The 72,089-nt window shown below is 45.3% G+C and overlaps 3 protein-coding genes across 3 annotated transcripts; 2 read left to right on the plus strand and 1 right to left on the minus strand.

Annotated features, from left to right (window-relative positions):
- Positions 1-17,537: 17,537 nt before the first annotated feature.
- Positions 17,538-20,624, plus strand: LOC109749307 (protein PIN-LIKES 7). The gene is made up of 5 exons (XM_020308273.4): positions 17,538-19,387; positions 19,476-19,598; positions 19,732-19,832; positions 19,917-19,969; positions 20,060-20,624. The coding sequence occupies exons 1-5, from the start codon at positions 18,689-18,691 to the stop codon at positions 20,374-20,376; spliced, it is 1,293 nt and encodes a 430-aa protein (XP_020163862.1). The 5' UTR covers positions 17,538-18,688; the 3' UTR covers positions 20,377-20,624.
- Positions 20,625-20,662: 38 nt separating this feature from the next.
- On the minus strand, positions 20,663-23,791 carry LOC109749308 (homoserine kinase). The gene is made up of 2 exons (XM_020308274.4): positions 22,561-23,791; positions 20,663-20,904 (listed from the first exon to the last, which is right to left on the minus strand). The coding sequence occupies exon 1, from the start codon at positions 23,715-23,717 to the stop codon at positions 22,572-22,574; it is 1,146 nt and encodes a 381-aa protein (XP_020163863.1). The 5' UTR covers positions 23,718-23,791; the 3' UTR covers positions 20,663-20,904; positions 22,561-22,571.
- Positions 23,792-24,073: 282 nt separating this feature from the next.
- LOC109749318 (probable phospholipase A2 homolog 1) lies at positions 24,074-25,338 on the plus strand. The gene is made up of 2 exons (XM_020308280.4): positions 24,074-24,200; positions 24,896-25,338. Exons 1-2 carry the CDS (start codon positions 24,074-24,076, stop codon positions 25,072-25,074), a joined length of 306 nt encoding a protein of 101 aa, XP_020163869.2. The 3' UTR covers positions 25,075-25,338.
- Positions 25,339-72,089: the final 46,751 nt, after the last annotated feature.

A 72,089-nucleotide genomic window follows, 5' to 3' on the forward strand; every position in this document is an offset into this window, starting at 1 on the left:
AAATTCTCTATCCGAAACAACTTGCCACTTTATAAAAGATGTTGGCAAGAATGAAAAAGAAAAGAAAAAAATGAAAAAGAAATAAAAAAGAACTTGAGATATTACAAAAAGAAAATGGAATATTGAGAAATGTAATAAAAATGAAAATGGAAGAATACAAAGATATAAAAAGAAAAACCGGTTCAGGGAAGGTTCTAGACCCCTCCAAAACTGGGTATGGAAAGACCAAAATGGTCCGGTCCGCACGCGCACAGGGGGTTATGCGTGCGGTAAAGCAACTGGCGCCCCTATGTTTCGCTGTAAGCAAGACAGAGGGAAGTCTTGTGTCGGGTCAGCTCTAGTTGTGTGTGCCAGCCCAACCACCCGGGAGGCTACAGCCTCCTTTTTTTTATGTATGCCAAAAAAATTCGCTTTATTTTTGTACTTCTGTTAATACTTAAAAATATTGTAAATATATATATTACAAAAACAACTATATACAAAATATTTTTAAAATGTTGAATGTATATAAATAAAATGTTTATCACGTACAAAAAAATGTAAGAAAAAATTGTTTTCAGAAAATATTGATCAAGCATTTGAAAAACATTTGAACAGGTGTTTGAAAAATCTTAATCAAGCATTTAAAAAATATTAAATGTGCATAGTAAAAATGTTGTCCACGTATAAAACAAATGGTGAATCTTTTCATTATGCATATGAAAGATATTAATCAAGAATTTCAAATATTTGTTGAACAAGTATTCGAAAAAATTTAGTCAAGCATTTCAAAATGTTAAATGTGTATAGAAATAATGTTGACCATTTATTGACAATGACGAATTTTTTGATAATGTATGTAAAACGGCTAGTCAAGCATTTGGAAAAATGTTGAACAAGTATTTGAAAAATGTTAATCAATCATTTAAAAATGTTTAATGTTTACAAAAACGGTTGCCTATGTGTTCAAAAAATGTTAATATTGCATTTAATAAATGTTAATCAAGCATTTGAAAAAATATTAAATGTGCATAGAAAAACCGTTGACCACGTATTAGAAAGTGTTTAACTTATTTCTTAAAAATAATAATCAAGCATTTGAAAAGTAGTTTAAAAGTGTTTACAAATAAAATGTTGAACATGGATTTAAAAATGTTAATCAAACATTTAAAAAAATAAAATGTGTATAGAAGGTGTTAGGATATTCCTAATTCAACCCAAAATAATTGTTTGGGATATTCCTAATTCCTTTTTCTCTTTCGTGTTTTCCTATTGGTTTCTTCTGGTTATTTCATAAATAAACACCTTCCCAAAACCGAAAGGTATGGATATCCCAAAACAATTCGACCCAAATAAAGTGGGCCGACCAAGAAAAGAGTGGACGTGACATAGGGGGTATGCATTTGTTGTCTATCCATTGACCTACGCTCTAAATAGGGACCGCGTGTGAATGAGTGGATTGAGGAAAAAAACAGTGTACATGGGCCATGAGCCAGGTGATTTTTTTTCTCTTGCTCCCTCTTTCTCTCCTAAAAAAACTATGGGCATTCTCTACAATGAATTGAATCCAAGTTTGGGCACTTTTTTTCTTAAAAAGGTGACTTTTATTGACTCATAATATAACATCATGGGGATACAAACATAATGGGCACACCCCCAGACTCTGTATGAGTAGGATGCACATAACCAACATCAACACACATGAATGATCACACTGGCAAAAATGAATGTCATACAAGACCAAAGCTATGCCTAGACGGAGGAAAATAGGGAACCTAGGCTCTTCTCAGCAAGTGACTTTGAAAGGGCAATAGAAGAGGAGAGACAGGAAATGCACCATAAGGAAATGCGGGTGTGGTCGTATGTTGCATAAGCAGACCACCCCTACCCCGTCCTTTTGCACTTCCAAGCTTCTTTATCATGTGCCTCCACAACATGGCCTTGGTCAATATCATCGGTGAAAGAACATGCGGTGCCCCCATGTTTGGTTTTGGTAATTGATGTCAATCTCTATGGACTAATGGTTGCCTTGAGTTATATTTGAAGGATTTGTCCATAGGCATTTCTTGAAGTCCATGTGTTGGTTTCAAGGAGTTTATGTGGTGACCAAGGTGTTATTAAGGAATTATCCAAAGATTGGTCATGTGAGAGTAGAACTTATTGCAAGCATGTCTTGAAGAAGAAGATTGTGTGATCATTCATGTTTACCTTCAAGACATCATCCAAATGAAGAGAGTTGGAAAGAGTCAAGGTTGATCAAGACTAAGTCAAGAGTGAATCAAGTTGATCAACACACAAAGCGCACAAGATGTACCGAGAGGGATCAAGCGATCCCATGGTGTGGTAAGCATTGTCGATTACGCTTTGTGTACTAACCCATGATCTTCGTGAGAGTTCTTTGTGGGGTTAGGTTGCGTTGCGCAAGTTCAAGTGAAGCATCATGACGAGATCAAATGCTTGAAGCTTGCCGTCCATTGTGGTGACAATGGACTGGTGAAGATGTGCGGAAGAGTGGCTCACCCATAGTGGAGTATGGGGGAGCAATCAACTAGTCTTCATCGAGCCAACACAACCAAGAAAGGTGGTCCAACTTGAGGGAGTCAAGATCGTCATCATCTAGCTCAAGTGGACCATGTGCAAGGCATAGGTTTGCTCTTGATAGGTTTTCTATTTTACCGGTCTCATGATGGTAGTTGGGAGACCGGGTTATAGGATCGATTGCCGTACTATCAAGGGGGGCTCTCGATGAGTAGCTTGATCGTATCGTTCATAGAGAGCTCAAACCATTGCATCCTTGCATCATCTTTGTTGGTTCTTGTTTGGTTCTTCTCTTTGTGAGTTTTGGAGCTTATGGTCATCTTGATGACAAGCTCGAGTTCATCGAAAACGGAGTTCACTCGCATCTTCTATGATGTTTTCGATGTTGGAAGTTATGCCGGTTCTTCTCGGTTGGAGGTTTCACTCCTCTATTTTTTTGGCATACCTCCCCTGCCTCTTCTTACTATAACCAGTCGTTGTTTTGATGCTACTCGTGGAGCGGTAGTACCGCTCGTGTGCGGGCTGAGCACATAACGGTTGGATTTTTCCCCTTTTATAAAAGGGGGTCTTCTTCCCCATTGAACTTTATCCTTTGAGCTCGTGTTCTTCCCCCATTGTTGACCTTCTTCGAGCTTGCTAACTCTCAATCCCTCCATGGATTCTTGCTAGTTTTTGAGGGAAAAGAGAGAGGAGATCTAGATCCACATTTCCACCAATCACTTTCTCCTCTTTGTGAGGGGAACCCCTTGGATCTAGAATTTGGAGTTCTTGGTGTTCTCCTTCTTGTTCTTCCTCTCTTTTTCCTCCCTAGCATTAGTTGCTTCGGTGGGATTTGAGAGAGAAGGACTTGGGCACTCCGTGTGCCCTTGCCATTGCATTTGGTGCATCGGTTTGAGTTCTCCACGGTGATACGTGGAAGTTACAAGTTGAGAAGCTTATTACTCTTGGGTGCTTGGTGCCCTTGAGCTTGTTCCTCTTGGGTGCTTGGGCACCCTAGATGGTTGGTGGTGTTCGGAGCTCAATCATTGTGGTGTAAAGCTCTGGGCAAGCGTCGGGGTCTCCAATTAGGTTGTGGAGATCGCCCCGAGCAATTTGACGGGTACCGGTGACCGCCCCCAAGGGTTGCCAAAGTGTACGGGTTCGGTGACCGCCCCCAAGGGTTGCCATTTGTACGGGTTCGGTGACCGCCCTCAAGGGTCCCTTAGTGGAATCACGGCATCTTGCATTGTGCGAGGGCGTGAGGAGATTACGGTGGCCCTAGTGGCTTCTTGGGGAGCATTGTGCCTCCACACCGCTCCAAACGGAGATTAGCATGCGCAAGGGTGTGAACTTCGGGATACATCGTCGTCTCCGCGTGCCTCGGTTATCTCTTACCCGAACCCTTTTCTTACGCACTTTACTTTGTGATAGCCATATTGTTTCTTGTCATATATCTTGCTATCACTTAGTTGTTTATCTTGCTTAGCATAAGTTGTTGGTGCACATAGGTGAGCCTAGTTGTTGTAGGTTTTGTGCTTGTCAAATTAACCGCTAGGTTTATTCCGCATTTGTTCAAGCCTAAACCGTAATTATTTTAAAGCGCCTATTCACCCCCCCCCCTCTAGGCGACATCCACGATCTTTCAATCGGCCACCACATCATCCTCATTCGTCACATACCAGCAATACTAAACCCTAAGATCCAGATTTGAAGAATGCAACATGGAAGAACAAACTTAACTTGTGTTGGGAAAGGGTGAAGTAGCTTCAGATCAAAGGCCTTAAATATATTCTGCAAAGTGCCTAATTTCCTCTCAACTGTAACTTTAAGACTAGAGTGTCTGAGATTGAACAATTCCATGACAATCTTCTCCTTGTAGAGAACTCATTAAGATGGTAGCTGATTTTTCTCAAGGGTGGAAGAACCCCAGGCCGACATGCATATCCAATAACAAACAAGCATGCATGATGTTACAGTGAACAAATACATACAGACGGAATGAACCAAACAAAGGTGCATGCACGGACCGATCGTAATCAACAAGCTAAGTAAGCTAAGTAGGATGTTGTATATGCGTGCGCTCTTGCAACTATTGCATATCACATATTCCTGCTTTAAATAGTTAGTATTGCTCACCTTAAAATATAGATACCATCTATTGCCTGAAACAAATAACTATAGCACTAGGTCCTTTTGTGGGACTTTTTTGTTAGGTCAGTGTGGCGGTTTGCGCCAGCTGATTTAAATGGGCCACTTCTCCACAAAAGGAAAAGAAAATTTAAATGGGTTTTTTGTGTTGAACCTGAATGTTGCTCAGTTATCATGGAATGAAATATTGGGCAGACAGGCCTTGGGTCAAAATAAATTGTTCTTGTTGTGGGAGGCTTATGCCTCCTTGTTCTTCCATTGGTATCATGTCCAGCCTCGGTCTTTCTGACACGTCATATACGAAATAATGTCGGTACGACGACACATATGGGAAACTATTCTCCTACTTGTTTTGTATCGAGGATGTGTACGTGGACACTCGGGCCTCGACACAAGTTAATTTTCTATAAGTGCATGCATTATGTTATGGTGAGCAAACACATAAAGACATAATTAACGAAACACAGTTGGATTGAGATGAATGTATGCAGCCGGCCCTGATCATGACCGTCATTATCATCACGTTTGTAGGTGAAGTGACTTTTGTTGCATAGAAGATGGATTCGGAAGGATCGAAGTTTTATCTTGTAAGGTATTGTTGCACAATATAACAATTTGGTTGTGTGTATCGCTTGATTCAGAGGCTGGGAGTTTAACCTTCTTTTCGAAAAAAAAATGGACTGATTGAAATCATTTGATCGTAACCGTCAAGCTAGGCTCCAGCATATGGTCCTGCAACTGTTGCATATACTACTGTATTAAAGCTGCTAAGCTGGCAACGCTATCGTTTGTTTGTATTGGCGAGAGTGCCTTTCCTGTTGACACGTGTTCCGATTTTTCATTTGGTTTAGTCTGTACTATTTTTCTTAACACAGTATAAATTACACTGGTTTTTTAATACAATATAGACACATATGGCCATACGTACACACATACACTCATGCATATGAACACAGGCACGCACACCATATCCACATGAGCATATCCGAGAGACTGAGCCGCCACATTATCTTCAGATTGACTGCAGATTGTGTACTGTTTTTTTTAACATAGTACAGACGCATACGCTCGTTCATACACACACACATTCATCCTACAAACGCATGCACGCACACCCTACCACATGAGCACCTCCGAGAGATTGCACTGTCATATCATCTCGAGATTGACGAAGTCTCCAGATACACTTACATAGTCGACGAATACATCCTCTCAGTGAGCGCACATCGCCGGAAGGCCTACAATAAATCTAGAAAAATGCGAGTACGAATGTCAAGTCTAGGACTTGAACCCTGGTGGGTAGGGAATATCACTGTCCTCCTAACCATCCAACCATAGGTCGGTTCACCCTACGTACTGGTTTTTTTGTGTGTTTGCTACTTTTTTTAACGCAATACAATGCATATGCCAACATGCACGTGTATACAATCACCCCTACAAACGCACGCATGCACGCACACCTTACCCCTATGAGTATATACCTGATACTGAGCCGATGCAACATTTTTAGATTTACGTAGTCATTGCCGAAGCTTTCGTAATCGATGGGAACGTCTCCTCCCACTGAACGCACATCGTCGGAAGCCATGGAGTAAATCCAGGAAAATACGAGAACCAGTGCCAAGTCTATGAATTAAACCCTGATGGCATAACATTATATAAGGATCCAGGAAAATACGAGCACCAGTGCCGAATCTATGAATTAAACCCTGATGGCATAACATTATATAAGGATTGTGTTCTAAGCCCCTATTCGCTGATTATGGTGTCTTTTATGTGAAAAAAATATTCACGCTTAGTCATTAGAGATCTAGAAAATGCTACGATAAGGGGAATCTACAGCTATTTTTCGACGCCATTGCGTAGAATACTTCTTTTCCACGGCCGGCCTCCTAGTTCGGAGTAGATATTTGAACATTTCAAAGTAAAAAAAAAAAGAGTATAACGTACTCATACTCCTGTTGGCCAAAGCTAGGTAGCTAACCTTGCGTTCTCAGTAAAATTAAGAGCGAGATCGGTCGGCTAGAACATGGTGGAGTGCAATTATTAATTTCAACACACGTGCATGAGATCGACGTACTATTATATATGGGCATCTCGCTTCCCTGCCACGTTGCTTGCAAACGATAGAGATTATTTCCAAGATCCCAGGAAAATGTCATTTCCATCTCACCCACCAGCTAGTCTGCTTCCTTTTGTCCTCCAAAAAAAAAGTCTGCTTCCTTTTGTCGATCACGAACGTTTCTTCGTTCCATCTTTTTAGTCTTTCAAAAAGGCAGACGAATCACGCACACGCACACGCAATGATCCTGAAGAAAACGCTCGTCCAGCACTCGGTGTGTTGCATGTAAAAGGGGGGGGGGGGGGGGGGGGGGGGGGGGGTGAGATTAATGATACGCGCAGTTGAGTTGGACTAACACATCACTTAGTCATGATCGATTGAGACGGCAGTGGTGATGCGGTGGTTAATTAACCAATTAAGGGAGGAAGGGAAGGAGGCAAAAGGAGCTACACGGATGCAAATAATTCATTCGTGCCCCCATCGATCATGGATGTGTACGTGGACACTGAATTGATGATATATCTCTCTCTCTCTCACACATCTACATGGTTCCTCTCTTAATTTCAGCTGCACTGTTTTAACCAACTCATGAGAAAGTACTTATTTGGCTAAGAAGATTGAAAGATGGTACGAAATATATTTATCGGGCCTTTCGTTCCAGCAGTCACGATATAGCTTCGAGATTTGATCGCGCGCTCTTAGGCCTTGTACAATGCAAGGTGCTTAGGAGAGGTGCTTGAAGAAATTTTTCGACAAAGGGTGACATTTATTGGCTCAAAATGAAGCATCAAGGGGATACAAACACAATGAGTACACACCCGGCCTCTGCATGACTAAGATGCACACAGCCAACATCAACGCACACTCAAAAAAAATACGCCGGCAGATAGCAAAGTCATGTAAGACCGAAGCTATGCGTAGGCGGTGAAAATAAAAAGAAAAAACCTCAACGCGATCAGATCCGCGATTGACAAACTACAACAATGACCATATCCGCACCAACCATCTCATGACAACACAGGACGACGAGATTCTTCAACAGCAACACCTTCAGGAAGGTAGCGGCGCTCAACCGCCGCCGTCACCGGATCCACCACTCAAGGCCAGAATCTAGGTTTTCACCCTGAAGAATCGGTCCGAACACATCTGAGCAATGCCTTCAACAAGGTAACGACATAAAAATATCGCCATTGCCAGGTATAAACAACGAAGTTCAAACCTAGGTTTTCACCCCGGAGCTCGAGATCGGGCCGGTGTTCGAGTAGCACCGCCATCAATGTCTGTTGTGATTTGCCTCCACCACTTTTCCGCGATCCCAGCAGCTACATGTGGTGTGGACCACAGCCGCTGCACAAACATCCCTTTGCGTCAAGTCATTCTCCATAGTTTGTATCTGCCCGTCGGAGTCAACCATCAGATCCGAAAGAAGAAATAAATTATATTTTCCTTAAGAACCGGTGCTTATTTGTACCGGGTAGACGCTTAATTAGGCGTCTCCCCTATAGAAATAGGCACTGGTGCTTCAGAAAAATTCGATTTATTTTTCTAAGCACCTCCCTAAACACATAGCTTTATACAAGGCCTTAAGGTGCTCACACTCTCAGCTTGGATCACCCGGTTGTGTTTCGATTTAACCAGTTTCTAAAATGTGGTGTGATGTACTTATTTTATATAATTCAATATGAAACATTGGCACCAAAGTAGATGAAAGTGAGGCAAAAAAAAATAAAGTAGGAAAGGACAAGGGAGGTAACCGGAGTCTATCACAATGCCAAATGAAGCCTTAGTTACATGAATGTGAGAATGAACCACTGAGTAAAGAGTAATGAGCGTATAACAACAAATGAACCAACCAAAAACACACCCGTACCATAGATGGATCAAGATGCACAAATAGAAATAATTGGATTGTAACCAGCAAGCAAGCTAGGCTGCTTGTGCATGTGATTCCATTTGTACTTACTCCAGCTAGCCCTATCTACCTAAGCTAGCGTTCTCAATCAGTATAATTATTATGAGAGAAGTGAGTGAGAGATCGGATGGAACGTGGACGTGCAATCGCCACGGAATATGGATCTTGGAATTTGGATCACAATTCACACTTTTGCACTATACGAATGAATGGGTCGTCATTCTTCTCAGCTCACCAGCTATATATGCTTGTTTTTATACCTATCTATCGTCGACGTTCCTTTCATTATTATTATTTTGAAAACGCCACGTATGTTCGTACATGAATCAACCAAAATATCAGTGACCCATTGATCACGTCGAGAACAATTGGTGGATCGATGCAAATAATTCATGTCGATATCCTCAAAAGGAAATTCATGTCGATTTGAGACATGGTAGAGATGCAAAATAATTAATCATCCACGTTTGTAACAATGCCACCCTTGTTTTTACATGTCTGTCTGTGATGAGGGGACACGCATGCAATTATGCATAATGGAATGGCAGTTCGTGTCATTCACCCTCTGTACACTTTAAGATCCGTACGCCCTGCTAGCACTTTTCTTCTTCAACACACCCCATATACTAAAGTGCACACCGGCCATTCTTAGAGATACGGGTAAAATGTTGAATTAATGTTATATCAATGAATTTTAAAACATTTTTTTCAAAGCCCAGTTTTTGAAATAAAAGTTTCATTGTTCCCAAAAAACTGCATGAAATTGTTGTGAAATCACGTATGAAATATTGTTTGAAATTGATTGCTATGATTGAAATATGTCTGTTTTTGATATTATTATTGTGAAATTATGTGAAGAATATTTTTGAATTGGTCGATACAAAATATGTGTGAAAAAACTATGAATAGAAACTGACGGGCAGGGTGGAGGTGGTAGGCAGCACGCAACGACACCGTGGAGGAGGAAGAAGAGGTGCGTGAGGAGGGGGGGATGACTGACGTCATTATTTTTCCAGGTCACCGGATGAATACTCTCCCTTATTTACAGCAGCATGAGCAGTAGTTATGTATACTACACAAAGCACATACTGTAGTACATCCCGCACGATGTGAAGGACGGCTCGCATATGCGCAGTGGTGGTTGTTGTTGTGAGACGAATCATGCATGCATACACGGTAGGTCTATCTGAATCTCGTGTCCATCAACCAGTTCATGGATAAACTAACCTGAAACGAAGCAGGAGCACATGATGTAGTACGTCGAGTATGTATGACGACCCACAACCTTCTTCGCTGGTACACACGATCGAGGAGTCGACGGTCATGTATAACGATACTACAATAATGTTGGACTTAGACATCTCTTAGCTAGGTAGGATGATTCCATTACAAAGAACATAACCAATAGAGCTACGTTCAGATCATTATTTTTTCCTTTTATAAAAGCACCACATATGAACATACCAATTGTTTTTGGTGTTTTTCCTTATATAGTCCACTCGATTATGATCTAGGAGAAGGCCCTCATCCAGCACGGATGTGCGTATTTATTACTGAGATGCGCTTAATGATTCACGTGGCTGAGTTGGACTAAGACATCTCTTAATTATGATGGATCGAGACAGCAGTAATACGGTAGTTAATTGACCAATTAAGGGAGAGAATGATGCAAGGAGCTACACGGATGCAAATAATTCATGCATGTCCATTAATATGTGCATGAGTAATTGATGATATCTCAAGACTGATTTAAACTGTGCATGGATCGATCGTCCATAGTTGCTTTAAGATTCATGCTAGTTGTTTTGTTCTTGTGAGAATTTATCTACTCCCTCTGTTCCTAAATATAAGTTTTTCTGGACATTTCAAATGGACTACAACATACGGATGTATGTAGACATATTTTAGAGTGTGGATTCACTCATTTTGCTCCCTATGTAGTCACCTATTGAAATCTTTAGAAAGACTTATATTTAGGAACGGAGAAAGTATTTCAAAAGGTTTCATTAGTTTTTTTCCTTGTTTCAACATGTATCATCATGTTTCAATTGGTATCATACAAAAGAATGCACTTGGTTTGGATAGGGGTTTGCTAATACACTATGAAACATTATACACTTTGGAACGAAAGGAGAAGGGACCCAATGTAACATTTTGAAATAAGACTTTACTAGATGCACTTCCAGCTCCCTTGATTATTGTGTATGCCCCCTCCAGTGTCCGCTCCTTCGCCTTGGCCGGCTTAACCAGCCAGGGTGGTGCTCGGTACTTCTGACCACGGAGTAGTAATGACGTCGTAGCAACAAATTAACCAACCTACAGATGGATCGAGATGCAGGCACGACATGGAATTATTTTATCTTAACCAACAAGCTAGCTTTGCTGGGCTACTGCATATGCGGTCCTGCAACTGTTGCATAGTAGTCCAGTTGGCCATAGTTAGCTAGCTACTTCCTCCGTTCCAAAATATAAGTCTTTTTAGATATTTCAATAAAAACTATATACGGATGTATATAGACATATTTTAGAGTGTAGATTCACTTATTTTGTTCCGTATGTAGTTCGTATTGAAATCTCTTAAAAGACTTATATTTAGGAGCGGAGGGGGTACTACCTAGCGTTCTCATTGCAGTCAAGGTAAATATAGAGCGAGATTGATCTTAATCGGGTCGAACATGGGGCTAGTGCAATTATTATTTGTAATAATACACGCGTACTACGTGCATGTGATCTCGGGCAACAGCCGACCACCGCCACTACTACTATATGTGGACCTCAATTAAGCTCCGTGCCATGTTGCACGGAAATAAATACCAAAGAATATTATTTCCGAGATCCGTTGACGATAGGTGTCATTTTCAGCTCACCTGCTAGCTAGGTATATATGTTTGTTTTGATCGATCACTGACGTTTCTTTCTTGATGGAAGCACCACATACGTATGAATATCGGTTGAGCAATAATAGTTGTAGTTATAGTCGCTTTTGGCGTCCTTTCACTTTTTTCTTGTGGAGTTGAGTTGTGTTGCACGAGTAGGGCCAGGATACGGTTGTGTTTTGTTTTTGTTTTTGTTTTTGAGGGGAATGATACAGTGTTGTTGGAGTAACACATTGCATCACCTTCTAATTAATTAATTAATTAATTGCAAATTGAGCGTAACTCGGATGGTAAGATTTCTTGTGGTGGGACCATCCCACCAGAGTTTAAATTCTAGACTTGGCATTAGTGCTCGCATGTTTTTGGATATATTTCAGCCTTTCCAGTAATGCTCGTTCAGTGGGAGGAGACATTTTTATCCACTATGACAATCTCAGAATGTGATGCTGGCTAAGTATCTCAGAGATGCTCATAGCATTATGGTGTGCGTGTATGCATACGTTTCTAGAGGTGAGTGTATGTATGTGTATGCGTTGGCATATGTGATTGTTCTACTGTTCAAAAAATTACTTAATTGTTAGAAATGTGATATGGACAGTACAGGTGCTCTTGTTGTTCCACCGTTACTATCAAGTAAAATATCAGACAATGGAGAGGCTCGCTATGAAAGCAAGATGCAAAAGTATGTGGTCCCGCTCTACGTCATAAGAAGATCATGTGTGCTACAGAACAGAAGGGGATCTTAGGTGTGAAGCCTGTTTCATATGCTACGCTTGTGCCTCAGGAAGAAGTGAAGCCCACATTCAGAACACCTTGTCAATACTTCAACGTAGCCAGCAGAATGAAAGTTTGAAGGCTGCACCATCGAGTTCATTTTAGTTTTGGCCTAGCAACCATACATGCAAGTATACGTACATGCAGGGGCGGAGCCAGGATTTGGTCATGAGGGGGGCGAAAAGCCAACATTCACAAAAAGTCATGGAAAATCTTGATATTTTAAGGCTCGCGATAATGTTGATGATAAATCATCAAAATGTATATCTGAAACTACAATGTTATATTTTTGTTAACTTAAGCTGACTCTACGACCACCGGTGTTGAACAAGTTGATAATGTGAACTTTACAACTATTTTTCCTTAATATAGACAATCATATAATGTCGGAAAAAACCGTCTTCATTTTGATTCGAAAACATGTCTGTACTAGTTCATTGCCGAAAAAGCTTGTTTCGTTGTCGATATTAGAAGAGTTGTGACCAACCGATCAACCATTGAGTGTGTAGTAGTTTACTTGTTTAAAACCATCTGACGATTAAATTGGCAAGTGAAGACGAGAATTTTAGGTTTAGATGGTTGCAAACATCCAGCTAGAAATGGGCAAGTTTGGACTCAAATGGAGCCCATTCTTGACTAGAAAAGACTACTGGATACCGAACTCCACCACTGTGGATGTATTAGACACGTGAAATATCTCATGTCGTGGATCCAAAGATGCACAAAATTGTCAAAAGCTCTATTTTGAACGCAATGCTAATTAACCAGACTAAGATCATAATTCATGAAAAGAACTACTGGTGCATAGTGGTACCTGCTGCCAATGTCTTCGATCCTGGTCAACTGGCTAGCAGCCTCAGCCCTATTCTGAATTTCTGATGATCTAATCCACCTGTGTCTGGTCATATCCCGACAGCGGATTTAGACCAGTGGATGGTGTAGTCATCGTGACGGGCGGCCGCCGCGGCAATGGCAAACCCCCTTGCGGGACACGCACGACGGCTGATGGCGTGTGCGGCGGCCGGCGGCCACGGCAAACGCGCTAGAGTCCAGCAGAAGACACACTCAAACGATCGCATCGATCACATGGTCCAGATTGTCTAGAGGCAAAACACCAGTCAGCCACAACCATACGCCTATAAATGTATGGGCTATTGGGCTCTGGCCTTTTATATTCGGTGTTGCTGGTTCAGTGAATAATACGAGTAATATTGTATTTTATATGGGCTAATGATGCCATTAGCTACGGCCGTTAGCGACGTACATTATACAGCCTGCTGAAAATGGTTGAGGGGGGCGAGCGATTGGCAGGGGTCAAGCCCCTGCTCCCCCCCCCCCCCCCCATCATGAGGAGTCCTCATCGTGTCCTAGTCTAGGTCGGGCTTAGCCCAGGTGTTACGCACCACCTATATAAGCAAGGGGTGCAGTTTTGTCTAGGGTTTAGGTTTTAGTTTTGGTCAAGAAAAATACTCAGAAAGGCATCTGATGATGTGCACCCCTCTGTGTTGCGTTCCATGAATTGGATCGGTGATCGCATGTTTTTTGGCGACTTGATCTCCAGGGCATAGCTTTGTTCGGTTCTTGTTCTTCAAGGAGCGATCCAGTCCTTTCTTTTTTTCATCTACTATTACTAGTTCGTGAACTCCATCTGGCTAATTACGCCGCCGCCGCCGCTGATCATCAGTAGCATAATCCATCCGTCTACCACGTCTACTACTTCCTGCATCTATACCAGTACTTCCGCCCGTACACATCTTATCTGGTTTGTTTTAATTCATCTGCTTCCGATCAATTCTAATCTGCTAGCTCTTTGCGCCGGTGAAAGATCAGGGACACCCCATAAAATCGACTCAAAGCTATTTGAGCCGTATCAAAATGGGTCGAGACATCAGCAGGGATGGATGGATGCCGTGGTGATCAATTAACCAATTGAAAATGCGGATGGACGAATGGTCGGATGGAAGATGGATGGATGCAAATGATTCATGCACGCATGCTCAACTGCCCATCGTCCATCGATGATATAGATGGGTACCTACCCAAAGGCAGAGCAGATTACGGCCCAGTTTTTTTAGCCGATTCTCCCGGAATCTTGAGAGTCGACTCTATACCCAGCTTCTTTCAGAATCTTGTACCCATGTTTTTTTACAATCCTAGCTGTTCACATCCTAACTAGCTAGGATTGTAAAAAAAAAAAAGGTTCAAGATTTTAGGAAAAGCTGAGTGGAGGGTCGATTCTCAGGATTATGAAAAAAATCAGCGAAAAGAACTGGGCCTACGTCTACGGTCAAGTACCTTGGGTAATGCATTTTGGAGATTTCTTTGTACTTTTTTTTGCGGGGGAGATTTCTTTGTACTTTGTAAGAGGCATTAATAGGCATAGGGCTGTAGCCTATGGCCTGAGTTGCCCTAGGTTTGTCTTCGCCACTGTACGTACCTAGCATAGACAGTGAGTATAAATTCAAGATCGGTTTATGTCCATGTCTCTTTCGTTAGCTTGTGTGCCTCCGGAGAACAATCTATTGTTGCATCTCCGCTTCATCTCTCGCTACATGACCTGTTTGTTACAGTACGTGGTTCTTTCTAGTTTGTATACGTACCTGCCTTGTCTGTGACGAGGGGGCATGCATGCATGGAGACCCCTTCCCATGCAATGCCCGGGGTAACCAGGCTGATGGGTCGAGATGAAACAACAGCGAGATGAACGAATCATCATTCGCGCCAACATATATCTTGCATATTGTATACGGTTGGTGTTGTTTCATTTTCTTCCATTCCATGACCCAGAAGAAAACGATCCGCGATTGTATCTGTTGCACGAGCAAATTGAATTGTGTGATGTGACTGATCAATGATACACGCAACACGGTTGGACTAAGACATGATCTTTTTTTTTAATGCGGTCCAAACGCAGATGCTCACATACACGCACATACACTCACATACGCTCACCTCTATGCAGGCATGCATGCACACTTATCCCTATGAGTATCCCCGATATACATAGGTGCGAACATTTTGACCCTGGTGGGCTGGTTCCAGCACAAGAAACCTACAGTCCAAGCTACACTCCGTTCGCAAGATATGATATTTTAATAATTATGAGGGCACTCACAGTTAATGCATCGACTCTTAACTTGCTGGTACTAGTAGATTTTTGGAGATAAAAATCTCAATGCATAGTTTCGTAAGTGTTGTATCTAAATGGTGTGCATTTAATCGGTTTATTAAGTGTTTCTTAAGTGCTGTATCATATATATGGTTCCCAATGCACTCTTTCTTAAGTGTTGTATCTAAATGATGTTACACTTAATTTGTTTGATTATAAATCAAGTAAGTGCATCTCAAGATTAGTATACATACGTCCATCTACCTGGTTGTGATAGTATGTGTCTGTCTGTGGAGAGGGGGCATGCTGCATAGTTCCTTCCCATGCAACGGCCCAGGCAGCCAAGTTGATCGATCGAGATGAGACAACAGCTGGTGCTACTGGTTACCCGATTTGTCTATCACGGGACTGACGAATCATCATTCATGCCTACATATGCTTGCATATACTTTATACGGTTGGTGCTCTTTCATTTTCTTCCATTCCATGACCTAGAAGAAAACGATCGGCGAGCGTACGTGTTGCACGAGCAAATTGAATTGAGTGATGCGGCTGATCAATGATACACGCAGTATGGGTGGACCAAGACATGATCTGTTTTTAATGCGGTACAAACGCAAATGCTCATATACACACACACATACACTCACATTTATGAAGGCATGCATGCACACCTATCCCAATGAGTACCTCCGAGATGCTGAGGGTGGTACATTTTGACCCTGGTGGGCTGGTTCCAGCACAAGAAACCTAACATTCTGAGTTACGCTCATTTCGCAAGTCATGATCTTTTAATAATTATGAGGGCAATCACAATTAATCCATCGACTCTTAACTCGTTGGTACTAGTAGGTTCTTAGAGATAACTACTCTCAATGCATAGTTTCTTAAGTGTTGAATCTAAATGATGTGCATTTAATCGGTTTATTAAGTGTTGTATCATACGGCTCCCGCTTTGTTTCTTAAGTGTTGTATCTAAATGGTGCTTCATTTAATTTGTTTGTTTATAAATCATGTAAGTGCATCTCAAGATTGTGGTCTAGTTGCAGAAAGAAGGGTGCTAGCATGAAAAGGCTTTGGCGAAAACACACATCTTAGGCGATCAGCTTGTATGGGAAGTCACACAGATTAGAGCGTTAATTACGTCATGTGAAGAGACGGCCAAGAGACGTATCTCCACTAACCTACGGTTACCCTCTCTTTCTTCCGTAATTGATGTGTCACGTCACCATTTTACCTATGAACCCGTGCTAGCTAAGATACAAGCATTGAGAGTGCGCTGGTCAATGGAGACAATAGAGACACCGCCAAGGGAGGGAAGGAGTCAATGAGCTACATGGAGGCAAATAATTCGTGCATACCCACCATCATACTATCGCCATGATGATGAGCGCTCTCTCTCTCTCTCTCTCTCTCTCTCTCTCTCTCTCTCTCTCCATGTATTTGATTCTTTCCTGAATTTCAACAACACGTTTTAACTGGCTGATGAAAAAAAGTACATAACTGAATTAGAAGATTTGAAGGTGGTAAGAAAATACTCATCGAGCCTCTCATTCCCACAGTCATGATATAGCTTCTAGCTCTCACCCTTGGCTTGAATGGCCGACTTGTGTTTCGAGTTAACCGGTTGCTAAAATGTGATGATGGACGGTGGATGCACGCATGGAATATCCTATGCATGGTAGAAAAACCAGTCTTACTCTATAGGAGTCTAGGTACATTATCTACGTGCACCTTGTAATATATTGGTGTATTGTGCTCTACTGCCTTAATAAATTTTGACTGCACTATGTTGGGAGTAACTAGTTATGGACGCGACGTTGACCAGTTGGCCCACGATCGCAAACATGCAGTGCAGCACTCACATTAAGTGTCAAGGACGTTTTCATTGTTGGTCATGAGATGAATCATGCTAGCGTGCATATATGGTTGGTCCATCTGAATCTGATGCCAGGTCCATCTAATCAATCCACGAATCAATTTTGAGCCGACAAGAAACAAGCCAAACGCACATGACATACGTACGTGGGCTACATATGAAATATACCTCGGCCGTCTGGACTATACATACCCGACGTTGCATGAAGAGGTGGCATGCATGCCATCTATTCTCGTAAGCAAGCCATCAAAAGAGCTTAGTTGATCATAATTTGTGTTTTCTGGTTCTTTTTTCTTTTGTTCGAGAGAGAGATATGGTCTGATTCTCTTCCCATGCATTGCTTATTTTACGACCAAGATGTACAGATCCATGTGTCGACATAGCTACATGTTGTTTATCGATTAATGAAAAAGTGCGAGCGAGGGTTTTATATGCCTCTATCATTCTATGAGCCGCTTCCTACTCATGTATCCCCCTGCATCCCCAGCCCCTTGGCCGTCGCTGCCGGGGGGAAGGGGGCCCGCGCCTTTCTTTCCCCTAGTAATTCGACGTTGCTTTTGTCCACTTGCGTCCTTAATGTCGTGTTCTGATCAAGGAGTAGTGGCAACAAATCATGAATGAAAATGACACGATCGTAACCAACAAGCTAGTTAGCGAGAGGCTACTGCTTATGGGGTCCTGCAACAGTTGCCTATTGTTGCCTCGATCACTACCGCCATGGACCTCAAGCTCATTGCCACGTTGTTGCGTATCGAAATATAAGATGTTTCTTTAACACCATGACAGTGTTAAAAAACGTCTTACTATTTTGATATGTTTTTATATGTAAAGTAGCCTAGTAGGTACGCATGCATCAGTTGAGCAATGGCAGTTGTAGTTACGGTCGTTTTTGGCGTTCTTTCACTTTCTTCATGTTACACGAGTAACTACTCCCTCCGTCCCATAATGTAAGACGTTTTTTGTCACTAGTGTAGTGTCAAAAAAACATATTACATTATGGGATAGAGTGGGTAATTAATTAATTAATTAATTAATTAGGGAGATTGGATTGATGATACGGTTGGGTTGGAGTAAGAGACGACATAGATCGAGACAGGTCAATTAACCAATTAAGGGGTGGATGGGTACGTGTGGACACTGAATTCATTCATGATCAGTCTCTGTCTCTCTGTGACGCCTCTGATCATCGGCCGTACGTACAGCTGATCGAGATCAATGGTACTGTACGTGACTGTCTCTCCTCGCATGCATATGCATATGCATATGCATGGGTGGAGTCATTAGTGCATATGCACGGTTGGCCGATCTGAATCTCATCATGCCGCCAACAACCACACCATCATCGCCGCCGGTGGCCATCCTGGTCCATGAATCAAGTATAAATGGCCACCTACTAGACTAGACCAGCTAGCTAGATAGAGTCACACTCACCATGGGGTTCGTGTCGCTGCTGGCGGTGGCGTCGACGCCGGTGGTGGAGGTGCTCCTCCTCGCGCTCCTCGGCGCCTACCTCGCCTCCCCGCGCTGCGGCCTCCTGGCCCCCTCCGCCCGCGCCGACATCAACCGCGTCGTCTACGCCGTCTTCACCCCGGCGCTGCTGCTCGCCAGCCTCGCCTCCGCCGTCACCCTCCAGGACGCCCTCTCCTGGTGGTTCATGCCTGTCAACATCGGCATCGTCTTCTTCGCCGGCGGGGTCCTCGGGTGGCTGGCGGTGCTCATCCTCAGGCCGCCGCCGCACCTCCGCGGGCTGGTTGTTGCGTCCTGCTCCGCCGCTAACTTCGGCAACCTGCTCCTCATCGTCATCCCCGCGGTCTGCCGCGAGGACGGCAACCCCTTCGGCGGCGACTGCACCGGCCGCGGCCTCTCCTACGCCTCCTTCTCCATGGCGCTCGGCGGGCTCTACATCTGGACGCACACCAACAGCGTCATGAAGCGGTCCAGCGAGGTATGCCGGAGGATGGTCGCCGACCAGGAGGCTGAGGCGGCCGAAGCTCATGACCATAGCAAGAAGGACTCTGTCAGTGTCACCGTCACTGTCAGTGTCAGGCCAGAGGAGAAGGGAAAACAAGAAGAAGGCGAGCCGAGCTGCCTTTCCCCACTGCCGTCGTCTTCGTCGAACCAACACCACACAGTAAGTAACACAGCAAGCTAAGCTAGCGACGTTCCGCATTGCGCGGCGAGGCCGACTTCTGACCACCCTGGTTGGATTTTCCTGTCAGGCGGCACTGGCGCCGTTGCTGTCGAGTGGCAAGATGACGAGCAGCGACAGCCTGTGGGTGAAGCTGAAGCAGGGCACGCACCAGATCGTCGAGGAGCTCATGGCGCCGCCAACCATCGGGGCGGTAAGCTGAGCTAGTTTCAATCAACATTACCAAAGTTAGAATCAGAACTTCAGAAGAAAGGAAATGAGATGTGCATATTCTGAACAGCAGAGCAGCTGAAATGAGCTGGTTGCTGACTGATTTGCCGTGGCAGGTTCTGGGCTTCACCATCGGCACGGTGCCGTGGCTGAGATCCGCCTTCATCGGCGACAGCGCTCCGCTGCGAGTCGTCCAGGACTCCCTCAAGCTGCTCGGGTAATATGCAATCGCCTGTCCAGTTCAGTTTACAGTTCAACACTGCATACACTGACAGAAATGTTATGCCATTGTTTGTTGCAGAGATGGCACCGTCCCCTGTGTGATTCTCATCCTTGGAGGCAACCTCACCAAAGGTAAACAACAACTGAATCTCTGTCTGTCTGTCTGTCTGTCTGTCTGTCTGTCTGTGTCAGACCATCTGAAACTGAAAAATGGTCTGGCAGGCCTGCGCAAGACGACCATGTCGCGGTGGCTGATCGCGGCCATCGTCTGCGTGCGCTACATGATCCTGCCGGTGGTCGGGATCGTGGTGGTGAGGACGGCGAGGGAGCTCGGCTTCCTGCCGCCGGACCCGCTGTACCAGTATGTGCTCATGCTCCAGTTCGCGCTGCCGCCCGCGATGAGCATCAGCACCATGGCGCAGCTCTACGACGTCGCCCAGGAGGAGTGCTCGGTCGTTTTCCTCTGGACCTACCTCGTCGCCGCCCTCGCCCTCACCGCCTGGTCCACCGTCTTCATGTCCATCCTTGCCCCCGCCTAGATGCAACCCAACGTTATACCGCATCTCCCTTCCCCCTTGCCTTTGGGAGAGAAACAGTATCAGCAGGATCAGCAGCAGACAATTGGGTTTGAGGATGGACAAGTGCCATGAGTATCTATCTATGTATATACTGCTATATATAAGTAGTACCACAGTATAGGCTTGCTAGTGCTTCATCAATTTTGATTGACTGCTATATAAATTTTGGAAAGGAGGAAGTAGTATTTATTCAAGTTATCTTCAGACAAGTATTATGTTCAGCAACGCCCGAGATAATATGCAGATGTGCCTCAAATCAACTGCATTTTATTCATCCAGTGTGCGAAATTAACTCAGATTACAACAAGACAGGATTGGATGCCAACAATCATGCCAAATGATGCTCTATTCAACTACATCACACCAGCTTATTGGGATCAATGGGGCCGCAACCCCAGCAGTTTACTACTACATGGGAAAACAAAACTCGGGGGAGAGGCTAGTACACACCGTCAGGCCGATACACGAATGGGAACGGAGCACCAAAGTCTGCAAACAAAAGAAACAGGTTGTAAGCAGATATTTCGCATGAGTCGGAAATGATATCCTCTCCAAGAGAGAGACAAACAAGATTCGTTATTCGTCAAAGGCCGCATGTTCCACAAGGGTGCTATCATAATCGTGTAATGATGAACAGACAACTGTCCATGGAATAACTCGAAATGTAAATATCCAAAAATGTACTCCCAAAGGCTAACCTTTTGTATCTAAACCATTTTTGGTGTCATTATAGCCGAAGAAATTCACAGCCAAGGAAAAGTTTCACACCTAACACCAGAACATGTAGGCATCACCAACAGTGAGCAAACATGTGTGGACAATTGGTCATCTTTCAGCAATAGCTGCTCGATGACACATCCAATCACTAAATCACTAAAGTGATCCTAGTGTAAGTACCATTATTGTATTGCACACATGTGAATGCTGTACCAACAAGCATAAAAGCTCAAGCTATTGTTAGCTGAATGATAGATTCTGTTGCACATCCAAATCAGCATTTGTTACATGACAGTGAAGCAGAACTGCAGTCTCCCTCCACGCAGCTGCAAACAAGAAAAAATTGTGCTGGTTCAAGTATCCAAGCCCCTAAACTAGCTGATCTCTCTGCATATTGTTTTCATTCTCACAGAATTCTTCTTCTTTTTGGTATGTTTATCCTCTGGAAACTTTAAATGTTGCATACAAAATGCCACAAACGAGCTATGTTAAAGTGCTACTCTGTTTTTGTAGGTTTGCGTGAAAAGGCGCCAAAATCCATCAAAAACCAAGCACTTGAGGAACTGGACCTGTTTACAGTCCAAGAAAAGGAGCAAGGGTGCAAATGAAAGAATGAGGGAACATCTTGCGCGTTAAGCCAAGTATTTGAGGGACTAAACAGGAAAAAGAACGGGGGCAGAGATCAGATAAGGAGAAGGGGGCAGAACGAGAGAAAAGAGGGAGTGAAGGCGGCAAGGAGAGGACGATGGACGTCGGTGAGATCTGAAGCGAGTTTGTCCCCAACTCTCTCCATCCCCATGATCTCCTTCAAAGTTCAAATCCCCTTCTATTCTTCGATTCGAGCCTTCAACCTGTAAGACTAAGTTCTGAAGTGTTCTTCCCTCTGAAAACCACTGCAGCTTCCTGTAATCTGTCTAGCTGCCTGAATCCATAGCTTGTTGCTTGATAATATTTCGCTAAGACCTGTGTTTGTTACTGCTCGTCTTGTTACTTTCTCTTTCTTAATTCCTGTCCTTGATTACTGATAAGAAATTGTTGGATACTAGTGCTGTGTCTAATCTTCAAACTCTACTGCTTTGCGAAATTTGAAAGTTCTTGTACACCTTTCCCTGTGGAGAACACGATCAATTCACCCTAATTATACTCCGATCCTAGCGCCTCCTTGGACTGGACACAACTTACAGCAAAACCTCGAATATCACTAAGAAAATGGCATAGTGTTCACTACGGTAAATACAAGGAGAAGCTAGAGACCCCGTTATTCGGATTCATAAAAAGTGTGAATGATAAAAATAGCCATGTTGCTGTGAAGCTGCTGTCCAAGACAAATTAGGACATTGAATATCACTCATTCAGAATTTGAACAAAATAGAACCAACAACCATTGTCATCTAGTTTGCAAACAATACAAAGAGACAAGAAAGGTACCTCTCTAGTTTCTACTCCAAATTTGAGGTGGAGATGACCCTGGCGCCGGCTCTGTCGAGCTGAGCGACGGTGGCGGTCGCTTTCAGCTTGCCGACCGACAGGAAGGCGTCGATCATCCTCCGGGCGACCTCCTCCCCCTTCTCCTCTCCCTCAATGACAGCTACTGCGGTCGGGCCTGCTCCGCTGATGGTACACCCCAGCGCTCCGGCTTCAAGAGCGGCGGCCTTCACCGCGGCCATGCCAGGTATCAGGGGCGCCCTGGTGGGCTCGACGATGAAGTCGGACGACATCGCGGAGCCGATGAGGGCGGCGTCGCCCTGCAGCACGCCGGCGACGAGCGCGGCGGCCTGGCTGGAGTTGCGCACGTGGTGGCCCATGGCGATGTTCTTCGGCAGCGCGGCGCGCATCTTGCTCGTCGGCGCCTCGAAGTCCGGGGTGACGAGCACGAAGCAGAGGCGGAGCGCCGGCGGGCAGGGCAGCGAGACGAGGCAGAAGGGATCGTAGCTCCGCACCATGACGAATCCGCCGAGGATGGCCGGCGCGATGTTGTCGGCGTGGAAGCCGCTGACGGCCTTCTCGGACTCGAGGCCGGCGAGCACGAGGCCGTCGCGGGGGAGCAGGGACCCGAAGAGCGCGTCGACGGCCTTGGCGGCGGCGGCCGCGGACGCGGCCGAGGAGCCGAGCCCGGAGCCGAGCGGCAGGCCCTTGGTGAGGCTGAGGGAGACGCCGTGCGAGCGCACGCCGAGGGCCCGCAGCGCGGCGACGGCGGCGATGCCCGCGCAGTTGCGGAGCGGGTCGCGGGAGAGGCGGTCGGCGAGGCGCGGGCGGGACGGGGAGGTGATGCAGGAGATGGCGACCGCGCCGGCGGGCAGCGAGGGGTCGAGGGTGGCCGTGACTGTGTCGCCGAGGGAGAGCGAGGCGTCGGCGACCGCGCAGCCCAGGAAGTCGAAGCCCGGGCCGAGGTTCGCCACCGTCGCCGGCGCGAAGGCCGTGACGGACCTGAAGGCCGGGGCCGGGTCGGATGCCGCCGATGCCGCCGCGGCGGAGGGTCTGAGCTTGGTCGAGACGCGGAGGGAGAGGAGCGTCGGCTTGTGGGCGCGGGCGGAGGGGAAGGAGGAGGGCGCGGTGGCTGGAGACGCCGCCGCCGCCGCCGCCATAGTGGGGGGTGGCTGGTGCGCGCGTGGGTGGGTGGGGTTTGGGGGAAAAAGGTTTGACCTTTGCGGGCGCGCACGGGGCGGGGCGGGGCGGGCTTGGGCTTTGGGAACACTTTCTCCCACAGTGGCTGACAGGTGTGGCCCGTCCAGCAATCTCCACCACCACCACCAACCGGCGATGGCGACGGCGACGGCCGTGCTGCTCGTCGTGCTCCTCGTGGCCGGCGCCTCCGCGGGCGCGTCAAAGCCCCCGCCGCCGCCGTGTAGTCGGTCGTGCGCGACCCTCAACTGCGACTGTGAGCCTCCTTCCTCGTCCTCCCCTGATCCAGTAGATATCTTTGTGCTCTGACCATGGAGAGATGGCAGCGGTGGGGATCCGGTACGGCAAGTTCTGCGGCGTGGGGTGGAGCGGGTGCGAGGGGGAGGACCCCTGCGACGACCTCGACGCCTGCTGCCGCGACCATGACAGCTGCGTCGACAAGAAAGGTACTAACTACACACATCATCCCCTTGTAGCTTCAGAAAGAAGAGATTGGCATCTGGATCCATGGCCGCCATGAACAACCATACCATATCACTCTGCATTGCTTGAACCTGGGAATTCGAATGGTACTGAATATTGATAAGATGAGCCAGCTCTACTCTACTCTACTCTGCTCTGCTCTGTTGTTAGAGAGTTTCAGAATTCAGATTTTTCAGGTTGCTGCAAGCTCTACTCTGCTTTGTCATTTGGTAATGGCGATGCAGCGGCAGTTTGGTTCACGGCTGCGACACAGAATCTCCACCACACAAGTGCCTATATGAGCTGATGTTCTTTTGCCCATCTGTTGCTCACTCATAAATTCTAGTATGTGTTTAATTTGCTAGATAAACTGTGCCGGCAGCAAAGGGGCTAATTGACTAGCTACTTACATGTCCCCTACCTAGGTTCAGAACCAACAGCGTCCATAATTCTGGATCGGTCAAACCAGGCAGCCATGAACAATTTGCGTGTGCTCAGTTTATAATTGTATTGCTTCATTTATCTTGACCAGGTTCGCTGTTACATGCATGCATGCGTGAAACATAACGAAATGTGATGCTTTCGCGGTGCCCAAGCCGTTTGTTTATCTGACGATCTGTACTCTGAATCCTCAATCTCATGTTTTTCTTTTCTTTTTGCATAAATGTAAATTCATCAGGTCTGATGAGTATCAAATGCCACGAGAAGTTCAAGAATTGCATGAGGAGAGTGAAGAAGACTGGGAAGGCCGGCTTCTCCAAGAAATGCCCATATGAATTGGCTATGGCGACGATGACTCAGGGGATGGACATGGCGATCATGCTCAGCCAGTTGGGCAGCCAGAAGTTGGAACTGTAGCACAAGTACTCGCCACATTGCTCGGTTGATAGAAAAGGTTGGCTTCCTTTGATGATTATACTGTAATTTTACTTCTGTTGGTAAAACCGCATTGTTTTGGGCAGCCGTAGAGATAACTTTAGGTTGCTGCGCTATTTGCAGCATATAGTGCCAGATCCCCTGCCTGGGCATTTATTTTTTTGTAAACAAAGTTGTCGTTCAATTGAATTGAAATCTCGTCGTTCTCCAGTTCGAGAATATCTCTTTCTTCTTGGTATTGTCTAATTGTGGTCTGCTTGCATTATTGTTTTTTCTCCTTGGGTCATGGAAACACACAAGACTGCTAAAATAGCAAAGATAAAGATACCCAATAATTAATTTATATCAAGGAAGGTGTTCATAGATCGTTCAGTTATTACTAGCCCCATAATTTCAAACAAACAAATAATTATTGCACCAAAATAAATAAAATAGGTTCTACTACTCTGAATTAAACCGTACGTATATGCATATGATGCCACCAAGAAATGTATACTACTGCTAGTACGTTTTAGAGGATAGAGTCTATGTAGGTGTCGAGACGTTTGGACTTGTGCTTGACCATCCGCAGTCTGGATCCTTCTCGCACCACCTCCACGCCGGTGAGCAGGACCACCGTGTCGACACGCTCCTCATGACCACTGCTCCATCCGTACGTTTCCATGATGTCGAAGCTCCTGTGGATGCAGAACTTGCCATCCCCGAGATACACCATGCTGCGGTCCTGCTCGTGCCATCCCGATGGTGGGTCGATTTCGACCCACGCATGGCGCAGCGCCGGGGCCGACCCGTCCATCCTCCTAGCGCCGGAGACGTCCACGGCGCTGAAGCATGAGTGTATGTGGAAGTATGTATTCTCGAAGCCGAACAGGAGGTCGCTACCGAGCTCGGGGACGTGCAGGGCGCGGGACCAGAATGGCAGCTTCCAGTCGCCGGCCTTGGTCCACTCGCCGGTTCTCGTGTTGAAGCAGTAGGTGCCGCTGAGGGGGGTGAGATCTGGCCGTTCGTCATGGGAATCGGTGTTGAACGAGACGCAGATGGTGTCGTTGCTGCTAGAGGCATCCTCCTCGCCGCCATGGCCGTGGACCAGCGCCTAGGACTCAACGGATATGGCGCCGCAACGTCTACCGTGGTAGTAGTTGTCGCCCTCGTCGACGACAATGGGCGGCGGAGGGAGGTCGCGCCAGTGCCACACGCACCTGTCCCTATGAGCGCGGTCGCGGTACCACTCATCCATGAACCTGCTTGGCGGCGGCGGGTCGGGGTCGCCGTAGACGAAGGCCTCGAAGCTGTGGCCCTTGCGGTCCATGACGTAGAGCGCGTCGGGGCGGTCAGGGTCATGGGCCGCGTCGGGGCCGCTGTATTTGTCCGTCAGCACGTTCAAGAACCGCCGTGCCTTCATCTTTTCCGGCGATCGATCCACCCACCCAGGCGACGGCTAGGTCATGCCTTTTCTCGGTGCCTCACGACGACCCACGAATATACTACATGGCTTTGCGGACCAGCCGGCCCATAACTAAGTGGCAGGCTTATCATGAGCACGGCCTCGTTTCCTTTCACAATGGAAAAATATACTAACATTTCAGAGCATGGAGACGAAGCAGGTGTCAAGACGTTTGGAACCACCTCGACGCCGGTGGGCGGAACCATCGTGTCGACTCACTCCTGGCCACTACCCCATCCATCCGTCTGTCTCCATGATGGAGAACCTGCCATCCCCAAGGTAAGGTCTTGCTTGTCCCATCACGGCGGAGGGTTGATGTCGACGCATCCTCATGGCCGCAAAAGCGGCATGGGTCTTGTTATAAGCCCATGTTGTCAAAGCCAAACGTACACGAGGTTGTCACCAAACTTGGGGACATGCAGAGCGTGGGAACACAATGACAACATCTAATTGCCAGCCTTGGCCCACTCGCACGTTCCGGTGCGTGTCAAAGCATACTCCGTTCATGACGGGATTTGATGTTGAACGAGACACAAATGGTGTTGCTGCTATTGGAGGCTTCCTCGTCATCGCTGGCCGCGTCCATGGATTAGTGCGTAGGTCTAGGGGAAGATGCATGGAGCCACCACCTTTGCCGGTGTAGTCATCGTCGACCATGATGGGCTGCCAAGGGAGTAGGCGCCAGTGCCACATGCACTTGTTTGTATCCATGAGATCCATCAAGTCACATAACGGCGGCTCGTTGGGATCACCGTAGACGAGGTTCTCAAAGCTGCGGTCCATGATGTAGAGCATGTCAGGGTGAGCAGCGTTATATCGAGGAATTTGGATGGAGGAAGGTGTTCATACATCATACAAATATTATTCGTCCCCTAATTTGCAATGGACAAATAACTATTGCATTGAAAAAAACATTTGCTAGTACTTTAAATTAGGCTTCATGCATATGCTGATACCACCGACAAGTATACTAGAAATTAGAGGATAGAGTCGATGCAGGTGTTGGGACGTATGGACTTGTGCTTGATCATCCGGAGACCAGGTCCTTCTTGCACCACCTCAACGCCGGTGAGCAGGACCACCGTGTCGACGGACTCCTCGCCACTGCCCCATCCGTCCGTTACCATGATGTCGAAGCTTCTGTGGATGCAGAACCTGCCTTCCCCGAGGTACACCGCGCTGTAGTGCTGCAGGTCCCATCTCGGTGGTGGATCAACGTCGACCCACGCGTGTCGCAACACCGGGGCCGATCCGTCCATCCTCATAGCGCCGGAGACGTCCACGGCGCAGAAGCGACGTGGTTGTACGGACAGGCCAGTCTTCTGGAAGCCAAACAGGAGGCCCTCACCGAGCTCGGGGACGTGCAGAGCGCGGTACCAGAATGGCAGCATCCAATCGCCGGCCTTGGCCCACTTGCCAGTGCCGGTGTCGAAACAGTAGGTGCCCCCGGTAGGGGCAGACTTATGCGCTGACCGCTCACGACAGGAATTGTTGTTGAATGACACGCAGATTGTGCTGCTGCTGTTGCTGTTGGAGGCGTTCTCATCGCCGCCGTGGCCGTTGAGCAGCGCGTAGGACTCGACGGAGATGGAGCCACCGCCTCTGCCGTCGACCATGATGGGCGGTGGAGGGAGCGGGCGCCAGTGCCACACCCATCTGTTTCTATCTATGTAATCCATGTACTCGTGCGGTGGTGGTGGGTCGGGGTCGCCGTAGACGAGCGCCTCGAAGCTGCGGCCCTCGCCGTCCATGACGTAGAGCGCGTCTGGGTGATCGGGGTCATGGCCGGTGTCAGGGCAGGTAGTGTCGGCGGTGGCATCGGTGGAGTGGGTGACGCAGAGGGAGATGGGGTCCCACCCCTTGGGCTTGTCGAGGCTGGGCATAATCGCGATGATGCCGGTGTCGGCGTCGCAGAGCACGGCGTTGCCGTTGCCGTCGACGCCGAGGATCCTTTCCTCGCCCCTGCCCCCGCCGGTGCCGCCGTAGAAAGGCAAGAAGTCGAAGGTCGTGATGTGGCCGCCGAGTTGTGGGGAAGTGTTGAACCTGAGTTTTGCGGCGGGTAGCTTCAAAACGCCGTTGTAGTTCTCCTCCTCCGTGCTCTCCGACCACGCCTCCGACGTGACCTCCTTCTCCGCCATGGCCTTGGCCTTGGTCTTGGCCTTTTGCTGCTGCTGGATCTGGTGCTGCTGCGCGTGGGCCGTGGAGGGGTAGAAGAGGTGCTTCCTGGGGTTGACGATGCGGCTCAGCGACCCTCCGTCGCACTTGTCCATCACCACGTTCAAGAACCGCCGTGCCTTCATCATCTTTTCCGGCAATGGAAGAAGCAACCTGCAGCCACGGGACGGCTAGGTCACGAACGGGGAGACGAACGTACCTGCCATCGTGGACTTTATGTTTTTTTTTCTGCGTAGGATATGTTTATGGACCGGCCCCCAACTAGGTTGGTGCAGGAAGAGTGAAATCCTGCCAAGAAATATGATTATTTGTGGTTACATAGAAAAAAATGTGTATATCTATAATTTGATATATCTATTTTTACATGTCTCATAATTTAAAAAATATATTCCCTCCATCCAGAAATACTTATTACATAAATGGATGTATCTAGACGTATCTTAGTTCTAGATGCATCAATTTTTATCCATTTCTCCGACAAGTATTTCCGGACGGAGGGAGTATAAAACAAGCTTTGGAGTTTTAAAGAGAGAAATCCACCAATATCCAATTCTGAGCCCGGGATCATCTGCACCCGGTCAAGAAACAATTCATAAAAAATTCAAAAACATTCCAAAAAATTTGATAATTTGGTGCGGCAGATGCGCTCCAAATTTCAGAGCATTTGGACATTTGACTAGCTCTCAGCAAAAAAGACAAATTGGGTCAGAACAGTATATGAACAGTACACTATTTAACAGACCCCAAATTTGTCTTTTTTGCCGAGAGCTACTGAGATGTCCAAATGATTTGAAATTTGGGGTGCACATCACGCACCAAATTTTCTACCATGCCAAAAACAATTTGGAATTTTTTGAATTTTTCTAGTATTTGTTTTGATTTTTTTACTCAGTATTTTTCTAGTATTTTTTGAATTTTGGAGTGCAGATGATTCTGGGAGCCAAAACGCCTCACTCAGAAATCCAAACTTTTGTTGAAGAGTCTATAGATGCTCTCCTATCCACATAATAAATCCTATGAAGAAATGCGTCTATTTGCGTGCCACACATGAAAAAGACAATGAAAATCAAACGTTCCCTAAGCGGCATGCATGTCAAGGCGAGATTATTTTATTGCGATTTTGATTTCAAGGCTGGCAAGAAATGCGTGAGGAAAGTGGGGAAGGCTCGCAAGGTTGGTTTCTCCAAGAAATGCCCGTACGAATTGGCTATGGCACTCTATAGCTTTGGCCTCACTGAAGATTCTTCCTTTGATGGTTAAACTGTAATTTTACTTGTATCTGCAGAATGGCATTATTTTGGGCAGATACAGAGAGATAACTAATTTTACATTGTTGCGCTGATATATCTATTCTTCTTCAGACCCATCTAATTGTGGTCGACGCTGATATATCTATTCTCCTTGGGGCATTTAAATATATACTAGACATGTGTCAATAAAAAGGATATAAAAATTGCTAAAATAGCCAAGCTAAGATAGATTGATGAATTTATATCGAGGAAGGCGTTCATACATCATACAATTATTATTGTCACAGCCCGGCAGATGCTGATGCTGATGCTGACAGGAAGTGCAATATATATTTTACATCACAGAGTTGATGCAGGAGTCGTCACGTCTGGACCTGTGCTTGATCATCCGCAGATTGGGTCCTTCTCGCACCACCTCGATGCCGGTGAGCAGGTTCAGTGTGTCGACCGGTAAGGACGGGGCGGCGCGAGTCGGCGTCGAGCAGGACGAGGGCGCGTAGGTTGCGGTAGCCCAGCTCGACGGTCTCCACCTCCATCACGGCCTCGCCCGTGGAGGAGTTCCTGGCGGCCAACACGGTGCCCCTCCAGGTGTACGATTTGGTCGCCGTGAACGACGTCGGGTGCGACGCGTGGAACTTCCCGTCTTCGTACGTAGACATGCCGCCTTGCTCGTACAGGCCATGGTCCTTGGCTCACGATCGATGGCGACCCTGTCGAGGAAGAAGTCGTATTCGTACAGGCCGGAAACGAGGAAGCGAGCGAACGCGGCGGCCGGACCAAGGTTGTAGATGACCCTGATCTCCAGGAAATTTTAGCGATGCGTGAGGATTTCGTTGTTCTGCAGAAAGATAGCAGTCAGATGCAGACACGGGTATCAAAACTTCAGGAGGAAGTGAAAGCTATAGGTTCTAAACAAGGACAGATCTCGGTTACGGTTGGGGAAGTAGAGCGTGTGGTATTGGATCTGGGCAAGCAATTATCTGCAATCAGTACTGTGTTGCAGACCTTGGTGAAAACAACACAAACAGTGCAACAGGATGATCGTCCTTCCAGTTCTCAAGGAGTGCCCAGGTCGCCTACATTGAACCAAGGCCAATCTCAGGAACAAGAAGCTCGAGTAGAATAGCTGAGAAAACAATTGGCAGCAGAGAAGGAGAAATCCAAGCAGTTGGAAGAAATGCAAGTGCAGAACCTACCACCAATCAGAACCAATAGAACAAGTGGACCTCCTGGTTTTGTGCACCAAGGAAGACATGAAACTTATAACAATGTAGGTACTCCTGTGACAGGTCGACAAAATGCTCATACACCTGCTTTTAATCAGTTTTATCAGCAAAACAGGGATAGACAACTGTGGCAGGGATATCACAAGACATATGAACAGGACATGCAAGCACAGTTCATGAGATCATTAACAAAGGGCCCTAAACTGGATTTTCCCAAATTCTCAGGTGAAGGCCCAGTGGGATGGATCAGACAATGTAATAAATATTTTCAGATGGCTGCTGCTCCTGAGGAGTATAAAGTGTCATTAGCTCAAATGTACATCATTGATGAGGCTGATACTTGGTTAAGGAGATCAGGACTACTAAAGAAGCAACTAACTTGGAAGCTACATTTTTCCATAAAAATTGTACATTTTTTTGTAGACATCAGAATCATTATTTTATAAATATTTAAAAAATCAAATATACTGATTTTTTCCTCAAATATGTGTTTTAAATCTATTTTTTCATACACATTGTACATTTACTATATACATAAGTAACCATTTGAAGATACATGCTCAAATATATGGTTTTTATGTCTTCCTTTTTTACACACATTTGTACATATTTTTTATAAATAAAGGACGCTTTACTTATACACATTTAACCATTTTCAAATACATGAATAACATTTTTATTATGTCACATACATTTTACTGAAACATGTGAACATTGTAGCATTTTGAAATACATGAATAACATTTTACTTATACACATTTAACCATTTTCAAATACAAGAATAACATTTTTTATTATGTCACATACATTTTTATAAATGTACATTTTTTACATACATAGGTAACATTTTTAATACAGGTTTGACATTTTGAAATACATGATTATTTCTTAATATAAGTTTTCAGTGCCTATTTTTTCACACTTATTCTACATTTTTTGTATAAATCAAGAACATTTTTATACCCTTTTAAAATAATTTCAAATACACGATTACCATTCTTATAATGTCACAATTCATTGGAATGCGTGAATTTTTGAATTAAGCTAACCATTTTCTAAATTGCTTTAACATTTTTTCGAGTTCAGGATTAAATTTTATAGTTTATTTTATGTTTTGAAATATATGTAGTTGCAATATTTTCGAAAATAAGAGCCTAAAAAAAGAAGAACAAAGGAAAAAAAACAGGGGAAGCAAAAAACTCAGTAGCAAAACCTCCAATAGTTTGTTGAAGCAAAACATGTAGCTGGTTCTAGCTAAAATTAACACCGGTAGCAAGAAGAAAAAAAAAGCCACAGTAGCAAACTCCAAAAAAAAAGGATTGTAGCAACAAACTATCATGTTCCAGCTAAGAAACCGTCGACGGTGATTGCGCTCGTTCGGCTCCAGCACGCCGCCTAGCCGGTATGCAGTAAATGTCGATGATGGTTCCAGCAAGTGCTGGCTGAGTCGTAGCAAAACGCCGATGCCGATTCCAGCAAATGGTGACCGCAGGTGGTACCTAAAAAAATGGATTTTAAAAAGGGTTGGAACAATTTAATTGGTGGACGAACCCAAGCCCACAGGCTTATAGTAGAGGAAGGGCTTTCGGCTCAGTGATACTCGAGCACGGATGCCCAAAGCGCGAGGTGCGCGCTTGCAAGGGGCCAAAAGTTGCAGGTGTTCAGAGGGGACACACACACAGGCACGGAGAAGATCATAAGCGTAGGCCGCCGCTTGCCCTCAACGGCCCACGAGATCCCGGCCCGGCCCCCCTCTGTACCACCCCCTGCACTTTTACGTGGGCTACTAGCCCAGCAACCAAACCGTGCCAACCCTTTGGCCCTCCTCTAGGCTGGAGTCACGAGCGCGCACCACCGCGCCCGGCCGATACGGTCGCCGCGACTCGCGTATTTCTGCCCGTCTTTGCGTTGCACGGTCATCGGTGTGGGACTAATTAATCATGTTTGCTTACGTAAAGATTTTTTAGGAGATTCAAAACCGTCACAAGAACACGCACGTTGGACCCATACGTACGTACATCGTGATACATGCACGTAATTTACGTTAGTACTACTACAGCGAATGATCCATCGATACTGCTATGTGCACCTTGCGTTAGAGCATCTACTATGGTGCCCCCTTGGGAAGGAGAGGATGAAGGCGGTCGAGGCCGGACTCGCTGCCAACATGGCGCCGGCGCGGCCGTACGGATGGCCACATAGGAGGAAGCCATCCGCGTCTGCATTCTAAAGAAGCGGTAGCAGAGGAATATGCATGCCCTCACCCAATAGCATAATCGGGCGTTCCGTGTCATGGCTGGACTGCCTCTCAAGGAGGAGAAGGAGGTCAGCGACAGGTCGGACAGCTCCGTTGATGAGCAGATCCTACTCCATCTGTACTGTGTCTTCGGCCGCTGCTTCTGCGAGAAGGACGGCAAGGGCGCCGGGAAGAGTAAGGGGCAGCTGTGGATGATCTTCTTCATAGCTACCTTCTAGGTTAAACATCCCAATTTTTGATAGTCCGATGGCATGTCTTGATGTAGTAGCTGATGATGGGTGTAAGAGCATCTACAGTCGGACGTCTCAAATCATCTCATATACCCGCGGACGCGCCCGGTCAGTGACCGGACAGGAGAGAGGGGAAAAATGACCCCAACCAGACCCCTCATATCTTCCCTATATGTCCGGGCTGTCCGCAAACCCTCATATCCATCTCAAATATGGGGAGGATATGAGGGCTCGCAGACACGCCCGGTCAATCCGCCACGTAGGACGCGGCCTCACCCCGGACTACCTTTTCTCTTTCTTTATTCATTCCTCTCTCTCTCTCTCTCTGTTCATCTCCACCAATCATGTGCAAGTGATCGGACATACGAGAAAGAAAATGAGGATTGTGGCTGCGTGAATGAACAAATAGGGGCTCTCACCGGGCGTGTCCGCGGACGTTTAAGAGGTCGAATTAGAGGTACGTGGCTGAAGATGCTCTAATGCATCGTTTACGTAGTTGCATGAGTTTGTGAATTTAAGGTATATTAATTGAGGTGTCCGGTTGTGAGAAGGAAAATTTGAAGCGTGACTGATTAGTGTCCGCGGCTGTTTGAGGGACCGAATTTGTCAAACCCCAGATGCTCTTACGTACTGTACATACATGCGCGCTAAATATCATGCGTGCAGCTCGTACATAGTAGTGGGGTGGGGTCCGCCTGATTTTAAGTGGGGTGGGTCCGCCTTCTCTCTAACCCCAATCATAACCTGCCAGCTGTCTAATTACGTAACGATTACGTTAAACCATTCGTAGGTGTAGCATTGCCCGTAGTAGCTAGCTAGCAGAATTGTCGGGCCTAACGTGTGTAGGTCAGGCAGGAGGTTAACCCAAATGCATGCATGCGTTGACGTTATGCATACGACGTACACATCACGCAACGAATGCATTCGACGTGGCGTTGTTCTTTCTTTTTCTTCCTTTTGATTGACAACGTTCTGCCGCTGTTCAAGCGTGCTCTGCACATGAGCCTCTGTACATGCACCGGCTTTTCTCGAGATGCATTCATCCCTTCTGCTCAAAGAGCTTGCCCTGCACAAGCCCGGAGCGCCGCCGTCCGCTCCACCTGCACCGACATGTGTTGCTCTGTCTCCGTCCCTCGACCGAGAACCCCTCTTGCAGGCTTTCAACTCCATGTGCCTGACACAACGCCATCTTCGAATGAGTGGTACATGGATTCAGTCAGGCACTTCCGCTCACATGACAGGCACTCCCTTTAACTAGTACTCCCTCTGTAAACTAATATAAGAGCGTTTAGATCACTACTTTAGTGATCTAAACGCTCTTATATTAGTTTACGGAGGGAGTATATGTCATCGTCGGCAACGGTCAAGCCCTTCCCGTCACTTCTACCGGCAACATCATCTGCACGTGCAAATTTACTAGTACTAGTACCAGTAGTAGGAAACTACAAACCGACTAAACCTATATTTCCTAAACTAATCAACCGATAGCTTGATCACAAATACAAAAACTGACTGGACTCTCCATTGGAGAACCTACATGTACTAGTAATTACTGTAGGACTCTGACAAAATTACCTAACAACGACTGGAAATGGCCGCCGGTGGATGCCACAGCTCTCATTTCCCCCCTCTCCGGCGCACAAGATTTAGAGACTTCCGCTTGTTTAACCAAGCTCTGCTAGCCCGGCAGGCTTGGTGCCTCCTAACTAAACCAGATAGTTTATGTGCGCAGGTTCTAAAAGCTCGATACTATCCTGATGGGCGCATTGAGGATACAGTTTTTTCTCGTAATGCTTCGGCTTCTTGGCAAGGCATCCAACACGGCCTCGAACTTCTGAAGAAAGGGCTGATTTGGCGCGTTGGTAATGGCAAAAACATTCGCATATGGCGAGATAGGTGGCTACCGAGGGAGCATGGAGGGAATCTCATCACATTGCAGGGCACGTGCCGACTGAGGCGAGTGGCGGATCTTCTTGATGAGCGCGGCGCATGGCGGCTGGACCTTCTTCATCGACACCTCCTTCCGGTCGACATTGACATCATCACGCGCATCCGGGCTTGCCCCCGTGGCTTCGACGACACCCTTGCTTGGGCGCCAGAGAAGAACGGCATATTTACCGTTCGTTCGGCATACCGCCTAGCCATGGACGAGCGCGAGCGCCCATCGGCATGTGCCACGAGCAGGGCACCGGATGGTTGTCGTGCCATCTGGAAGATCATATGGGGGTGCCCTGCTCCCCCTAAGGTACGCGTCTTTGCATGGCGGCTCACGACTAATTCTCTGGCCACTTGGTCCAAGAAATGTTCTCGTCACTTGGAACCATCTAATATATGCCCTGTGTGTGCAATGGAATGCGAGGACGGCTTCCATGCTATGTGTAGGTGCCCTCGTGCAGTGGACCTATGGCGTGCCATGGCGCAGGATTGGCCGCTGCCAGATGTCAGCTCTGTTCGCAACACAGGGCCGGAGTGGTTGTTCGAGGTGCTGGAGCCGCTCACCGACACCTCAAGAATGGCTCTACTGATGACTATGTGGCGCTCATGGCATGTCCGAAATGAGATCACACATGAGAAGGAGGCTCCACCGACTCGGGCATCACGGAGATTCTTACACAGCTACATCACGTCCCTCCTTTGTATCCAGCAGCACCCCCAAGGTGACCATGAGAAAGGCAAAATGGTGGTGCAGGTGTCGGCGCCCCATGTGGCTGGAACGACGTCGTTCAGCAAACCGACCAGTAGGAGCGGGGCCTCACGGCAACCGGACAGATGGGGCCGCCTCCCACCGGCTGGCTGAAGCTCAACATCGACGGCTCTTACTCAGAGCAAGCAGGGAATGGCGGCATCGGGATGGTCATGCGAGACGTGGAGGGCCATATCGTTTTTGCTTCAGGCCAGCCGGAGCGATCGGCCGGGCAGGGCAGATATGCAGCGGCTTGAGGCAACGTGGAGACTGAAAACAATTCGATCTCCCTCTGCAATCTGTACCTGAACTAGCTTTTTAGGACTCTTCCGCTCGTTCACCTGGTTTCAGCGCCATCCTGCTCAATTTGGTGTCAAAAATCAAGCATGTGGTCGTCACACCAACTGCTTAGTACTACAACAAACACCAAAACATATTAAACGTGTGGATTGGCTATTATATATCATCAACATGAGAGTTGTTGGAACTCGCCCACTGATGGATCACATCAAAACATACGAGCGAGCGCGCACAAAAACTTTAGCCAACGGTCCTTGTCGTGTCCTTTTTTTCTGGAAAACACTTCCCCTCAGCCGGCTGATCCGCGCTGGGCATCAGCCGGACGCGCTGCCATCGGATCGGGTGTGATTGCACGGCTGCCTGGCGATCGCCCCATCTATCTCCTTGTTAGTTTGTTAGTTTTCAGTGAAGTTTATGATTCCTATTTTATCATGTAAACGAATTGTCACTTATTCATGAAAAGTTTTATGATGATATATTGCTGCTATGATAATGATCATGATGCTTTCATGTCCGTATTTTGTTTTATCGATCTCTCTCCCTAAACATGTGGTCATGATTATCGATTTCAGCTTTAGCTTGAGGAGAAGCGAGGTCTAAGCTTGGGGGAGTTGATACGTCCATTTTGCATCATATTTTCTTACTGTTATTTATTATGTTTTGGGTCATTATTTCACTTTATGATACTATTCTTATGCCTTTTCTCTCTTTTTGCAAGTTTCACATGAAGAGGGAGATTGCTGGCAGTTGGAATTCTGGACCGAAAAAAGACTACAAGAGAGATAACTATTCTGCACAACTTCAAATGACCTGAAAAATTACGGAGATTTGTTTTGAAATATATAAAAAATATTGGTGGAAGAAATGTCAGGAGGGGGCCACCCGGGAGCAACAAGCTCTGGGGGGCGTGCCCTATGAGCTTGTGAGCCCCCTAGTAGGCTTCCGATGCACATCTTCTGCTATATGGGGCCATTTGCCTAGAAAAAAAATGGAGTAAATAGCATCAAACTACCACTTTTCGTCCTATTGTTTCAAAAAACTATCACATTTTTGTTTGTGACTGATAACTACCGAAACCGGCGTCGGCTGTTTCAGAAAACCCAAAACGCCCGTGGCTAAGAAATTAAACCGGTTTATGACAAGTCGGGCCCGCACCTAAACGAACCGTTTGTATGACCGTTCCTTTGACCGTTAGCTGACATGTGGGGCCCAATTGTTTTTACAGACTAGCCCCTGTAAGTTTTTTAAAAAGCAATCGGGTCCCTATAAATTTTAAAAAAAGCAATCGGGTCCCCTAGGAGCAGCTCGACGGGCCTGACCATGGCGGCGCCGGCGCTGGAGCAGCTCGACGGGCAGGTCCTGGCCACGCCGCCGCCCCGTGCCACATCCCGCGCCCAACGACGGCCGTAGCAGAGGCCGGCCTCGCCCACGACGGTAGGAGGCGCGCGCCCCAGCAGCAACGCAGGCCGTCCGCGGCGAGCTCGAGGAGGCCGGCAATGGCGTCGTCCGGGCAGGGGTGGCGGCGGGAGTAGGCGAGGCAGGGGTGGCGGTGGCCGCAGGCGAGGTAGGCATGGAGGGGCCGCTGCGGGCGCTGCTCGCTGGCGAGAGTAGCGCTGTGCCCTCCCCTCCTCATTCCACCACCAGAAGACCCACCGGAGCCCGGCGCACCTCCCCATCCACTCCTAGTGCCGCCGGAGTGGCCGCGCTGCCTCGTCCGCGCCAAAGGCCGCCGCCCGCCTCTGCCTTCTATTGACACGAGCCGCGACAGGCCTGCGCGTCCCCGGCGAGTGCCCCTCGCCTGAATGGAGGCGGCGCTCCGCCCGGAGCCCGCTGGGTCCCTCACCGCGCCCTAAGGTGACCGGAGCCGGTCAGCCCCGTCGCCGGTGTCTTCCCCTGCTCCCTCCTCTGTAACAGTGCTCTGTAGAGAGGAGGAGAAGAAGGGAGAGAGAGTGGAGGGGGGATAGAGATGAGACACTGACATGTGAGGCCCGCATGTCATCTAACAGTCAAACAAACGGTCAAACAGATGGTTCGTTTAGGTGCGGGCCCGCCCTGTCATAATCCGGTTTAATTTCTTAGCAACAGGTGTTTTGGGTTTTTTGAAACAGCCGACGCCGATTCTGGTAGTTATCAGTCACAAACAAATTTATGGTAGTTTTTTGGAACAATAGGACGAAAAGTGGTAGTTTTATGCTATTTACTCAAAAAAATGAGAAGAAGACTTTCGGGGCGAAGCGCCGCCATTTCAAGGGCGGAACCTGGGCAGGAGCACTTTTGCTCTCTGGCGGAACGATTCCGCCAGGGAAACTTCTCTTCGGGAGGGGGAAATCAAATCCATCGACATCACCAATGATCCTCTCACCATGGGAAGATCAATCTTCATCAGCATCTTCACCAGCACCATCTCATCTCAAACCCTAGCTCATCTCTTGTATTGAATCTTTGTCTTAAAACCTCATATCGGTACCTGTGGGTTGCTAGTAGTGTTGATTACATCTCGTACTTTATGCTGGTTGGTTTATTTGGTGGAAGTTTATATGTTCAGATCCTTAATGATATTCAATACTCCACTGATCTTGAACATGAATATCATTTGTCAGTAGTTACTTTTGTTCTTGAGGACATGGAAGAAGCCTTGTTATAAGTAATCATGTGAACTTGGTATTCGTTCGATATTGTGATGATATGTATGTTGTTGCTTTCTTTAGTGGTGTCATGCGAACATCGACTACATGATACTTCACCATACTTGGGCCTAAGGGAAGGCATTGTGGAGTAATAAGTAGATGATGGGTTGCTAGAGTGACAGAAGCTCAAACCCTAGTTTATGCGTTATTCCGTAAGGGGCTGATTTGGATCATATATTTCATGTTATGATTAGATTTATCTTAATTCTTCTTTCATAGTTGCAGGTGCTTGCGAGAGGGGGTAAGAGGGGGTAATAATAAGTGGGAGGCTTTTTGAAGTAAGAACAACACCCAATCACTGGTCCACCCACATATCAAATTATCAAAGTAGCAAACACGAATCAACTAAACATGATGAAAGTGACTAGACGGTAATTCTCACGTGTCCTCAAGAACGCTTCGCTCTATATAAGAGAACGTTCTGGCTTGTCCTTTGCTATAAAAAGGATTGGGCCACCTTGCTGCACATTTGTTACTATTGCTACTTGCTACTTGTTATGAATTACCTTGATATGAAACTATCTGCTACCACTATTTTTAGTACTTGCAGAGAATACCTTACTGAAAACCGCTTATCATTTCCTTCTGCTACTCGTTCGGTTCGATACTCTTACTTATCGAAAGGACTGCGATTGATCCCCGATACTTGTGGGTAATCAGAGCCTCGCACTTCGGCGTGATCAAGGTGGACTCTGCCGAAGACTTGACGTGTACTCCAAGGACTACATCTGACGCCGGCATGTAAATCCCTAGATTGACAACCGACCATGTGTAACCCTAGGTACCCCCAGTGTCTATATAAACTAAGGGGTTTAGTCCGTAGAGACCCGGTCATAATTACAACCACCTAGCCTTAGGGTTAGAACACAACTTACGATCTCGAGGTAGATCAAGCTTGTACTCGATGCATCATCACCAATACAATCAAAGCAGGACGTAGGGTGTTACCTCTTTGAGAGGGCCCGAATCTGTGTAAATATTGCCTCCTTCGTCTCCTATTATCCATAGATCCGAGATCCATAGCTTGGACCCCTTACCCGAGGTCTGCCGGTTTTAGTACCGACACAAATCAAGCGCCATGTCGAGACGAACTCGTGTGTAAGATCCTCCTGTGACCTTCTTTTCATACGTCCACCTCGTCCCCTTGAAACCAAGATCAACAAGACCGCATATTATGTCTACAACATCCCTAAAACCTTGAATATGTGCTTGACTCCTATTGCCAGTGCCATCATGCTCATCGTGTCGCAATACTTCATTGAAATCTCCCATACATACCAATGGCATGTTATGGAGAGTTGACAAGTTTTTCATTGTGTCCCACGTTTGATGATGTAGGTGGGTCTGGGCCTCGTCATAGAAACAAGAAAGTCTCCATGGATCTCCACCTAGATTACTTATCTTGATATCTATATGATACCTCGAGTAACCGTAGTTCTCAATCTGTATTTCATTATTTTTTAGAAAATTGCTAAGCCTCTGCTCCTACCGGAAGAATCAACAACAAAAGGATCATTATAACCTAAAGCCCTAAAGTACTTGCCAAGTTTTGTGCTTTATCTTCACTAATCTATGTTTCAACAATGCAAAATATTCTAGGGGCAACTTTTTTGCGAGTTCGCGTAGCTATTGAATTTTCGGGCGTCGCCAATCCCATGACAACAATTCCAGCATAACAGGTTCATTGTGCCCGGCGGTCCTCCGCCAGGATTGTTCTTCACACCAGAAAGTGACTCCTTCCCTCCATTGCCATTCTTCTCAGCCGGCAGAGTAGTCCTGGATCTTTTACGGTCTTGCTTGGGCGGTGGACTTGGGGGCATCACTGCCTCACTCCCGCTACCCTTGTTTATGTAGTATAAATAGAATGGCATTAGGGGCGAGGCAAGATAAGCTTATCTATTTTTTGCCGCGCTCTCAAACCACAAAAATGATAGGTTAGTTGGTCTGGACAAATGCGAAATCACTAATTAAAAAGTACTCCTTGCAAAGATTACTCCCACCTCCTCAGGTCGTGATAAGTGGTGCGCTGCATGTGCATCACTTATCGCAACCTAAGAGTTTTCCTCTTTTTCGTAGATCCGTTTATTCAAAACGTTTTATCTCTTAAACCGTGCGTCCAAATCTCGAACCGTTTTCACTGTTGGATTCCTCGCGTCGAGATCATCAAAATTAGATCCCATGTTGATAGGTTTTGACGAACCATTTTTCATGAAAAAAAACCAAATATAAAAAATTAGACAAAAAAACCGAACCGGGAGCATGGTTTTTTCCCTTTCCGAAAGAGGCACGGCCGTGTCCCTCGCGAAAGCACAACCGTGCCTCTTGTAGAAGAAAAAAACACATTTTTTTCGTTTCCTAGAGGCACGGCCGTGCCTCTCGCGAAAACACAACCGTGCCTCTCGCGGAAGGGAAAAAAGAAAAATGTATTTATTTTTTTTGGTTTCTGAAAGGCACGGCCGTGCCTCTCGCGGAAGTAAAACCGTGCCTCTCGCGGAAGAAAAAAAAACAGAAAACACGTTTTTTTCTGTTAACCTTGCCTCTCGCAGAAGGAAAAAAACAGAAAACACATTTTTTTCCGTTTTCGACCGTGCCTCTTGCGAAAGCAAAACCGTGCCTCTCGTGGAAGCAACACCGTGCCTTTCACGGAAGCAAAAAAATTGCATTGTTTCACGCAAAGCCAAAAGTTAAGGAAGACCGGTGAAAAACAAAAAAGTAAAAAAAACTGAAAAAATCAATTAAAAAACGAAAATGCGTGCGGAAAAAATTCGGAGGAAGCATCCAGAGCGCGACATGTGATGGCAAGCGCTCGTCAACTAGTTGCTCCCGGACAAACGTGTGATATTTTTTGTTTTAGAAACACGTGTGATGTTTGCTTATCAATACTGGACCCTTCAATGGGCCTGCAGAGCCTAAATCCTCCTCGAAAAGAAAATCAGACGCGCTCTCTCTACTCAAAAAAAAAAATCAGACGCGCTCTCCGTCGAGTCCAGCCGCCGGCGACGCACCACGGTCAGTGGCGGAGGCAGCGTGTAGGCACGGTGGGCCGTGGCCCACCCAGTATTTGAAGAATTTTTTTTCTACCATGTACTAATTTAGCCCAAAGGACTGTCCAAAGCCCAGCCCCAGCCGTCTAGGTTTCTTCTCGCGTGTGAAGGCAGCTCCGTGCCTCCGTCTCCTCTCTGGCCACGCCGCCTCAGTGGCTCAGCCCTCACCCGTCTCTCCTCCGAGCTCCTGCCACTGGTTCCCCTCCTCTCGCCGCTCCCCTCCTCTCCCCTCCTCTTGCCGCTCGCCCCGCCCAGGCGCCCACAGTCGCCGTCGTCAGGCTAGGAGAGACGAGACAGGGGCATCCGCTGCGTCTCCCCTGCAGACTGCGGCTGGATCGATCCTGTCGTGCTCGCGGCTGGCTGGACGCCTCTCCAGCTGTGTCTCCCTCACCACTGCCACCGCCGGACCAGTACTGCGCCGGACGGCCTCAAATCATCTTCCCCAACCTCCGTTTGAACAAATCAGCAAGGTGAGATTCCAAGCTTCCCCCCAAAATTGATGCTTTGCTGCTTCCAAATAAATTGATGCCCAGTCCAGTGTATATGAATTATGAATTGCTAGTAGTTGATGTCCAGTGCCCCAGTGGCCCAATCCAGCGTTTATTTGTACTGGTTTATATGCAATGGTCAATAGCTGTTCTTATATTGTGTAGAACTGATTCGGTATGCTGCTGCTACCAATGATGTTTTAATTTTGATATAATTGCAGAGCAGAACATGCAGAGGAACGGTGCCATTCTGGACCTTTTTCGAAAACATGAAGAGAAAGCGAGGAAGATTGCTACTGAACATCACACTGAAGTTATTGAAAATGTGCGGTGTCCTAATTCCCCACCTCCAATCCATTCCGATACGGACATGGATACAGATACTGAGATCGATGTTGAAATTGAAGATGCAACGCCAAGTCTTCCATCACCCCAACAGCCAAGTGCACATGTCTTTTCAGGTGATCCAGGGAAAAGAACTCCTATTTTAGAGTATGCTTTTAATGATCAAGATAGTGTTCGAAGAAGATACATTGTGAAAGAACATGCGGTGCCCCCATGTTTGGTTTTGGTAATTGATGACAATCTCTATGGACTAATGGTTGCCTTGAGTTATATTTGAAGGATTTGTCCATAGGCATTTCTTGAAGTCCATGTGTTGGTTTCAAGGAGTTTATGTGGTGACCAAGGTGTTATTAAGGAATTATCCAAAGATTGGTCATGTGAGAGTTGAGCTTATTGCAAGCATGTCTTGAAGAAGAAGATTGTGTGATCATTCATGTTTACCTTCTCATCCAAATGAAGAGAGTTGGAAAGAGTCAAGGTTGATCAAGACTAAGTCAAGAGTGAATCAAGTTGATCAACACACAAAGCGCACAAGATGTACCGAGAGGGATCAAGCGATCCCATGGTGTGGTGAGCATTGTCAATTACGCTTTTGTGTACTAACCCATGATCTTCGTGAGAGTTCTTTGTGGGGTTAGGTTGCGGTGTGCAAGTTCAAGTGAAGCATCATGAAGAGATCAAATGCTTGAAGCTTGCCGTCCATTGTGGTGACAATGGACTTGTGAAGATGTTGCGGTGTGCAAGTTCAAGTGAAGGATCATGAAGAGATCAAATGCTTGAAGCTTTCCGTCCATTGTGGTGACAATGGACTTGTGAAGATGTGCGAAAGAGTGGCTCACCCATAGTGGAGCATGGGGGAGCAATCAACTAGTCTTCATCGAGCCAACGCAACCAAGTAAGGTGGTCCAACTTGAGGGAGTCAAGATCGTCATCATCTAGCTCAAGTGGACCATGTGCAAGGCAAAGGTTTGCTCTTGATAGGTTTTCTATTTTACCGGTCTCATGATGGTAGGTGGGAGACCGGGTTATAGGATCGATTGCCGTACTATCAAGGGGGGCTCTCGATGAGTAGCTTGATCGTATCGTTCATAGAGAGCTCAAACCATTGCATCCTTGCATCATCTTTATTGGTTCTTGTTTGGTTCTTCTCTTTGTGAGTTTTGGAGCTTATGGTCATCTTGATGACAAGCTTGAGTTCATCGAAAACGGAGTTCACTCGCATCTTCTATGATGTTTTCGATGTTGGAGGTTATGCCGGTTCTTCTCGGTTGGAGTTTCACTCCTCTATTTGTTGGCATACCTCCCCTGCCTCTTCTTACTATAACCAGTCGCTGTTTTGATGCTACTCGTCTTCCTCTATCCAACAAGCTTGAGTTTGCTCAATTGGGAGCTCATATGCAGAAGTTATGGCAGTTTTGGTTTCCTAGCGGTAGTACCGCGGGCCGGAGCGGTAGTACCGCTTGGGTGCTACAAGCGGTAGTACCGCTCCTGAGCGGTAGTACCGCTGGTAGCCCCCAGCCGTAGTACCGCTGCGGTCTCATGCTAGTACCGCCTCGATTCGAGGGGTCATTTTTCGTGTCGGGTTTTACGGTACTAGCCACGGCAGTGGGGGCCGTTGTACCGCTCGTATGAGGTAGTACCGCCCTGCCACCGCGGTAGTACCGCTCTGGGCCCAGCGGCAGTACCGCGAGGGGGAGCGGTAGTACCGCTTATAGGGGCAAGCGGTAGTACCGCTGGCAAAGCGGTAGTACCGCTCTCTGCGGGGCTGAAGTGGGGGTAACGGTTGGATTGTTCCCCCCACTATATAAGGGGGTCTTCTTCCCCATTCTACTTCATCTCTTGAGCTCGTGTTCTTCCCCCATTGTTGACCTTCTTCGAGCTTCCTAACTCTCAATCCCTCCATGGATTCTTGCTAGTTTTTGAGGGAAAAGAGAGAGGAGATCTAGATCCACATTTCCACCAATCACTTTCTCCTCTATGTGAGGGGAACCCCTTGGATCTAGATCTTGGAGTTCTTGGTGTTCTCCTTCTTGTTCTTCCTCTCATTTTCCTCCCTAGCATTAGTTGCTTCGGTGGGATTTCAGAGAGAAGGACTTGGGCACTCCGTGTGCCCTTGCCATTGCATTTGGTGCATCGGTTTGAGTTCTCCACGGTGATACGTGGAAGTTACAAGTTGAGAAGCTTATTTCTCTTGGGTGCTTGGTACCCTTGAGCTTGTTCCTCTTGGGTGCTTGGGCGCCCTAGACGGTTGGTGGTGTTCGGAGCTCAATCATTGTGGTGTAAAGCTCCGGGCAAGCGTCGGGGTCTCCAATTAGGTTGTGGAGATCGCCCCGAGCAATTTGACGGGTACCGGTGACCGCCCCCAAGGGTTGCCAAAGTGTACGGGTTCGGTGACCGCCCCCAAGGGTTGCCATTTGTATGGGTTCGGTGACCGCCCTCAAGGGTCCCTTAGTGGAATCACGGCTTCTTGCATTGTGCGAGGGCGTGAGGAGATTACGGTGGCCCTAGTGGCTTCTTGGGGAGCATTGTGCCTCCACACCGCTCCAAACGGAGATTAGCATCCGCAAGGGTGTGAACTTCGGGATACATCATCGTCTCCGCGTGCCTCGGTTATCTCTTACCCGAGCCCTTTACTTATGCACTTTACTTTGTGATAGCCATATTGTTTCTTGTTATATATCTTGCTATCACCTAGTTGTTTATCTTGCTTAGCATAAGTTGTTGGTGCACATAGGTGAGCCTAGTTGTTGTAGGTTTTGTGCTTGACAAATTAACCGCTAGGTTTATTCCGCATTTGTTCAAGCCTAAACCGTAATTATTTTAAAGCGCCTATTCACCCCCCCTCTAGGCGACATCCACGATCTTTCACATTGCAAAAACTGCATGCCGACCATATGCACATGCTTTTCAAGTCAGGAAAATCTATGGTAAAAATCGACACTTTAGTTTTGTTTGGTTTGAAAAGTACAGTTGGCTAGAATATAGTGTCTCAAAGGAAGCAGCATATTGCTTGGTGTGCTATTTGTTCAAAGGGAAAACTAATGGGGGGCCTAGGGGTGATGCCTTTGTTAAAACTGGTTGGAGAAATTGGAACAAACCTGATGCACTGGACAAACATATGGGCGGTATTGGTAGCATTCACAACCAAGCTCAAGAGAAGTACAATTTATTTGTGACACCTCAAACGTCAATTTGTAATACCATAGTGAGGGTGTCTAAACATGATCTGCGTCTTTACAAGGCTAGGCTAACTTATTCACTAAGATGCTTGAGGTTTCTTTTGAACCAAGGATTGGCATTTCATGGACATGATGAGAGTGAAGAATCTAGCAATAGGGGGAGCTTTCTTGAACTTCTAAAATGGCTTGCAGAAAATGATGAAGAAGTTGATAAGATTGTTTTGCACAATGCTCCTGGAAACTGCATCTTGACTAGTCCAACGATACAAAAACAAATTATTGAATGTTGTGTTGTGCTAACTACAAAACAAATTATTGAAGATCTTGGTGATGAGCACTATGCGATCCTAGCTGATGAGTCTAGTGATGCATCTCATAAAGAGCAACTTGCTATTTGCATATGTTATGTTGATAAAGTTGGAAAGGGGTGTGAGAGGTTTCTTGGAGTTGTTCATGTTGCCAACACAACTTCCTTGTCACTTAAAGCTGCAATTGAATCTTTGCTTACCGATCATCATTTGACTCTTACTCAAATCCGTGGGCAAGGATATGACGGGGTAGCAACATGAAAGGAGAGATTAAAGGGTTGAAAACATTGATCATGAAAGAGTCGCCCTCTGCTTATTACATTCATTGCTTTGCACATCAACTTCAATTGGTTCTTATTGCCGTGGCAAAGGGAAATGAACCATGTAAATGGTTTTTTGATCATGTTTCTTACTTGCTGAATATTGTTGGAGTTTCTTGCAAGCGTCATGACATGCTTCGAGATGTTAGAGCTCAAAAGGTTCTGGAAGCACTTGAAATGGGTGAAATTGAAAGTGGAAGTGGGTTAAATCAAGAGATGGGATTAGCTAGACCCGGTGATACTCGGTGGGGTTCTCATTTTCGAACCATTCTGCACATTATTACCATGTACCCCACAATACTAGAAGTACTTGATACTATTGGAAAAGATCCTTCACAAAGTTGTGAGTGGACAAGAATACGTGTAGTGGCTTTTGCCTTGGAGTCATATGACTTTGTTTTCAATCTTCACGTGATGCTTGTTATTCTTGGCCACACTAATGAGTTGTCTCAGTCATTGCAAAAGAGAGATCAAGATATTGTTAATGCAATGGCACTTGTTAGTTTGGCAAAGAATAAAATGCGACATATGAGGTCTCATGGCTGGGAAGAACTTCTGGCAAAGGTGACATTGTTTTGCAACAAACATGGCATTGAAGTTCCTACACCAGAGGATAATTATGTGCCTCATGGAATGTCACCTCGGTATTATCAAGTGCAAACAAATGATGATCGTTATAGAAGAGAAGTATATCTTGGTATCCTTGATCAAATCATTCAATAGATTGACAATAGGTTTGATGAGGTTAATATGGAGTTGCTTATTTGCATGTCTGCTTTGAACCCCGCCAATTCATTTGCTTCTTATGATGCACTCAAGGTAATGAAACTTGCTGAATTCTACCCCCAGGACATATCAAGCATGGATTTGGTAAGGCTTGAATTCCAACTTGATACTTTTATTGATGATATGAGACAAGATGATAGGTTCAGATCTGTGCGTAATATTGGTGAACTCTCTGTTATGCTTGTCGGTACAAACAAACATGTTCTCTATGATTTGGTCTACATGCTTATCAAATTGGTATTGATCTTACCGGTGGCCACAGCGAGTGTTGAAAGAGTATTTTCGGCAATGAATCTAGTGAAAAATAAGTTGAGAAATAGTATGAGTGATGATCTCATGAACAACTGTTTAGTAACATTCATTGAGCGAGACGTGTTCTTGAAAGTAAGCGAGGAAGACATAGTTGAAGATTTCATGGCAAAGGAACGTCGTAGAGTTACTTAGTGTTATAGTTTCTACATGCCTACATATGTGTATCTTTCATGTAAGACTATTTGTATTTGCAACGTTGCAAATTTGGAATATTTGGGAACTATAATGTTGTCTGACTTGATTGGGCTATTTGTATTATATTTTTGCCAACTATTGTATGTATGACACTTGGATTAGGTAGAATTTTTTTAGGTGTGCACACCCACCATTTCTTTCCTGGCTCCGCCACTGACCACGGTCACCGGCTCCGACCGTCGCGGGCCGCCGCCGCCGCTCCGTTAACCCTTCTCCCCTCCTATCCCGCAACTGGCCAAGCCAAGCAAGCCAAGGGCGATGGTAGGAAGGAGAAACCCTAACCCTAGAGGGCGGGCGACGGATCCTTGGAAGCTGGGCGAGCGGCGGCCGTTCTCCAGTCCATTGCAGCCGCCGCCAAGGTACGATCTCTTTCTCCGGCCCCCTCCTTCCCTCCTCTCGATTCGATTGTGACCGAGAAGCAGCCGACCGTCGACCAGGATTGCATTCAGGTAATATATATCAGAAGCAGTAATTACCTCTGGACAGAGATGAGTCTCAAATGTGTCCATAACAGAGATAGCAAGTAGGACCAATTTAAAGCAGCACATACAAGCAGAACCCCCAGATGACGTTTATCTTACAAAAATTCTGGGCTTGAACCTGAGATCTCTGCGGGAGATACTGTTGCAAATGCCAACCAGTGCAACCACCTCTGCATCATCTCAACTGTCAGCAACTGAACTAAGATATGCTGCTGATGTCCTGTTCCATCTTGACTACTGAATCTGGGTCCCCAACTCCCCATGTTGCTGCTTGTTGTTCCTCCCATGGCCGCGCTTGATCTGGCAGGTGAGGACGACGGGAGGGCGGTGGCTGGAGTCGGCAGTGGCGGGGTGGTAGCACTAGCGAAGGGGATGCCATGGAGCCGTGGACAGCGAGAGGGGGGCAGCCGGCAGTTCTGGATCTGGCTGCCCATTTGTGCGGCGAAAGGCCCCTAGGTGAGCATCACAGAAGTGATTGGAGAGGCACCAGAGAGAGGGCTCCGTCGTGGGGAGATGGGTCGCCGGGTGGTTTGGGAGAGATGGAGACTGATGAGAGATGTCGTGATGGATCGAGGGACAAGGTGGGAGGATGTGCGGTTTCCTTTTCTGTGGGATCGCTCGGGGTGAGGAGTACCGGTTGGTTTTTATTTGCAGCTGGTTTTGCTGCTTTGATCGTGCGCGGGAAGGGTATTGGTTTTGAAAAAAAAAAAAAACAGTCAAATTCTGCATAATCCAGTAACATAATGTAGAAGCTTGCTCTAGTGCGCCATTACTTCTTGAACATAGCAGTCTCTCTATCTGCTCTTACCACATCTCTTGACCGGAGTGAATTGAAATGTTGATGGGAGACTCTTCCATTGAGGTGACCGAGGAGAGCCGTGACGCCTCCCAGGATGCAATGGAAGCAATGTCAGAAGGTAGTATCCCTTTGCCTTGTTCTTTACCTATGTGCTAGTTTGGATCAACTCTGTTCCTTTGTTTTTTAATCTGTGTTGCTGTGTTACTACTTGGCAGGGACACTGGAAGAGGCTGTTGAGCATCTCACCAAGGCTATACTGCTGAATCCAACCTCAGCGGTCATATATAGTACCAGAGGTATAAATGCAACGACCACTTACACACTCTTTCCTTTTGTTGCCGCATGCAAACACTACTTATGTTGGATGAATCCAATCTCTGAATGATTAACTTAATGCCCATGTGACCAGTAACACATAACTGAGTTGTTCTGTTCTGTGCAGCATCTGTGTTCATCAAAATGGAGAAGCCTGCTGCTGCCATCAGTGATGCGAGTGCTGCTCTCGAGGTGATGAGTTTGTCCCCCTTTTGTCCCTTACTATTCAATTGTCCATGCATTGCCACGGAAAAACACGACGACGCACCCCAGAAGGTCCCCTGCTCCGTCCCTGCCCCCCCTCCCCCCGCCACACACACACACGCGCATCATCGTAGCACCATCTCTTGAGCGCCGACGGCAAATATTCTGCCAGCTCTTGTTACAAGGCCACCTTCCACGGCTCAACCTCCTGTGGCGCCTGGAAGCTAATTTGGAAGAGCTGGGCGCCTCCTCGCGTCAAGTTCTTTCACTGGATGGCCAATAAAGACCGCTGCCGGACCACTGCCTGCCTTCAGCGCCGCGGCCTGCAGCACCACCCTTGATGCCTCCTCTGCGACCAGGCCATGGAAACAATGGCGCACCTCTACATCGAGTGCCCTTTTGCACGTCAGGTCTGGCACGAAATCCTTGCCTGGCTACAACTGACTTGCCGTCCACCCGAGTCTGGTAACACCTTCAGGAGCTGGTGGGATCTTACCAAGCAGGCCACCCCAAAACTGCTGCGCAAAGGACTTGCATCAACTGCCCTGTTGACCCTGGATGATCTGGAACAGAGGAACGCGTGTGTTTTCGATGGCGACCTCCTGTCTGCCCGGAACACCATTGCGCGCATCAAAGAGGAAGCAACGCTTTGGTCCAGAGCTGGAGCCCTCGGCCTTCGAATGTTTCTTCCGACCACCTGGGACGTTCACTGAATGACCACCATGTAGCCTTGTAACCCCCCCCCCCCCCACGAGGGACACGTACCGAACTCTTCTCCTTTTCAATGAAATGAAACGCAAAGTCTTTTTGCATTTTCTCGAAAAAATAGCCTAGCACGCCATCGATTGTTTCCCAGCCTAGCTATTCTTGGCCCTGTCGTGGGATCAAAGTGGACTGACCCGATGCTGAAAATGTGGCAAAATATTGCTGCCTTGCCCTAGATGGCTCTACCTTACAGCCCAGAGGATTATGTTGTTTTGTTGTAACTAGTAAGCAATGTCAACGCACGTCTTTTAGTATCTCGACGGTGCTTTCCTTTTATAGCCATTCCTACTCTCCTAATGGGCCAAGCAAGTGGGGCGGCAACTCGCCAGTCACCCGCACCAATCCTTGCGCATGGCAAGATAATATGTGACACATGGGTTTTATTTCCACCATCGTAGTCCCACTAATGTAGTTGTTTAGGGCAATCTATCCTTCCTAGGAGCGTCTCCAACAATTCTGATGTCCCCAATAATTTTCTCATATTGGGAGAGTTGGTAAAAAGAACACCTCCAATAGCTCCCCCTTTCCCTAATAATTCAATACATGCCACGCCACCACACCACCGCTAATAACCGCCGTACCACTGCACCATTGTCCTTCACTGACGCTGGACCGCCACTGGAACCACCACGCCGCCGTTGTCCAGCGCCACATGGGTTGCGACGGGATACAATTGTCATAGTGTCCAATGGATAAATAAGATGGGATAACCAATATTGAAAAATGCTGATGACGTAACACATATTGTCTGTGATGTCCAGAGGACTAAAGAGAATTATGATGTAACACACATTGAGCATACTTCAACACGATATGAAGTTACATGAAAGAGAATCTTCATTGAGTAAACAACAACCTAACTTGGAAACCATCATGTTTCTAATTGTATCCACTTAAGTCATACAAATACAAAGTATTTTAATTGAAAAGTTTATCTAATGGCTAAATGTATCTTAATAACTCTACTATACTAATTACCTTATATTGGATAACCTAATTCTGAAAAAAAAAATGGACTGCTTTCACTAAAACTGGTTCCGACATGGTAGAACAAAAAGTTCTTACATATTGATGGTACAGAATTCCAGGTGCCTTACCTTGTTGGTGTTGCAGTTGTAATTGCTTCCCCATGCTGTTGACTTATTTGCTCTACTAACTTTGTTCCCTTCAACTCCTACTCAGTTATGTTATCCTCTTGTTTGTCCTGCATAAAAATGAATGAATTTAATGTGTGCTGACCTTTGAAATAGTACAATTAGGACATGAACATACTATAATTAGAAACTCATTTTGGAAAATCACTGACCTCCTAACTCTTCCGGTCCCAACCACGCCGTCATTGTTGAAATTCAAAATAACACTGTGGTAAGGACACAGATAGTTTTGTGTACTTAATCACACCAATAACTAAAATTCACATGAATGGACACTAATTCTCAGGTCCAGAGATACCCCCCCTCCCTCTTTAATTCTCATTATCCACATCCCAGCTCAGATAGTGTAAATCTCATCAAGAATGATAGATGGTGCATGATGCCTTGCAAACTCAAATAAGACGGCTGCAGAACATGCATAGGATGGACGCAGCACCATAAGCGTAGGGTGTGACGAAAAGCACCAGCAGCCAGTGACAGGGGAGATCTGGCGCGGGTATGGAGGGTGGTGGTTGCTCCTAGCCAGCGGACTTTCTGCTAACATACAGTGAACACACAAAAATATTTCTCCTAACAAACTTTCTTATTCATACATGTAATCGTGCCTTGCATAATGTTGACCTGGAAGGAAAAATTGAAGACATGTAATGGTGTGTGTTGCTGTGGGTTAACATGAACTAAATCAAACTTATGTTAAGCAGACACAAATATTAGTGTGGAGCTCACTAAGGCATTTTCGAAAGATACGCAAGACAATCCAATGAAGAAAATATAAACATAGTTACAGTGAATGATTACTATTTCCATATATGGATTGGACTCTCCATTATTTATTTATCCAAAGAGCTAAAGTATTAGAATAAAAAATAAGTCAATCAGAGCTTATGTGTATCGGTAGCATTAAACCTAATGGCAAATCATATATTCAAGGCAAACTTGACATATATACAACAGAAAGGAAATCTAGTGTGTGTGTGTGTTTGTGTGTTTAGATAGCTTATTACATATAAATAGCAACTCAGGTAAATTGATCTGGATCAGTCTGAGTCTGGTACAGATTAAGATGACTAACACGTGAAGACAAGTGTGTATTGTTCACATGCTTGGGGTTGTCTATGTCATATTGGTTAAGATAACCTATTGATGTTGACATAATATTCATGCCCTGTTAATGTTCTAGTCTAGTTGTCTCTCTCTCTACCCTTACCACATCTCTTGACCGGAGTGAACTGAAATGTGCTGACTTTGTTTGGCAGATGGGAGAATGTTCTGTTGAGGTGACCGAGGAGAGCCATGACGCCTCCCAGGAAGCAATGTCAGAAGGTAGTGTATCCCTTTGCCTTGATGTTTACCTATGTGCTAGCTTGGATTAACTCCGTTCATTTGTTTTTTAATCTGTGGTGCTGTTTTAATACTCGGCAGGGAAACTGGAAGAGGCCTTTGAGCATCTCATCAAGGCTATACTGTTAAGTCCAACCTCGGCGATCATGTATGGTACCAGAGGTATAAATGCAACGGCCATTTACACACTATTTCATTTTGTTGCTGCATGCAAACATTCCTTATGGGATGAATCCAATCTAAATCATTCATGGATGATTTACTTAAGGGTTAAGTACGAAGTCTTCTGAAAGTAGAGAAATCGTCCCTCAACTCCAAAACCACCAAAAGTCTGTCCCTCAATCAACTATTTAAACCGAATACTTTTCGTCCCTCAACTATTTAAACCGGATACTTTTCGTCCCTCATAACACTTAAGGTGTTACTGTGACGTGGATCCTTTTTTGACTGAAATGGGGCCACGTGGGCTAGTTTTGACTGCCACATCAATTAAGTGTTTGTGCATTAGTATGTGTGTGCGTGTGTGTACTAGTGAGAACAAGAGAAAAGGCATTTGTACTGAATATAGCTTAACAAAATCTGGATATAACTGAACATAGTTTAGACATTTTAGAGCATTGTACTGAATTTAGTTGAACATAGTCTGAACCCAGTTTAGTTGAAAATAGTCTGAACATAGTCTCGGCCCAATTTAGTTGAATATAGCCTAACAAAGTACTAAATGGGAAAGGGAAATAGTACTGAATATAGCTTACAATGAACGAGAAACATGAATTCTCACATGGTCTGAGTGTCTGACATAAGAACAGACAGCAGCAAACAAGCACTAGTCTAGTAGTTTTGCTGGCACTTTGCTCTTTTATTTACTGTCACATGTTTTACAGCAATATTGGAAGAAGCCTTCATCTTCTGCTTAGGCAATCCTAGGGATTTAGATGACCTTCTCTGCACAGGAGCAAGTGTGGAGCACATTCTTTTGGATGGATGGTTCTCATAACTTGTAGCAGCTCTCTTTCGCTGTGCCCAGCCAGCCGCCACAGCGCAGCCGCCACCGTGCTCAACCAGCAATCGCAGGCCTCAATTACCGCCGCCCATGAGGGAATCGCCGCCGCCGCCGCCCAGGACTGGTGGTGCTCAAGGTCGCTGCCGCCGTGCCCTAGCAGCCACCATCACAGCCGCTGTGCTCAGCCAGCAACCACCGCGCCTCAATCACCGGCAGGCCACGCCACCGCCGCCGCCATAGCCATGCCTCACTGCCCGCCGCCGCCGCCGCCACTCCATTTAGGTTCGTGAATGGGGAAGGGGATCGAGAGAATGCGAGAGCGAAAGAGAGCCATCGGGTGCCCTTAGTCACTTGATTGATGTGGCGGTCAAAACCAGGCCACGTGGCCCGTTTTAGTCAAAACAGGGTCCAACCACCTTAAACGTTATTAGGGACGAAAAGTATCCGGTTTAAATAGTTGAGGGACTGTCTTTTAGTGGTTTTGAAGTTGAGGGATGATTTCTCTACTTTCAAAAGAGTTCGAGGACGGAAAATATACTTATCCCTTTACTTAATGCCCATGTGACCAGCAGCACCTGGGTGAACGCGTGGGCACAGGGTTCCGCGGTGTTCGCTGGCTAACATCTGGAAGGTACCATGCCCATTTTAAAGACAAAAAGGATGATGTTACTGTGGGGACTTTTGACACCCTCGAAGAAGCAGTTACAGCCCGCGTGATAGCGATGCTGAAAGTTCAAAGGCCCAAGGCAAAAAAGCTTAAAGGGTCGAATGCAAAGAAAAAGGTTGACACAGCCGAACTTCAAAAAGTCAACAGACGGTGAATGTTTATACTGGACTTTTCCTGAAGCCTGAACTAATGGATATTTCTGGGTGAATGTATGTCAGCTTGAAAGGTCTAAGCAGGAAAGCAAGCTTAAGGACGATTAATTCTTTGAGAAAGTTGGAAGACAAGTGTCAACATTTGCAAGACAAGGTATGTATTCTTGTTTGAAATATCTGAGTTTTTGTGTTAATTCTATACTACTAGTTATCTTCATTTGTAAGTTATATATGCCTGACCATTACTTTTTTTTTTAATTTGAAGGTTAACGAGATTGAAGTTATGGCAGAGAAGCAGCAGCAGGAGCTTTCTAGGAAACTGAAGGATAAAGAAGAATTGTGCACGACGCTTGAGCACAAGGTATGAACCCCTTGTGATCTGCTAACCATCTCTCCATATGTCTCTGCCCCCGTGATCAAACTGTAGGCATTTAGAACTGATATATACTGTACAGAGCATGAAATCTCTTTTATCTGTTGAAATCTTGGTTCAGCAAAATCACACAGTTGAGCGTGGCCCTGTCCATCTGAACCAACGCCAACAGCCTCGTCAGTCGGCCCCAAGTGCATTTCCTCTTTATCCCCTTCAGGATCAGACACCACTCCATTTCGGCTGGATCATCTCCGTTGCCCGAGCAAATTCCCATTTCTTGTCAGACTTAATACTTTCATCAGAGACCGCCGCGGCTCCTTTCTGGGGGAGAGAGAATAGAATTCTGGTGAAGAGCAATGAAGACATATCAACTCCCGGGATGGAACCCGCCTTAGCTTGCATCGCCCGCATCTTTGAAACACTTCATCTCTTCCAAATCCATACCGTCTGCCGAGGAATATCCATCCGCAAGGGCAAGGCACTTAGGGGATAGCATCGTCACCAGAAGAGCATCCACGCATGCAATACCGCTGTCGCGGGAATCGGATCAGCGTTGAGGAAGAGAAGGGATAAAATCCGTGGAACAAGACAGCAGGTTCCTGCTTATATTGAACTTGACGATGCAAATTCGTTTTATTTAGTTTGGTTTATACAAATTCGTTATGCCATTTTGAATACAATCAATTCATCTATAGCTCTTATAGGACAAAAGATTTTCAGAATAAAGTGCATGTACATATATCTAGGTAGTTCAATATCACTGTCAAGATTTTAACATGGCTATTTGTGAGTCCATTGGTAGCTAGCTTGCAAGAAGAATACGATAACAACATGGTGTTGTTACTAGTTTATGCAAATCTTAATCAGTAGTAATCCATTTGCATCATATCACTTGTAAGCTGTGCCTGACAGACTTTTCTTGTTTCATTTCAGATTAAGGAGCTGGAGCTCGAGGTACAGCTTGGGAGGCTCAGCCTTCTTGAGGTGAAGTTGCAAGAGATGAACTTTACTTTCGCGAGTGAGGAGGCGGGCAGCAAGCACGGGCATGGATGGTCGCCGATTGAACGCGGCGGGTCGGCCGGGAAGACAGAACGTATAGCTAGTGGCGGGGAGCGAGTGATGGTAGGTAGCTAAGCAGGAGCAATGACGGACGACAACCTCTCCTCTCCATTGTTTGTATATATACACAACAAGTGCGTGATGGCCTCGGCACAAAGAGATTCGATGAAATGAAGTGTAGCTTGCTGTGAAGATGGAGGGATTTTGGTACTACTGTGAAGGAGATTATGCTTGCTGTTGTAAGGAGGCGATTATGCTTGCTGTTGACAGAGTATGAAAAAGTTTGCACACTTGATACCTCTTGCGCACCCATATTCTGTCCAGGCAGTGGCACAAGAATATGTTATTAGTGGATATACAATGCAGTGGTTATCCCTGTAACTTTTTCTTCAAGGTATGCGAATGACACATCCCAAGTCTTCCTTTTATCTTGAGTTCTGAAACTATATGTCAGCTATCCGTGATGTTATCAAGTTCAGTAGCGTTAAAATTACAAAAGCAGTTCCTGTAGTCTTCTACACTCTAAAGCCACCTTTTCATTGAGGTGTGAAAAGGAGCTGATTCCCAGTCCTAGTCACGAGGAAGAACGTCAGATTGTGCAGTTTAACTTGTTGTTTTCAGATAAGCTGACAAACACATGGCCATCAATTTGAGTTAGTGTTATTATATACTCCCTCCGTAAACTAATATAAGAGCGTTTAAATCACTAAAGTATTATATTAGTTTACAGAGGGAGTAGTATGTTTCCAGTCCAGGTATTTCCTTATGTGTTCATCTGTTCGTATGAAAGGCGTTGTTGTTTGGCTGGTTTATTGTGTGAATGGATTGCCGCTCATCACCTGTTCGTGCTTATGCTCCACCGATGACCAGCTCTGAAATTGTCTTTTGATTCATCAGAATTTGTATGGATTGCACGCTCGTCCGGGTTCGTTCACGATGGGCCATGCCAAGTTGCTATGATCTACAAATCAGGTGTGAAGAACTGCTTTTCCTTTGCTCAGAGCTTTACTTGTTGGTTTTGCTCTGGGTTAATAATAGTCGCTGTCATTGTTGGTATGTGGTCTTGTAATTCATTCAGGGCAACATGAATTCAACCGATTCTGGCGAGGAGCATGCTGTTGCGCATGATCAATCTGTTGCTCAACGGTCGGCACGGATCACTCTATTTCCAAAGTGCGTGGCTATTTAGTTTTGTACTGCGTGTAGCTTGTTCTGTGGTGCAACTTTATAGATTTTTTTTGCGGGTGAACTTTATAGATTTTGTTAAGATGCCTTCAAACGTTTTTTCTTATTGCTCATTGCCTTTGTTTTGTTGTGTTCTTTTTGTTAAGGCTGAACTGATGAAGAAAGCAAATGGGACATGCAGTTTGCTCATAGAACAGCGGAGCCTTTTTTTAACCCGGCGCGTGGTGGACTAAATAAAATCATAAAATAACCTGTACAGATCCCCTAAAAGAAAATTTCATGTAAGAGATGGTTTGTTTCATTCGTTATTTACGGATCTGTTCCAATGGATCCGTTTGAATTTTTGTGATCTTTTTAAAAATTTCATGGGTGATTGCTTCAAATTCCTGAATATGTTTTGAATACAAAGCATTTTTTTAAATCATGAACATTTTTTTGTTTCCTGAACATATTTTTTGAAATCATGAATTTCTGTATAATATGCAAACAATTTTTTAAAATCAAGAACATTTTATGATTTTCCGAACATTTTTTGAATTCACGAACATTTTACGATTACTCAAAAAAATCAAAACTTAAAACTTTTTGAGTTTTGGGATTTTTGAAAATCCTGAATTAATTTGAAGAAGGAAAAATAAAAACAGAAATGAGAAAAGCAAAAGCAAAAGAAAAATAGTAAATGAAAAAACAAGAGTTTTTTAAAATCACAAACATTTTATGATTTCCCGACCATTTTTTGAATTCATGAATATTTTATGATTTTCCATCTATTTTTTGAATTCACGAGCATTTTCGATTACACAAAAAAAATCAAAACTAACCGTTTCCATGATTTTCCATCAATCTCTAGTGAAAAACCACGACCTCACGCTTTCCCTACCCTAGCCTCCGCCAACAGCCAGGCGACTAGGGAGGCGATCTCCTTCCACCGATCTCCACCGGCCGATGCGCTGGCCCCCTCTCCCTCCGGCCGCTGCTCCGGCGGCAGAAGGGAGGGGGGACCCCGTTCCTCCGCTCTGTAGTTAGGTTTTGGATTTGTAGGTCGTGGTGCGTTGTTGGGGTGGTGGGAGCGGCGCACAGACGAATAAATCTGCCTCATACCGGCGGTGCCCTTCACGGCGGCGTCTCGGAGTTGATGGCATCGTGTCTCTGCCGATCCTTCAGATCGGCAGCGTTAGGGTTCATGGATGGTGTTGGCGAGGCGGCGGCGACGACTCCATCAGGTGTGTCTCTCCTTCTGCTCTGTCCCCGGTGCTATGGCGTTGTCTCCAACGTCATGGTGGAGCAGGGAGGTTTTGTCGTTCAAGAGTACGCGCAGGCGATTGTCTACGCAAGTGACAGCTGGAAGATGGAGAATCTTGTGCTGGGTCTGTGGTTGAAGGCTGACAGTTCTGGTTTCCTCCTCCGACGTCGTCGTCATGCGGGGGTGTCAGTTCTGAAGTTCGATGGCGTGCCTGGGACATGTTGCCCCGGTCTGATTCTTTCAACGGCTATGGTTTTGCTTATGGCAAACTACTTTGGAGGTCCGCAAAGCTGCTGATCAGCGATAGAGCCGCGTCGAGCTTGGGTGAAGAGGTGATCTGTCCTTTTACCCTTTGGTGGCCGCTTCGGTGGTGTCGAAGGAGAGGGACAGACGTTGGTATTTTGCATAGGATTTTCCTATCTTTTCAGTCTTGTATGGTCGGTGTTTACGTGCCTTGTAACTTGATCTTTATTCTATATAAATGAGACATGTATTACCATGCAAAAAAAAGTAATAGCGGCTCCGGAAAATGCCAACGAAGGCCGAGCTCTAGTGAGGTCGTTTTTCAAAATTTAATTTTCCGGAGCATGAAAAATTTCAAATTTATTTGTGAACACACATGCACATGTATACTACGTATATGCAAAATTTCACAGCATTATACGTTTACATGTGGCGTACAAAAAAAGACAAATACACATTTTTAAATGGGCCTTTTACTTTTATTATTGGGCCAAAAATTTGTTTTTTTGCACAGCCTACAAATCACAACATTTTTCGACGAAATTTAACACATTCTCGCGGAATACATATATGCTTCCATGGAATTTTTTTCAAATTTTTTGAACTTTTAAATATGCTTTTTCATTTTTTTTCAAAATACCGAGCTCACTGGAGCTCGGCCTCCAAAAATCCGCACCCCGGCTCCCTATGCCTATCTTGCATTAATTGCTGATGATAAGCTCCAAGTTGAGATTTCAGAGGAAGACAACTATTAATTTTATTCAACTATAAAATTTGGGATTATATGATCGATCGAATAATCTTATTTGCTGAGGACTTAAAATGTTTACTATATAGTAATATCACGAGTGTTCCCGCCAAAAAATAAAAATTAATCTCATAAGTGCTTAAGATGATTTTTTTTTTGAGTGGTGAGTGCTCCATTTGATAACAGAGTAGAGTAGGTAAACCATGGGATGGGCCTATAAAGAACGTCCCCATGGATTCAAAAATAATGCTATGTTCCGGCCTAAAGCCCTTCGGAAACTTCTTGCGTCATCCATGAATTAAATTAAAGAGGGCTGATGCGAAAATACAAAGGTGAACATGGGTGCGCGCACCCACATGAATAGTAAATTCATAAAAAAAATATTAGTAAAATAAAAAAATTCTGAAATTTCGCAGTATGAACCTTAGTCGATCATTCTACTCACGTGTGAAGTTTCGTGATGTATTGACACCCATGGTATTTTTAGTGAAGAAAATACATTTTTTTTAGGTGAAGAAGAAAATACAAATGCGACCATATTATTCATTAAACAGTGTTTTTTAATATACCATCGATTGGCTTTGATTTTGTCATTTTTGTCCAGATTACCACAGATGTGATTTTTTTCATGAAACTTCATATGCGAGTATACCGGTTAACTATGTATATTAAAAAAATTCAGATTTTTTTTATTTTTTCTAGCATTTTGTCGAATTTACTACTCATAAAGGGTACGCGTCTGCAGGAAAAAACACGCATTTATTAAAAAAAGGAAAAAAGGAAAAAAAGCATACAAAAGGAACTGACAAACAAATAAAAGAGAAAAATGAAGAAACAGTGCACAAGCGGGTTAGTGGCCTGGTTTTTTTTAGCCGAAGTTTTTTTTGTGTGCCGAAGTTAGTGGCACCGCATGCCACTATGTGCCACCTTCAGTATTTAACTCCGACAAAGGCCACAAATAAGATTACTCTCATCCCTAGCAACATTGTGAAATTTAGTTGTTTCACTAAAAGTAAGAATACAAATGTCTAGATTCTTGTATTTTTTCTGCGGGAAAACTTTGTCAAACTTACAAAAGTTGTTAGGTTTTCTTGCTGTTCGCAAGTTAAAGTTACTTGTGTTAGGTGTGTTGATGACCTGAAAACTACGGTTCCTATGACATGAAGATATAGAAATTTTCAAGTATGAAGAGAAGTTGTCAAACTTGTAGAACATGTTTACACCGGGAGAAAGAATTGACGTAAATATATTGTTAGACGGAAGTATTGCCCTTATGTTATAAATCACTCGTTGCATTTTAGAATTCTGTTGTTTTAAAGCAGCAATCAACCACCAATTTTTAAACGGGACTCCCTTTTTCATTATTATTATTCTGAGAAAATAATTTTTAATCTGAAATCCCTCCTTTCCTTCTTTATTCTGTTACGGGATGGCTGGCTTCCCAATTTCCTTTTTTTTTCTCTATCAAACCCTTCATTATAGGGTGAGTTCCCACTTTCTTATTTTTATCTATCAAATTAAATCCCTCATTTCCTTCTTTATTTTTGAGCATTAAATCCTGAATCCCTCCTTTCCACCTTTATTTTTCGGCATTAACTTCCGAATCCCTACTTTCCTTCTTTATTTTCTTCCTTTCCTTCCTTATTATTACGGGGTGACTTTCAATTTTCTCCACGTGGCTCGTTGATGATTAGGCAATTTGTCTATGTATATAAATTGGTAAGTTTTTGTAAATATGACCGATGTGGGATCATTAAATTGTATGATGGCACATGGGTATTGCATAGCCCATGTGGCAGCAGCCCTCAAGATGGCTGCTGAGATCTGGAGTTCGAAACCCCAATACTACTCTCTTTTTTTCGGCCCACAACCAGCTGCAGGCCCAAGTGTGGTAGGAACGCAGCGAACGTGATGTTTTTGATGTATGGGCAGCTATATAGATTAGTACCACTGTACCACCTCGGGTAAAGAAAATATAATATGGGCAAGATGGACGGATAAAAAACGGACGAAATTACAGTGGTAAGAAGCAATAGCCCCTTTATTAGTAGGTAGATATAGATATAGATATAGAAAAAGAAGGTGTTGGGCACGTGATCGAACTCTCCCAACCCAATCATTCGGAAGAATGCGAGACAACCATCAGGCCACTAACTTCGCCTCAAAAAAAAATTTGTCTCAAAAAAAAAAACAGGCCACTAACCCGCTTGTTCACTGTTTCTTCAATTTTTCTCTTTTATTTGTTTGTCAGTTCCTTTCGTATGCTTTTTTTCCTTTTTTCTTTTTAATTAATGCATGTTTTTTTAGTTCGTAAACTTTTCTGCAAAACTGATGATCCTTTAGAAATTAGATGACTTTCTTTCAAATATGATGAACTTTTTCCAAATTTGATGATTTTTTTCAAAATTGATAAACTTTTTCAAATCGAATGCACATTTTTTCAAATTGAAGAGTTTTTTAAAAAATTGATGAGAATTTTTTAAAAATCAGTGAGATTTTCTGAAATTCGATGAATATTTTTTCAAAATCGGTGGACTTTTTTCAAATCCGATGAGCTTTTTAAAATTTTGATGATATTTTTTCAAAAATTAATGAAGTATTTTTCAAAAATTGATCATCTTTTTTTAAAATTCGTTAACTTTTTTGACATTTAACGAACTGTTTTTTACAAGTTGTTTTCAAAGAACTTAGAAATCTCAGTGGATAGTAAATGGCTGAGTAATAAATAGGCGGCTGCATTAGTTCTAATACAATTCGCGTTGCTTTGTTCAATAGCATTTTGAAGCTCTACTGGTTAAGCTAAGCAATTACATTGATTTGTGGCGCGAGATCGATTCCCCACACCGCCAATTTTTCGCATGGTTTTTTCTCGAACAAATCTGTTCCTGGGCTCCGTGGACACCGTATCTTCATGAAGGCTCCGTTGCGGTATCCTTACTCCTTCGAGTTGCTCTGGGTGAAAACTCGATCTTTGGGATCCGATGGTAGCGGCTATCAGTGGTCGTTCCCTTCTATGAGGCACCATCTTGGAGTCCTTGTTCCGTCGTTTTTTTGACTCACCTCTCCTCGGAGGATTGGAGGTCTTCGTTTGCTCCAAGTGGTTCATCCTCGCGCATACGCAGTGGCTTGGTAGTCGCTGGGGTGGTGTGGCGGTGCTGGCACATTTTGTATATTTCCTTGGGTGTGTGTGTCGTGTGCGGTGGTGTGGCGTGAGTTTGCATGGTGGTGCCTGTGGACCGTTGCTGTATATATAAAGTGGGGCGAAAGCCTTTTTTGGTATGACGGGGACCTCCTACTTGGTGTTGTATGCGCCAGGGAAGCGCGCACCCACCCGCTCCCCCCGCGCCCTCGTGGGCTGGAAAACGGGAAGCATATATTTTTTTTTGCTTTTTCTGTTTTAAGTTTTTTATTTTTAAAAATAATTTGGGATTTCGTAAAAGGTTGCAAATTTGTGAAATGTTTGTGAATTCAAAAATTATTCATGATTTGAAAATGTTCGGGAAAACATAAATGCTCACGGATTCAAAAACAGTTCTTGCATTCGGAAAATGTCCGGAATTTCAAAAGAATGAACAATTTTTTAATTTTAATGAGCATATTTTTTATTTTGATGAACATTTCTTAATAATGATGAACATTTTTTTGTATTTGGTGAAAAAATTATGAATTCGATAAATATTTTTTGAACTTGATGAAAACAAATTGTATTCAAGAACATTTTTCTTAGACAATAGATGATTTTTTTTTTGAAAATCGATGAACGGATTTCAAATTTGATAAACAAATTTTGAATTTTGATGAACATTTTTAAACTTGATAAACTAAATTCGAATTCAATGAACATTTTTTGAAATGTTGAACATTTGTTTTACATTGATGAACATGTTTTGATTTCGATAAACAAAAAAATGTTGAAAAGAAAAATCACCAAAAAAATTGAACAGTAAAGAAGAAAAGAGAAAGGAAAACGGAAAATAAAAAGGAAGACGAAAAAATGAATAACAAAAAAAGAAAAGGAAGGAAAAAACGAAAGGAAAAAAGGGAAAATGTGCCGGCCCATACGACACCTAACACCCAGCGACCGAGGGAGGGTGGTGCGCACCAGGTCACTCGCGGGGAACCAGCCTACCGAATGGGAAACCCCGCTAGGAAGATATTGTTCATTGTCTGCTTCCTCTGATCCCCTTCCTTTCGAGTTCCTCCTGTAACCCAAGCATGTAATTGAATTCATGGCGATTTGATGGAATTAGTAGAGAAAACCTCACACTAGAGGGTCACTACAATAGTAGAAAAAGTCCCATTTTCTCTGGTTCCAGAGGCCCATTTGTCCCGATTCTGAAACCGGGACTAAAGGGTCAGGACTAAAGCTCAATATCTTTAGTCCCGGTTCGCCTACGAACCGGGACACAGATGGAGCTCCATGTGGCCGCTGCGGCTTGCCTAGGCAGGAGAGTCTTTTGTCCCAGCTGGTAGCACCAACCGGGACCAAAAAGCATCCACGGGGGTTTTGTTTTCTTTTGAAAGGGCGGGGGGGGGGGGGGGGGGGGGTGTTTGTAGGGTTAATTTAGGGGTTTCATATATTGTGTTAGCTAGCTAATAGAGAGAAGTGTCCTCTCTTATCTCCATGCTTGGTCGACGCTACGTACTATACGTATAGAGAGGACTCGACACGCTAGCTAATAAGCAAATGAAGGAAACCATTAAGTACACAAGATCGTCATGAACATATACAGAGAGAAGTGATCGACCTCTCCTTCTCCTAGAGATTGGTCAAACAACAAGTTTTCGTATATCTATCCGACGCTACTGGCTACATATATACAATATAATATCTTTTACAATTCCCTAACATCTAATGTCAAAATCCACATGGTATTCTCCGGCTTTATTTATGACGTGGTCAAGAAAGAATCCCGTCAATTCCTCTTGAATTGCTCGTATGCGATCTTGTGGTAGGAGTTCATCCCGCCTCTGCACTACTAGGAAAATGCTTATAGATAGAAGTTACCAGTAGCGTTTATTTATGACCCCACGCTACTAGTAGTTAGTAGTAGCGCTGGCTAGAAAGAGCGCTACTGGTATCAGTTAGCAGCATCGCTTGTCATCTAAACCAACGCTACTGCTAAGTGTAACACACCACAATATCTGATCAATAAATATTAGCAGCGCTTGTCGCCCAACCAGCGCTACAGCTAGTGGGCTTAGCAGTAGCGTCGGCCCATTCCCCGCGCTGCTGTTAAGCCCACTACCACTAGTAGAAAACGAAGCTTTATCACCGGTTAGTAAGGGCCTTTAGTGCCGGTTCTGCAACCGGCACTAAAGAGTGGAGACTAAAGGCCCCCCCTTGTTGGAAATATGCCCTAGAGGCAATAATAAATGGTTATTATTATATTTCTTTGTTCATGATAATTGTCTATTGTTCATGCTATAATTGTGTTATCCGGAAATCATAATACATGTGTGAATACATAGACCACAATGTGTCCCTAGTAAGCCTCTAGTTGACTAGCTCGTTGATCAACAGATAGTCATGGTTTCCTGACTATGGACATTGGATGTCATTGATAACGGGATCACATCATTAGGAGAATGATGTGATGGACAAGACCCAATCCTAAGCATAGCTCAAAGATCGTGTAGTTCGTTTGCTAGAGCTTTTCCAATGTCAAGTATCTTTTCCTTAGACCATGAGATCGTGCAACTCCCGGATACCGTAGGAGTGCTTTGGGTGTGCCAAACGTCACAACGTAACTGGGTGACTATAAAGGTACACTACGGGTATCTCCGAAAGTGTCTGTTGAGTTGGCACGGATCGAGACTGGGATTTGTCACTCCGTATGACGGAGAGGTATCTCTGGGCCCACTCGGTAATGCATCACCATAATGAGCTCAATGTGACTAAGGAGTTAGCCATGGGATCATGCATTACGGTACGAGTAAAGAGACTTGCCGGTAACAAGATTGAACAAGGTATTGGGATACCGACGATCGAATCTCGGGCAAGTAACATACCGATTGACAAAGGGAATTGTATACGGGATTGATTGAATCCTCGACATCGTGGTTCATCCGATGAGATCATCGTGGAACATGTGGGAGCCAACATGGGTATCCAGATCCCGCTGTTGGTTATTGACCGGAGAGGCGTCTCGGTCATGTCTGCATGTCTCCCGAACCTGTAGGGTCTACACACTTAAGGTTCGGTGACGCTGGGGTTGTAGAGATATTAGTATGCGAAAACCCGAAAGTTGTTCGGTGTCCCGGATGAGATCCCGGACGTCACGAGGAGTTCCGGAATGGTCTGGAGGTGAAGAATTATATATAGGAAGTCCAGTTTCGGCCACCGGGAAAGTTTCGGGGGTTATCGGTATTGTACCGGGACCACCGGAAGGGTCCCGGGGGTCCACCGGGTGGGGCCACCTATCCCGGAGGGCCCCATGGGCTGAAGTGGGATGGGAACCAGCCCTTAGTGGGCTGGGGCGCCCCCCCTTGGGCCTCCCCCTGCGCCTAGGGTTGGAAACCCTAGGGGTGGGGGGCGCCCCACTTGGCTTGGGGGGGAAGCCACCCCCCCTTCCCCCTTGGCCGCCGCCCCCCTTGGAGATCTGATCTCCCAAGGGCCGGCGCCCCCCCCAGGGGTCCTATAAATAGTGGGGGGGGAGGGAGGGCAGCAACACCACAGCCCCTGGCGCCTCCCTCTCCCCCTGCAACACCTCTCCCTCTCGCAGAAGCTTGGCGAAGCCCTGCCGAGACCCCGCTACTTCCACCACCACGCCGTCGTGCTGCTGGATCTCCATCAACCTCTCCTTCCCCCTTGCTGGATCAAGAAGGAGGAGACGTCGCTGCTCCGTACGTGTGTTGAACGCGGAGGTGCCGTCCGTTCGGCACTCGGTCATCGGTGATTTGGATCACGGCGAGTACGACTCCATCAACCCCGTTCATTGGAACGCTTCCGCTCGCGATCTACAAGGGTATGTAGATGCACTCCTTTTCCCTCGTTGCTAGTATACTCCATAGATGGATCTTGGTGATGCGTAGGAAAATTTTAAATTCTGCTACGATCTCCAACACCCCTTTAGTACCGGTTCGGCATGAACCGCCACTAAAGGCCCACCACGTGGCGTGAGCTCGCGCCGTGGTATGGGGGACCTTTAGTACCGGTTGGTGTTACCAACCGGTACTAAAGGTTTTTTTAGAAAAAAAATTCTGAAAATTTTGGAATTTTTTTTTTGAACTTTTCTTCGATTTTCAATTTTTTGAATTATTTGATGATTTAGTCTCTAATCACCCCTCTTAACTACTCAATTGTGGATCACTCATTCCAAATCATCTAACTTCCTGGCCGGTCACCCATCCTCTCACTCCCCTAGCCCGAGCACGCTTAACTTCGGAGTTCTATTCCCTCCACTTTCCAAGTCTGCACCTGTTGTTTTCCTGACAAATGTAAGCTGTCAATCCTATTAACCCTCAACAGTTTAGCTTGAGCATTAGGTCACACGTTTCACCGTTTGAGTTTGAAACTATTATTCTAAAAAACAGTAATTATTTAGTAACACTAATATTTCTTGAATAAGTTTGACCATAGTTTGACCAGATTTGACCGGATTTGACCAAAATTAAAAAAATTGAAATAATTATTTAGTAACACTAATATCCTTGAATAATTATGTAGTAACATTAATACTTCTTGAATAAGTAGTTTGACCAGATTTAACCAAAAAACTGAAATTTGAGCATATCTTTTTTTCCTTTTGGAATTTGAGGATTCTAAAAAATTGCAAACACTACCTCTCAAAGGATTTTATTTTTTGAAGTTTTATCATTTTCTTTTGATTTTTTCAAAACTGAAATGGCGATAAGGGGGGGGGGGTAGAGTTTGCAAATTGCCCTATAGTCCCGGTTTGTGTCTCCAACCGGGACTATAGGTCAGACCCCTTTAGTCCCGGTTCATGGCACGAACCGGTACTAAAGGTGACCGTGGGGCCCTGGCCTGACGCCAGCCTGCCACCACCCCTTTAGTCCTTTTTCTACTAGTGTACCTCCCCCCGCGCGCCCCCCGGCCCGGCCTCATCACTCTCACTCACACTCCACACTCCTCCCTCGATCCCCCGCGCGCCGCCGTCGACCCTCGCACGCTACCGTCCCCCGCGTCGGCCCTCCTCCCTGCGTCGGCCGCCCTCGCCCACGCCGGCCCTCCTCCCCGCCACTACTAGGAAAAGGGCTATAGATAATATGGACACTAATGGCGCACCACACATGTGGTGCGCCACTACTATATACAAATGGCGCACCATGTGTTGGTGCGCCATTAGTGTCCAAATACTAATGGCGCACCACATCCACGGTGCGCCACTAGTAAAAAAAAAATTTAATTTTTTTTCCAAAATTACTAATGGCGCACCAGGGGATAGTGCGCCATTACTAGTTAAACTAGTAACGGCGCACCACTCCCACAGTGCGCCATTAGTAATTTTGTTTCAATTTTTTTTCAAATTGTTTTTTTAACTACTAATGGCGCACCGTGGGTGTGGTGCGCCATTACTAGTTCAACTAGTAATGGCGCACCACTCTCACGGTGCGCCATTAGTAATTTTGTTTCAAATTGTTTTTTTTTCAAAACTACTAATGGCGCACCGTGGGTGTGGTGCGCCATTACTAGTTCAACTAGTAATGGCGCAACTAGTAATGGCGCACCACTCCCATCATGCGCCATTAGTAACTTGGCCCAAACATTCCACCGAATGCACCCCCCCCCCCCCCCCCCCCCCCCCCCCCGTGGACCGCCATTTCAGTTTTAAAAAAGATAAAAGAAAATGATGAAAATGTCAAAAAAATAAAAGAAAATAAGTTTTTCATGTGACATGTGGTCTACTTGTTGGGAAAATTTACAAATATGAATTTCGACTTTATTTGCAAAATCTCTCTGGAATTTGTAAAATGGGCATAACTTTTGCATACGAACTTGGATTAAAAAGTTTTTTATATGAAAAATCATCTACTTGAAAAGTTACATCCGAATTTAACTGGGGGAACGCCGTTAAACATTTTCAAAATCCTCAAAAACCTAACAGAAAAAAAGTTACGGGGCTTTTAAGATCTAGAGGGGAAAAAATGGAAAATAATTCAAACTTATTAGTGGCGCACCATTTGCTAGGTGCGCCACTAGTAACAGAAAAAAAATAGTTTCAAATTTTTTTTGGAAAAAATGTTCAAAATATGATACGTAATATGAACGGAAGTTTGAAATATTTTTTCAAAATTTCATCACACTCATGAACATGAACAAAGTCCTAGACATCGACAAGGTTTAATAGGATTGATATGCTAGATATATCAACAAGTGCCTGTTAAGTGAGCTGGTGCTAGGGTTGGATAGAACTCTGAAGTTAAGCGAACTTGGGCTGGAGTAGTGTGAGGATGGGTGACCTTTCGGGAAGTTTGACCACGGAGTGCGATTTGACTTGAGATTAAGCATATTGACCCGAGATTAAGAAAAAAATGAAAAAAAAATTGAATTTTTTTTGTTAGTAATGGTGCACTTCTATGTGGTGCGCCATTAGTAAGCCAGAGCACATGGTTAAATATGGCCCCCTGGGAGGCATTCTAATGGCGCACCGAATGGTATACTAGTAATAAAATCTAATGGCGTGGTGCTAGTGGCGCACCTGTAGTGCGCCATTAGTAGGCAAAACAGGTGCGCCACTAGCAGGCCTTTTCCTAGTAGTACGTCGGCCGCCCAGCTCCCCCGCGTCGGCCTCCTCCTCCGCCCGCCGCCCCGGCCCCCGCGCCGGCCCTCCTCCACCGAGAGGTACTCCTCCCTCCTTCCTCCTCCTCCCTCCCTCCCTAGTTATAGTTATTAGAGTAGTTATTTTGAATCCTATGTAGTTGAAAAAATGTAGGTTATTAGAATAATGTAGGTTATGATCGAACCCTAGCTAGGACAGATTAGGTATGAACCCTAGTTAATTCGTATGAACCCTAGGTTTTTAAATTTAGCTAGGTTTTAAAGTTAGGACAGAAATTTAGCTAGGTTTTTAATTAGATGTAGTTAATAGAATTTAGGTGTTTTAAGTGTATTTAAAATAGTTTTAGGTGTTTTAGTTGTTTTAGGTGTAGTTAACAGAATTTTAGGTGTTTTAGTTGTTTTAGGTCTAGTTAACAGAATTCTAGGTATTTTTTAGTTAAAGCAATTGTTGTTATTTTTTTAGTTAAAGCAATTTTTCCTGTTATATGCAAATTTGCAGTGGACATGTCATATTTTGAACATGTCACATTTTGGACATGTCATATTTTTCCGAGTGGCCTATGTTTTGCCAGAAATGTCGATTCGTTTACGTTCTGGCAAATTTCAGGCGCTCGATATGTCCTGTTTTTAGCAAAGGTCATGCCAAATTTTGCTAAGTATTTATTAATTTTGTTTTCATAATTAAGCATTTTGTTCTCGACGTCGACGATGCCTATCCCGCATCCTCGTCGTCGACTCGGCGGAGGACTCCTGGTTGAGCCGAGGGGCCATGTCCGGGACTGGGCTCCGCCGGGCTGGTACTGGGTTGTGCTACCTTCTGGTGAGCGCAGCTTAGTGAGGAGCCAGCCCGTCATCGACCCGGAGCTTCTTTGGTGGCGGTCACGTGGGCCTGCATCGGTGGAGAGGCTTGAGTCCCCCGCGCAGGTGGTACAGCACCGTGTCATAGAGGAGAACGCGCACATCCAGTGCTACTTGGTTGCGTTGGCGAACGGCCGGTTCTCCAATACCTGGCAGATTCTTTGGGGATCTCACCGGAGCTATGATCCGGTGATGGTTCCTTCTCTTTGGGTGTCCACCGCGGCCCACTGAACCTAGAGGAGCTATTATTCGAGATGTATTAGTGATATTATATGATGATCTTTGCTAGAAACTACTATATATGTATTCGATGATGGATTATTAATTACCTATTAGTTATTTGCTTATTGAATGCAAAAGATGAGCGCGGTTTGTGCTACAAACTACTATATATGTATTCATGATGGATTATATGATGATCTTTGCTACAAACTACTACAAACTACAAATTTTAGGTGTTTTAGTTGTTATATGATGATCTTTGCTACAAACTACTATATATGTATTCGATGATGGATTATTAATTACCTATTAGGAAATGTCTGACGATGAAAGGGAATTCGCTATGTGCGAGTACTACGAAGATGAGCGCGGTCTGTGCGACAGGCCTCACCTGGTAGAAGGTCGGCGCTTTAGCATCAAGCTCCAAGAGACCTTCGATGTTGAAATGGTACGCAACGACGACAAGTGTTTTTTGTTATTTTTTGCACGACTTCTCTGCTTCTTCAACGTATAATTTCCGTCTTTTACAATTCGACTAGTTTATCCCATGCCATGCAAGACGCTATGTCTTGGAGAAGATGGGTTTTGAAGATCATGAAAGAATGGAGACAAAGATAATTCAACTAAGGACCCATCATAGTTATGATTTTGCTGTAAATCTATACAATTATGTGAACTCATCCAATTTTGGTTGCCTGAATTGGGAATCCCTTTGCAAGGCGTATGATTTTCATGAGGGTATGCTTCTCACCTTCGATCTTGGTGACATGACATAGACGAAAATGATATGACCATTTGCGTCCTTGTTGACACGCTTCCAGTTCTACCGCTGTGTGAGTTTCTTAAACATATTTACTAAGTAATTTATATTGTTTATTTCAAAATATTTGACAACTTATTTCCATTTAGAGCTTATTTTCATTCTTCAAAAAATGTACGGAAAATGGTAGACAGAACCTACTACTACAATGATGAAGCACAATTAACTTATAAGGAGCAAGATGGTCTTATCGCATTTTTTACTAATCTTGAGAATTACAATAGCTATTATCAAACTCCTCCATATTATGGTCAATACGTGCCACTAGTGCACGTGTTGAACTACGGTAACATCAATGGAGATATCATGGTAATATTTTCTACTATTACGACATCCGTGCATCTTTTGCATAAATTCTTCTAAAACTAAACTACATTGCTAACTACAAAGTTA

This window comes from Aegilops tauschii, chromosome 6, assembly GCF_002575655.3.
Source record: "Aegilops tauschii subsp. strangulata cultivar AL8/78 chromosome 6, Aet v6.0, whole genome shotgun sequence".
NCBI classification, from domain to species: Eukaryota; Viridiplantae; Streptophyta; class Magnoliopsida; order Poales; family Poaceae; genus Aegilops; species Aegilops tauschii.

What these genes read in the sequence shown, in the direction of transcription:
- LOC109749307 (XM_020308273.4), top strand. Translation starts at nt 18,689, where the DNA reads ATGGGGTTCGTGTCGCTGCTGGCGGTGGCGTCGACGCCGGTGGTGGAG. An exon ending in CGTCGAACCAACACCACACA is followed by an intron (nt 19,388 to 19,475) that starts GTAAGTAACACA and finishes TTTTCCTGTCAG; the next exon opens with GCGGCACTGGCGCCGTTGCT. An exon ending in GACTCCCTCAAGCTGCTCGG is followed by an intron (nt 19,833 to 19,916) that starts GTAATATGCAAT and finishes TGTTTGTTGCAG; the next exon opens with AGATGGCACCGTCCCCTGTG.
- LOC109749308 (XM_020308274.4), bottom strand. Translation starts at nt 23,717, where the DNA reads ATGGCGGCGGCGGCGGCGGCGTCTCCAGCCACCGCGCCCTCCTCCTTC.
- LOC109749318 (XM_020308280.4), top strand. Translation starts at nt 24,074, where the DNA reads ATGGCAGCGGTGGGGATCCGGTACGGCAAGTTCTGCGGCGTGGGGTGG. An exon ending in CAGCTGCGTCGACAAGAAAG is followed by an intron (nt 24,201 to 24,895) that starts GTACTAACTACA and finishes TAAATTCATCAG; the next exon opens with GTCTGATGAGTATCAAATGC.